This window comes from Molossus molossus, unplaced genomic scaffold, assembly GCF_014108415.1.
Source record: "Molossus molossus isolate mMolMol1 unplaced genomic scaffold, mMolMol1.p scaffold_m16_p_13, whole genome shotgun sequence".
In the NCBI taxonomy this organism is placed as follows: domain Eukaryota; kingdom Metazoa; phylum Chordata; class Mammalia; order Chiroptera; family Molossidae; genus Molossus; species Molossus molossus.
Genome location: NW_023425348.1, coordinates 67616628 through 67688716, shown reverse-complemented (window position 1 = coordinate 67688716; position 72089 = coordinate 67616628). Strand labels below are relative to the sequence as shown.

General features: G+C 41.8%; 1 protein-coding gene across 5 annotated transcripts; it reads left to right on the top strand.

The window, feature by feature from the left end:
- The first annotated feature begins 12466 nt into the window (after nucleotides 1-12466).
- Nucleotides 12467-69519, top strand: BDNF (brain derived neurotrophic factor). 5 transcript variants are annotated; one of them, XM_036258708.1, is made up of 2 exons: nucleotides 12467-12783; nucleotides 65778-69519. In XM_036258708.1, the coding sequence occupies exons 1-2, from the start codon at nucleotides 12781-12783 to the stop codon at nucleotides 66540-66542; spliced, it is 768 nt and encodes a 255-aa protein (XP_036114601.1). In that variant the 5' UTR covers nucleotides 12467-12780; the 3' UTR covers nucleotides 66543-69519. The 5 variants fall into 5 exon arrangements, with proteins under 5 accessions (XP_036114601.1, XP_036114603.1, XP_036114604.1 ...); XM_036258710.1 differs by lacking the exon at nucleotides 12467-12783 and adding an exon at nucleotides 13546-13872; XM_036258711.1 differs by lacking the exon at nucleotides 12467-12783 and adding an exon at nucleotides 32427-32651.
- The last annotated feature ends 2570 nt before the right edge of the window (nucleotides 69520-72089 follow it).

Genomic DNA, 72089 nt, shown 5'->3' with positions numbered 1-72089 from the left:
GGCCCTGAGTTAGGGTTTGATTTGTTGTCACTGTGTTCACAACTTGACTTCTCTAACAGCTACAGATGAAGGAAGGAACTCATTCTAATTCTGAATTTAAGTATTACAATAGATAGCAATTAGCACAGACATCAAAGGAGTGGAGAAAATTTCATCATTAAGAGGATAAGGATGTTATTATCATAACCAAAGAAAGATGATTAGATGTAAACCTATTATAGAAGTTGCTAATAAAATAAAGCTTTATAAAATAAGTTAAATTACCTCCTTAATATTAAACAAATGGTTTTACAGAGGTATCTTGCAAGAACTGAAGCTGAGGACTAGTTATGTCGCATGAGCGCTCCTGTTTCTGCATTCCATGACAAAGACAGAAAATAAACAAATAAATGTAGTCACAGTAATGGTGATATTTATGGAGCCGCTTTACTCAACAATAGCTTTCATACATGCTCTCCCTCTTTGATTAGATTGAAAGGCATATAAGATCAGGTTCTGGGCGTTTAAGATTCAACAGAGAACCCACTGGGATGTAGTTATTTTACTGATGAGGTAAGACATGCAGCCCCTGGCAACCTTTAGGGTTAAGACCTTGCTTCCCCAAGAAGGAGTGTTAAATTCTCATTGCATTTCATTCTCCCATAAAAACATGGATCATTGTGACAGAATCTTTATATCTCAGTATCATTCTTTAGCACTGGAGGGCAAATAATAAGGTCCTAAAATAGTACCCATATAATATGTGGGAACAGCCTTTCATTCATGGGAATTACCTGAAATCATACAATGTCTTAATGGGTCAAAATTATTATTCAACTCAGCAAAAAAGTACATAACCCTTCAAAAAAAAAAAGAAAAAATGGCTTACAAATGAGGTGACATCTCTGTTTAACAGCCAAGGACAGAGGTGCAAAATAATTTGGGATGGGAAGCAAAGCCTACTTTATCCAAATGAAGCATGCAGGGGAACTCAAAGTTGTCAGAATGCAATTATTCCTGCTGGAATGTGGGCAGGCCAGCATCCGACACTTCCAAGCAATGCCATAGGCCCTTCTAATGAACATGAGGCCTCCAGACTGGATTTTATCTCAATTCAAGGTATAAAACCTGCAGTCTGAGAATATACAATGCAGAGATGCTAATTAGTTCACTGCTATCAGATTCAGAATTTTTCTCCTAGAGAGCAGTCGGTCAATGTCTTCACTTCACAGAAGGAAACTGAGGCCAAGAGAATATCACACAAAGAAGAAATGAGTTCGTAACTTTGCTTTCCTGTGCTCCCTTTTGTGTTCCAGAGTCTGAAGTGTCCTCAATGCAACTTTATTCAACAACTGTTCCTTAGCTCCTGCACTGTGCCAGACCCTTTGCTAGGGTCTGGGGAATTTACAGATCTGAAGGAAGCTCAATAAGTGGGAACGGTCCTGAAGACTACTATTTTCCCTAGCCATTGGCTTTTCTTCCTCAGTAATAGAATTCCTAAATTTAGCTGCGAACATGAAAATCCTAAATCAAGTTCACATTTCCCAGCATTTCCCAGCTGTGTTTCAGACAAATTTGGTCATGTGACTAAGTTTTGACCAATGCGTATAAGCAAAAGCAGTATGTTCAACTTCTGGGAAGTGCCCTTAAAGAGATAGGGTATGCTCTCCTCCAACCATTTCTTCTTTCCTGATGGTGAAGAAGGAATATCCATACTGTAGCCTGAGGTGATGCTGAGAATGAGGACAACATATAGCAGAAGATAAAAAGAGCCTGGGTCCATGACACCATGGAATGCCATAGGGCCTAGGACTGTCTACTTGGACTTTTAGATAGAAGTCAAATTTATAACACATTTAATTCACTATTTTTAGGATCTCGAGCCACTTGCAGCCAAAACTAATTCTAGAATACATCAAGTCTTATGCTCTTTACACTTTGCTATGCGGCCTCCAGTTTCTAATGCCCTTGAATGCATTAATTTTGCCAGGTGGCACTGCAATTTTAAAGGGTGTTACATCCTTAAACTGAAATCTTGAGCTCAAAAGCATTTGGCCTTATGGGAGGCTATGAGAGCGACTTGTCTGGATTGCTCATTTCAGCCAACTCCACTGGTCGATATGACCTGGTGCCATCATCATGGTCAGTAGCAGCTATAGCACTACTATTGCAATAATAGTAGTTACCATTTACAGGATGCTCACTGTCTGCCTAGCAATATGATATCTGATTACATCCTCAAAACCACACACAACAGGGGTAATTATTCTTATTTTACAGATGAGGAAACTGAGATCAGAGATGTCAACTGACTTGGAAATAAAACAATGGCAGAGCTCATCAAGATCCAAATTTCAACCCAAAGCCCAACCCCTTAATAATTGTACCTTACTTCTTCCTACCAAGTGAGACCTGGTAAGAATGGGCTTGGATGGAAGTGATACAACTGTCAGCATCCAGTAAATCAGTTCATAAATATTTATCTCATCACTGGAACAAGCTATCCCAAACCTTAGTGGATTATTTGTATCAGCAACCATATTATATCTGGTGATTTTGTGAGATAAGAATTCAAGCAGGCTTAGCTAAGTAGTTCTTTCACTCCACGTGGTAGTGACCAGGGTCACTTGATAACCTTCAGTTGGGGGTAGTCTGTTCTGGAGATTCCAGGACAGCTTCACTCACATGCCCAGCATGTTGGCAGGGCAAACTGGAAGGCTGGGCTTGGCTGGGCCCTTCTCCCTCACCATGTAGTCTCATGCCTTTCAAATGGTCTTTCCAGCTGGGTAGTTGGACTTCTGACATGGTGGCCCAGGGCTCCAAGAGCAAGTGTTCCAAGAAACAGGGAAAGGAAGCTAAAAAAAAAAAAAAGGCCTGGACCCAGAAACTGCCACAATATCTTATTATATTCTGTGGTTCAAAGCAGTCACAGAGCCCACCAGGATCTGGGGAAGGAGCACATAGATCCCACCTCTTGATGAGAAAACTGTCAAAGAATTTGCAGTCAATTTCAATCAACCCCAATACTAAAACTACTGAAGGAAATTTTACAGAAATAGGAAGGCAGATACTTAGGCTGTTTGAAATATATATTTGTGTTCTAGGGCTGCCATAACCAAATACCACTGACTGGATGGTTTTAACAACAGAAATGTATTTTCTCACAGTTCTGGAGGCTGGAAGTCCAAGTTCAAGGTGTCAGCAGGGTTGGTTTTTTGCTCCTAGGCTTACAGGTGGCCACCCTTTTGCTTGCCCTTACATGGTCTTTCCTCTATACTCATGCATCCCTGGTGCCTCTCTCTTCTAACAAGGACACCAGTCATATTGGACTAGAGTCCCAAGGGGGTCCAGAGAGAGAAAATGACTAGCGAAGGTCGGACAGTGCAATCAGTAACAGAGTCAGCACTGGAGTTCTTTCCATTGCAGTTCCGTTCCCAACACATCAGTTGATCCCAAGGTTTACACCCTGACTTACAGGAGGCAGGAAAGAGCAGTAGGGGACAGCGAGAAAGGCCCAGTGTGGGAGCCAGAGATTCCCTCTTTTCTCTTGAAATTTTAGGCTTTTTATAATTATCATCATTCCAAACCACTGGGTTCACCGCCCTCTCAGCAGACCCAGATCTCAGGCCAACTGGCTTCTTTTTGCATTTCTTAGCTGACATTTCTGGCATTCGGGTCACTATTTAGATTCTGAATCACAGTAATATTGGAGAATATGATGTCCTTGTTTCTGCCTCAACATAGATCTGTCAAGACTTTGGGAACATCTCCTCAGTGATTTGTAAACTCAGACCCATTCTGGGACTCTGAGTCATCACATCAGTGCCCCTAATTTGCAGTGTATATCCCATCTTTGATTTGTAACTTGCATCTGATTTCAAGAATAACTTGCATCTTAGAAAGGAGCTGGTCTAGGTTCTGTCTAGGCTTCTTCTAGGTTGCATCTGCGACCTTCTAGGACGGAGATGGGGGAAGGGGAGGCTCTGGGGTGGTGTAACCCTTCCTGGGACAGAGTGCAGTGAGTGTCTCACCTCATATTCTAATCTATGTCCCTATGCTGCACGAGGTTAGAAAACAGGTCTTCCCAGAGATAAAAGAAGTATTTTAATTCTAATGTATGTACCAAAATTATATTAATCTTCAATCCTATACCAGCCACAGCATAGGGGACGGAGGGGGCAATTAGTTAACTGAGATTGGTTTATCACAATATTTTTACACAAGTAGACTTGCGTAAAAACACTAATTAAGTGAGAGAGAAGGCAAGGAGGGGTGAATTTAGTCTAGTGAGTAAAAGCATGAGCTTTGGAATCTGAAAATCCTGAGTTTTAATTCCTATTCTACCACTTACAAGTCCTTTGATTTTGGGAAAGTTAGTTAACCTCTCCACTTGTTTTCTCCAGTAACAGTCACATTATTGAGAGGATGAAACAGAAAAAGGTAGGTGATGTCTTGGAAACAGTACCTGGCATAGAGTTAGTGCCCAATGAATAGCAGCCAACATTTTAATCTGTCTCCCAGGGCAGCTCTAAGAATTAAAAGCCCTAGACTCTTGATCCCTGCCACCCAACACCTACACTGTAAATCTGCTTTTCCTCCCATCTTCTCCATTCAGTCAATGATGCTTCAAACATGCCCCACCTGCTCATGCCAGAATCCTCTCTTCCTTCCCCATGAACCAACCAATCACCAAGTCCTTCGATTTACCTCCAGAATATATCTCACATCCACCCCCTTTTCTAAATCTAAGCCTCTGTTACCTCTCACCAGACCTGAAATAGACTCCTACCTGAACTCCATGCCTAGACGCTTCTAAGCCAGTCTTCAAAGGGCAGCCAGAGGAACCACTTTAAAATGTATAGTTAATCATGTAACTCCTTCAACTTTATGGTTTTCCAAAGCCCAGAGTATAACAATCCAGAATGATCTACAGGCCCTGCGTGATCCAACCCCCTCGCGGATCTCTCCAGCTTCCCTCTTCGATCTCCCCTCCCGCTCTCGCTCTGCCCCAGGTGCATGGTCCTTTTAGGTACTACAGACAAGTCGACGTTATTCCCACCTGCGGTGTTTTTAAAATGTGTTATAAAATTTTTCGACAATCTTCCATGTCATAGTTAAAAGTCTAATTGCCCTCTATTTGCAAGGAGGCCAGACTTAGTGGCTCATAAAATGTGGCAAAGGGGAGTGTATGTGACTTTTAAGACTAGGTAATAAAAAGAATAGGTTCTGTCTGACTCTTTTTCTTAGACCGCTTGCTCTGGGGGGAGCCAGCTGCCATATTGTGAGGACACGCAAGCTCTCTGTAAAGAGGTCCATGTGGGAGGAATTGAAGCCCCTACCAACAAACAGCACCAATGTACTCTCCACATGAATGGCCTGGAAATGGATCCCCCAGTCTCCACCAAGTCTTCTGATGACTGCAGCTCTGACTGAAATCTAGACTGCAGCCTCCTAAGAGACCTGCCCTGCCCTTCCAAGCCAGAACTGCCAACCAAGCTAAGCTGATTAAGAATGCCGGACCCACAGAAAACATGGTGTAATAAATGTTTATTTTAATTTTATGCTACTAAGTTTTGAAGTAATCTGTTATACACAAACTAAAACCCTACCTCGGGAGGTTCAAAGAGGCTTCCTTCTCTTTTTGGAACACTTTCTTCTATTCCTCAGGCTAATCCTTATTCAGGATGCAGAGGCGTAAGTGTAGGGTGGGATGAGGGGAAATGGGCCATCCCATATTCTGCTGGTAGAAGCAGAGACAGAGATAATAGCATGCATATGGGGCCTTATGGATCTCTAAGGAAAAGTTAGTGAGAACTGCCTCCTTCTCCTACTCGCTTTTCTGAACTATTTACCATTTATAACAGCCTGAGACCACTTAAAGCACTGGACCTGGAGCAATTCCTCACCCCAAAGGTTGTCTTACTGAAAAGACACAGAGCTAAAACAGAGTTTTGACAGAAGACAAGAGTGCTCAGTTAACTCATATGACTGATACTTTCCAGATAGTTCATTGGGGGATTTTCAAATTTTCTGGGAAGTGTATATATTCCAACACCGTACAGACAAAACTACATGATTATCAACTCTATGAGCTGTATATTTCCCTACGGAGAAATGATGGTGTTGACCACAGTGACCTGCAAGTCCTTTGATCTCTGAGCTTCGGGGATCAGATAAAGATGTTAGAATCACTTATGCATGGGCAATACTTTTCTATCAATTGAAAAAGAGAATGTTTTCCAGGATTGATGCTGAGGATGAAGTAACTTAGAAAAAGAGCCCTGCAGAGTATAACTGATTATTTACACTTCTTTGCTGAACTGATGGAAAAAGTACCATTTTGGGATAAAGAAGAAGCAGATACGTGATGTGTTACAGAAGCGGAGTTCATGGGCCAGGGGATTGCTGGTAAAGTTCACCATGTGTTCTGAACTCAGGCCTTCTATAGGATTAAATAATACCCACTTGAAATATTCTCAGTGAATAAAGAGATAAGCTCCCCTGGCCTCCTCATGTTCTGTCTCTCACTTTCTTCCTGATCTAAATCCAGTGTTTACCCCTTCTTTGTGACTAGTGAAATTTTGCCAATGGAAACACAGCTAACCGAGGGCCTTTAGAAAAGCTACAGCCATTCTTCTGGCCTTCGTTCCTTGCCAGAATCCTTCTACTCGTGTTTCCATAAGGCACTCTTGTCACATCCTATTACTTCCACCACTTTTAGAATGTTATCACCTCAGTAAGGTACCATCTTTTCTTTCCTTACAAAAGGAAACAGACCTAGTTTCTTTAACCTTTCAGCAGAAGCAAATTCCCCAAATCCCTCTGTCATTCTGGTTGCCTTCTGCTATGCCTTCTCTAGTTCCAAAATAACCTATTTATAGAAAGAAACCCAGAATGAGCTCAGGACTCATAATATGACCTAACCAATCCACTTTGCATGACTAGAATAATTTTCTCTGACTCCTTTGCAGTTTTGCAATGTGCCCAATATATTCCAGGCAGATTCTCTTTTCTTTAATTCCAATACTTATGAAATGACAAACATTCAAACTATGGCAAATCTTATTGATAATAAGAGGTTGACATCCATTGTATTCAGGAACTTTCTAGAATTAATGGATTCAAGAGCGAGTTAGTTTTTGGTTTGTGTAACATTAAGGTTAAAAGAATAGGTCTCTTCCTTGAATTATTTTTTGTGTTATTTGCTATTTGCTTCAGTTAATAAAGAGATTAGCTGGTTTTTAAGGAAGACATAATGCAAATGATACCATAGGCTGCAGCAGCATTCGCAAAGTGTGATCCAGCCCTATCACCTGGGAATTTGGTAAAAATGCCAAATTTTAGTCAGCACCCTAGACTCAGATTTGCTTTTTAACAAAATGCCCAGGAGATTCATGTGCACATTAAATTATCATAAGCATGGTTTAGCACCCTTAAAGTTTCCCTCCAGATGTTCTAGGCAGATTAGATCTCAAACATACCTACTTAGGTGCCACCACGATATAGACTCTTACCACTTTCACTAGTTTTCACTTGTCTTTCCATGATCCTAAGTTACGTAATTTTCTTATTTTATTCAATTTCTAGTATGATCTTGCATTTAGCTAAGTATATTTTCTTGCAAGCTCTGACCTGACATGTTCTTGATCTGTCTTAATCTCCTATCAATTTTTCATATCAGCAACATCATTTCTCCCCTACTTGCTACCCATACTTCCTCTTATTCATCTCTAGTTTGCAAGACAGTTTAGAAAGAGTCATTCAGTTCTTCCTTAACTGAAATGTGGTCTTGCTTCAGTCTCATTATGGGGTTGTCTGGTTTTCCTGAAATTGAGTTAAGTCGTGTCCAGATCTTCTGTCTCATGCTTACTTGTCAGGCTTGGGAATACAGAGGTTACTGCAACTAAATCATTACTTTTCCAAGGCTTTCTTTTGCTTGCTTCCTTTTGATGCTCTGATTGTTTCCTTTCTAACTAAACTAGGTTTGTAGATGGAAGATTCCTTGAGTTCTTTTTAAATATGAGCTCAACACCAGGTTCTTGGCAATCATTGCCTATCCTTGTTTTCAAAAAGCTTTCCAAATTGTGCATCGTGATTCTTTGCCTCTCCTTCTATTGCCTGTGGAGAACCATTAGAGATCAGGAAGTGACTAAGAGAGCCAATCTTTCTTCCTACCTGGTCAGACTCACTTTTTATGTCATAAACAGAACTCTTTTGCTATCTGTTTTTCTTTAAGCCTCTAACACAGTAGTTATGTCACCATCTGAAGCCTCTTCTTCATTCACTATAACAAATGATCTTGAGTTAATGACCAGGAGAAGGCACTGTTGACATCTTGGCAATAATTAACTGAGCACGCTTCAACTGATCGTCTTCACTTGACTTCCCAACTCTTCAGGGATTAGATCTTGGGTCCACTAGACTCTGAGACTCTTCAGGGTAAGGAATTGTTAATATATGGTTCACCAGCCCCTATCAAAGTGCCTAGCATAGAATAAATACTGAGAGGGAGGAGAAGAAGTAGGAGTAAGAGGGAAGGAAGGAAATCATCTATTCAATAACCTATCCAATGCAAGGTGAGATGAAGAGCTTGGCAATTAACTACAATCAAATAGATTGGAAAGAAAAGTTGGGAGAAAAAAAACAGAAGTACTATCTCATCACTGCTGCCTTAGTATGGGGGAGAAAGTGCCCAAACCATTTTTTTTTTATGTGACTTTTTTTTTAATGTGAACATCAATGTCCTTTTAGAAATCAAGAGACTAGACTTTGTCTCAAGAGATATTCCTCAAGAAAAAGAAAAGTTCTATCATTTCTGATTTTTAGATGACTGTTTTGTTACCTCTCTCCCACTAATTCTGACTCTGCACACATCTACCTAATAATATTTTTATGTCTCCGACTCTTCTTTAAATTAAAGTATACAATATTATATTGTTTCAGGTACACAGCATAGTGATTCGACATCTATATACCTTGTGAAGTGATCACCACAACAATTCTAGTAACCTTCTGTCAGCATACAAAGTTATTATATTATTGACTATCTCCCCTCTGCTGTACATGACATTGCCATGACATATTTATTCTATAACTGAATTGTGCCTCCTACTCTTGATAAGCCCCGTATTAATTTTTATGTCATCTTTATAAAGGTACAGGCAGAGGACAAGCTTTATAACTATGACTTTGGTAGAAAACTGCATGTGAACATCAACCAGTTCATCTAAAGGAACACAACACCCATGATTTGAAAGCAAAAACCTCTTCCTTCTTGGTTGTATTAATACACTTTGCTTTGAATTTGGCTACATTGTTAGGTCGTGTTCTTTAAGAAACAAGATTTGTTTACTGTTCAGTTTGAAATGTTCTTCCCATTACTAAAAATGAATGGGGTCAGATGAACCTGGAGAAGTGTGATATTCATATCACAGCTACTAAGGTTGTGTGGAGAAAATGAGATGACCTCAGGAATAAGTGCTCCTGAGATTAAAATTGTGGCAGGTACAGTGCTTGGCATCTATCTTAACAAGTGAAATGACTGCAACCTTTGCTTATATTAGACACTGGATTTCAGCAGATGGAGGAAAAAAAGAAAATATGTGAATGGATGGAGATAAAAAGATGGAGAACTGATAGTGCACCGAGAGGAGAGAATTCTCCCTCAGATCACTGAGAAATCAAGAGAGGAAAAATATGTATGTCAACACCATTTCTTCACTCCTTTCCCCAACTCTCTATGGCAACTCTAGTTATATAGTAACTCTTGCCCCTCGTCTTGCTTCATATATTGTTGGTGTTAGTAATGACTCCAAGAAAGAAGGCTGATGGTCAAGAATATCCCTTAAGAAATATTTTTCGTGTCATCATGTGTTGTCTAAATCATTTCAAACCAATTTGTCATTCCTGTTTTGAATCCCCAAGTACCCAACCCAGCAATTCAGGGCATCCCATTATAAAATATGGCATTAATTTTCAGAATAAAGATCCGTCAGAGAATAATTGGTAGTCCCTAGACCACAAACTGTTGACAAAGAAGTGAGATAAATATATCATATAGACAACAATGGGGAATAATTATGTTCATATAGTGATCATCTCCCCAGGTTATACCAAGATTTTAGATCTATACTAGTGTCACTGAATGGGCAAGGGAACTTAATTATAGTATTATGAATTGCACTCTCAGGAAACCAGTTTTGTCCACAAAATCTATACCCTAAGACCTCTGAGGATGGTATGTGCCAGCTGTCCCAGTCTTAGGGCAGCATCTGCTGGCTAATTCATGGATCAACCAAAAGTGGCAGTTTGTGGGCAATCTGAACAGTCCTTTCCGTGGAAGGGAACTGTTGCATTGGTTACTGAGAGGGTGTCTGGCATCCTTTCATGATGACCTAACTTAGGTCTCCAGGAGCTTGGCAAGTCTAGAACTTTCCCTGATGAGGTTCAGCAAGCATTTGTAAATATGTACCTTGGCCGGAACATAGAATAAGCTAGGTTGGCTCTGGAAACATCTGTAGAGCAATCTGAACCAAACTCTGAACTTTCTTTTAGTAGTAATAACCTGGTACCAATGAGGGCTCCAGTGAACATGGGTCCATATACAGAATTAGGAAGTAAAGCCTGTTTTCCATAAGGAAAGCATTTCTGGGGTGGGAGGGGGAAGGGAGCAGGACCTTGAAGTGGTTATTACATGCTCATGTTCTTTTGCTCGTAATCATTCTGTCGTGTACCTGAGGTTTTTACACATAAGGGAGCATGAATGACATTCAAATGTAGCACTTCTGATTGGCATACAGAAACTGGAAATAGGAAATGGCTTGGTGGTCTGAAACTTAAGAGCTATCCACCATCTTCTGCAGCATCTATCTGCTTCATCCTTGCAGTCAATAGCACGCGACAGCCAGAGCTTGTGACGCGGTTGGTGGGCTCCCCTTCGTGGGAACCCTAGGTGGAGAGTAAAATCGTGCTGATGGTGCCAAAACGACGAAACCTGAAATGCGTCTGGAGACTTCCCAGGGCACTTGCGCTCCTCAGAGCGACCGGCATCTCCATAACAACTGCTTTACAGTCATCCACGGTTCCTCTGCTCCGCTGTGCAAGAGCCGGCTGGAGGTAGGCAGGCAAAGGGCAGCTTCAGTGGAAAGATACCTTGGGTTAGCGCCTCCCTGGGCCGAGGAACGTTGCCAATGATGGACTTATACTTTGTTGCCTGAGATTTCCGGAGTGCTCCCCAGGTCTCCAGCAGAGTGAGACTCCCCTCTCTCGCCTTTACCTTTATTTTACACCCGGAGGGAGAAAGTAGTGATGCAAGGGGGTGGGAAGGTGGTTTGTTTTATAGTTCTTTTTTCTCCTTTAAGTTCATCTTTCCCTTCTAAGTTACTTTCTGCCAACACGTGACCTCTCTACTTCCTAGCCGGCGCAGCCACCGGTGGGGTAGCGCTGGTGCTAACCGCGGGGCTTCCTGGGAGGGCCCCCTCCCGCGGCTCCCAGTCCCAACCCTGGCTCCTCCAGCGCGCGGCTGCAGCTTCCCGCGGCGCTCACCTCGGCACCCTAGCTGACTGGGTGCCCTCGGATGATGCGGCAGCGACTCCAGGGAAGAGGGACCGAGCGGACGCGGAGCGCCGAGCCGCTGCGGTGGCACCCCTCCCTGCCTTTTCCTGCGGCTCCACGCTCCGCGGCGCGCTATGCCGACCAAGCTGCGCGCCGGGGCTGTTAACTCACATTCGAAAAGCCCTAGCCCATTAGAACAAACGCAGTCATAACTTCATTCAATTCAGCCGCTCTACAGCTCGGTTTACACAGGTTCCTGCGGGCAACTAGTGGCTCGCCCTGGTGCCTCTCGCCTAGTCATCAGTCCCTGAGACGGAAAGGGAAAGTCGCCGGGCTGATGCGCGCTTAGACGCACGTAGTTGTTCCCAAGGACAAGTCACTCACCCACACACCCCACCCCCTGCCGCCTAGCCCCCACCCCCACTTGATCATCACTCACGACCTCATCAGCTGGACCCTTAGTCATGATGGGGGAGGGGCAAGAACTTTTCTAAGAAGTTTCCCTTATATCAAGGGAGTCACAGTGAGTGGGTCACGTAAACAGCAGGGATAGTCAGTCGTCTTCCTTGCCGCCCCCTCGCCCCCGCCCCCTCCGTTTTACTGGTATTATTATTAAAGCGGTAGCCGCTGGCGCTCATAAGCAACAAGTTCCCCAGCGGTCTTCCCGCCCTAGCCTGACGAGGCGAAGGTTTTCTTACCTGGCGACAGAGAAATCTCCGGAGCCGAACTTAGCTTTGCCAGAGCCCCAGGTGTGACCTGAGCAGTGGGCAAGGAAGCGGTGTGAAGGCTGGGCTATTTTTATGAGGGCACCCTGAAACTCCTCACTTTCCCCGGGAACTTTCTGTACCAGGACCCAGTGACGGGCGGTTGGGAGGCAGCTCCAGGAACCAACCGCTATATAGCAGGGCAGTTGGGCAGTCATTGGTAACCTCGCTCATTCAATAGAATCACGTAAGAACTCAAAAGGAAACGTGTCTCTCGGAGTGAGGACGTTTGCGTAAATCTATAGGTTTTTCAACATCGATGCCAGTTGCTTTGTCTTCTTTAGTCGCCAAGGTGGTTGAGAGTTTAAGCTTGCGGATATTGCAAAGGGTTATTAGATTCATAAGTCACACCAAGTGGTGGGCGATCCACTGAGCAAAGCCGAACTTCTCACATGATGACTTCAAACAAGACACATTACCTTCCAGCATCTGTTGGGGAGACGGGATTTTAAGACACTTGAGTCTCCAGGACAGCAAAGGCACAATGGTGAGTAGCAATAAACCCTGCATTATAATTGAAATTTTTTTGACATGTTGCTTAACAACGGGGCATATCACAGCTCTTCCTAGCATTTCACATGCCAAAGAACAGCAGCTACTCAGGCCAGGAGAATCGGATTTTTTACACAGTGCAACTTTAATTGGAATCATTTGAGATTTAACACAGCAATGTGGAACTGCGTGGAACAAACTTGGAGCTGGAGAGGGGTGTGTGTGTGTGTGTGTGTGTGTGTGTGTGTTATATTGGCTGTTCAAAGCTGATGCTTCTCTCCCAGCCTTCCTGCATTTCATTCTTTGCCTCTATGTGTGTGGTGTATGAGCATATTCTATAATTTATATATGGGCATGTAATTGACATTCGCAAGGGGATTAATTTCCATCTAAAAACAATAATGCCATTAGAGGTTTGAATTGTGGTGGAGTGGGGGGTAAGGATGGGGTAGAGACTGGGAGTTTAGGTGCAAATGGGGCTGGGAATGGTGGGAGAGAAATGTCAGAAGAGCATATCACTGAAAATGAAACGGGTAATTCTCTCATAGAAGAAAAGGGTCTCATCAACATGTGATCAACTATTAACAGGATGGCTTTGGCAAAGCCGTCCGCACGTGACAAAACGTAAGGAAGTGGAAGAAACCGTCCAGAGCAATATCAAGTATCACTTAATTAGAGATTTTTTAGCCTTTTCCTCCTGCCTTCTCCGGGTGTGTGTAATCCAGGCGATCCGAGTCCATTCAGCACCTTGGACAGAGCCAACGGGTTTGTCCGAGGTGGGGGTACTCCACGAAGCCGTCTTGGCCCCGCAGTAAAGCCAGCCCCGTGTCGTCCTTAAGAAGCGTCTTTCTGAGGTTCAGCTCACACTGAGATTGGGGCTGAAGAGTCGGATTTTGGAGCGGAGCATTTGGAAAGCGAGCCCCAGTTTGGTCCCCTCATTGAGCTCGCTGAAGTTGGCTTCCTAGCGGTGTAGGCTGGAATAGACTCTTGGCAAGCTCCGGGTTGGTATACTGGGTTAACTTTGGGAAATGCAAGTGTTTATCTCCAGGATCTAGCCACCGGGGTGGTGTAAGCCGCAAAGAAGGTAAGCACCGGGGCGGGGACCCCCACAACCCCAATTCTTGAGCTATTTTGATACTCGATCTTCCCGAGAGGACGCCTGGTGGAGGGGAGGAGGTAGAAAGCTTGAGAGGGGGGTTGTTTCTTGGTATTTGCCCAGTTTGAATTGCCCTAGGTGAGAGCCTTGGGGTAAAGAGAGAAGGGGAAAAAAAGAGGTGCAGTCTTCTTGTGAATATGAGTTTAGTTAACTTGAACCTGCAAATGTCTGATTTCAAGTGTAAGATTTCTCTCTCTTTTTCTCCCCCTCATCTCCCTCTTTTCCGTTCTATTTTCCGGTGTGTGTGTGTGTGTGTGTGTGTGTACAGTAGATTCATTACTATTATGAAGCTTTTCCACAACATTCGGTTTTCTAAATTTTGACTTTGTACCATTTAGAATGAGGCGGTGGAGGTGGTGGTGTGCAGTAAGGAAAGAGGAGGTGGAGGTTGGGGAGAGGGTAGGAGGTAACGTTAAATTTCCAACACAAAATGAATCAAGGTAATTTCATCTCTTATAGTGAGAAGGATTCATTCTGTATCCCCCCTCCCTTCCTCCTTCCCTCCCCCCCCTTCTTGCACCCCGCCCCCTCCTCCTGTCTCCATCCCTTCCTCATTCTCTCTCTTCCTCTCCGTCGCCCTCAAGCCTCGCTGGATGTTTCTTTCTGGGTTTCTCCCCGCCCCCCTTCCCTCCCCACGAGTTTCGGGCGCTGCCTTAGAGGGCTCCCGCTTTCTCAAGGGAAAGGGAGCCGCGGAGACCGCGCTCCGCTACCCCGCCGGGCCGGATGCCTCACTGAGCCCAAGTCCGAGTCAGTCGGGGTAACTAAGGAAAGGGGGGAGCTCTGCTTGGGAGGAGAAGGTTCCTTCCCGGCCGAAGAGCCGGGGAGCGGGTCGGGGAGGGGGCCCGGGTGACTGGAGGCGGTGGAGAACACTCCGCTCCGCGGCTGGACAGAGCCACCAATCAGCTGGGCGCACAGACCGCCCAGCCACTGCGAGTTTGCTCCGGGAGGCGCAGGCCGAGGGCGGCCGGCTCGCCGTGGGGCTGCTGCTGCTGCCGCCGCCGCCGCACGGGTGGGCCGGGGGCGGGGGACATTGAAGCTGCTCAGGGCCTCCCAGCCTTCCGTTCCACCTCCCCCGCCTTGTCCCGGAGGGGACCGGAGCGGCTGGAGCGCGCATCGGCGTTGTCCTCCTGCCTCTCCTCTGGGAGCCCTGGGACTTGCGCGCCCCAGCACCGGGGCCACCAACCTCTCCACACCCCAACACTCAACCCACTCCTTTCCTGGGCCCTTTGTTCCGACCGCCAAGCCGAGTCCGGGCAGTTTTCGCCCCAAGGCTAGGGCGTTTTGGACTCCTCCTTCCTGGATCAGTTCTTCTTAATTAAGAGGCTAGAGCTTGGGGTGGGGGTGGGGGGAGCGTAGGGGAAAACCTATTTCCGAAACTCAAGACTTGACTCTTCTAGCGAGCCAAAGAAAGAATCCCCACTCTGCTCAGGTGGAATGGATGGATTCATAGGCAACGCGAGGATATTGTGTGGATTTAGAAGGCGGGGGAAAAACCCAAAAAACAAACAAACAAACAAAAAAAACAGGCACTAGGATCAGATGGCGGTGATAGGCTGCTCAGCACACAAAGAGAGCGTAGGGCAGGGTTTACGGAGCAAGCCTGCAGCGAATGGAGCACAGATTGTTCCGAGATCCAGTCGTTTTCTCAGTCAGATCTACGCGAAAGGAGGGGAGAGGAGGGGCAGGGAGGGGAGCGAGGCGGGAGGGGCTGGGCTTGGGGGCGGGGGGATTTCTGATCAGTCTGATGCAATTCCAAGCGTGCTGCAAAGGAACTCCAAGGAGTCCGCATCACCATCACCACCCACCCTTCCCAGATGGTGCTGTTTTAAATACGGATCTGCAGGGCTGAACGCAGAACTGGGAGATTTATTGCAAAATCCCGAGAAGGGGGGGGCACGGGGAATGGAGGGGCAGAATTTAAAGGTGCAACGCTTGCTTTTCCCCAATCAAGCGGCAACCAGTCGAATCTTTTTTTCTGTCTGCCTGTCTCTGAATTCTAATTCACCAGGGAAGAGGTGTAAATATTGTGACATTTTGAGGCGGCTTGATGGATGAGAAAAAAATCATCTGTCACTCTAAATTGTAGAGTTCCCTCTCCGCGAGATTCCTTACTAGCGAATAGTCGCTGCTGCCTAATACAGTTGCTAGGATTTCGAATGAATGCATCTTTAAGGGAGTATTATCCTTTTAGTTGACTTGCCAATTTATCTGACAGTGGAAGCGAGAAAATTGTAGATTTCACGTCTCTGGGAGACAAGGAGGGAAAATGCTTAACAGTCTAATTCTTTTAACCTCGAGATCTGTAACAACTTAAACAAATCTCAAAAGTGTCACGTCATCCTCTCACTCGCGCGCGCACACACGTCCTCGACTTGTGAGATGAAATGGTTTCACCTAAAGTGTCCTGGAAATGAATGTCACTTTAAGAATGGGCACCTGATAGCCACTGTTTATGTGTATTTACATAGAGCTCCTCAGCATTGGAGGCAAGATATTTCAATTATCCTGGTTGAAATCAGGCAGAAGATTAGAAGGTGATAAGGAGGACAGGGGAAGAAAGGGGGGAGGAGGGAGGGAGAGGAGATATTTTCAACCTATAAAAAATAACAGTAACCTAGCTTAGTTTTGTACCTCCTGGTCTTGCATATTTCTGTGTGTAAGATTTTAGCTTGGTCTAGCTCCCCCAATGGAATATATCAGTATTAATTCAGATGAAAATATATCCATCCTGCTTGTATCTTTTTCAGTGTCATTGATAGTAAGACCTACAACACAGCAATTTTTAGAGGGTTGAAGGGAATGTCTGAAAGGGCTTTGCAAAGTGGGAGGCAGATACTCTGTAAGTGGGAGGTATCACTATGACATTCTCTTTGCATTTTCATTTGATTGAACCAGAGTACTATTTTTAAATATCATCTAATTTGTATGCTCTAGGCAGTAAATGGGGATTTTAAAAACAAGTTGTTGTTTTTTATTGGCTTACAAAATATCATTTGTCAATTGCCTATCAATGTAAATTGAAAAGATGACCTTTAAAAGATCTAAAATCAGCATACATAAGCTTCTTCAGTCATTGGCCAGACTCTTTTCCTATCAAATCTCTAATCTAAATTCTCAATAGGAGAAGCTAGCGAATTTAGCTTCTTTCCTTTTCCTGGCCTGTCCTCTAGGGGAAGCTTTAGTAAGAAACAACATTCCCCAAATCAGGCAATGTGAGAGGCAAGGGCCCCAAGGGCCACAAAAACCAACAAAAAAGAATGAGAAAAAGTCAGCATTGAGGATGAGTTACAAAGGATTTTTATTTTTAATTCTGTTATTTGGGGACCAGGCTCCAACTCGCTCAGATAACATTCATTGGATCAAATTGCTTACAATCTGTCAGTTAAAATGATGTCTAACTGAACACATTTTTTTTTTTATAAAATATACTTCTACCAAATGCCACTGAAGCTAATCTTTGCTTTTAATTAGGACAGACTAATCTAACCATTTAAATGATTCTAACGAATGTGAACTGATATCATCTGATTTTAAAATTTTGCTTGAAACCAAATTTGTTCTAAAAGCACTGACTTGCCAGAAAAATATCTATTTTCGTAGCTTTCTCTTCACTCTTTGGATAATTTAATGAGTTGCCTATTTTAATTTTACAACTGCTACCTCAGAAGTGTCTCAAATTATCTTTCTTTGGCTGGTATCTTTCTCTGCTGATCTGTTACTGGTGTGTGTGTGCGCGCACGTTTGTCTCTGTGTTTTCTAGTGGATTTAACACTAGTTAGTCTCTTAAATGTATATGCCATAATCTATGTAAAGAACAGGGAGTGGTACTTAATATATGCAAATAAACATTAACATTTAGTGAGAGCTTACTATTTATTGAATTTTATGGAAATGAAGGGGGGGCTTTAATGGGACAAAAATTAAATTCTTGAACAATAAAAAAAAAAAACTTTCTTCCCCCCTTTGGCTTAAGAGTAACTATAATTTTTTAAAAATGAAACCTTTCTTTTTTTTTACATTTCTTGAATAAGATACCCATGTTCCATAGAGACTAACAACCCAACACTCCACAGTGCAAAAATCAAAATGTTAATTCTTTCTCTCTGCTTTCCTTCTCATTTGGCAATTTCTGGAGTGTTCATTCTGAATTTCTAAAAGTTCAGATTGACTTTATTTTTCTCTCTCTCTTTTTCTAACATTCTAAAAGAGTCCTGTAAAGAATTCCATTATAATGCGGACTTTATTTGTACTTCCTAGTAATAGTAGTTTATATGCATAAAGTGCTTTGAAAGCTCTTTACAGATTTCCTTATTTGATGCCTTCAGCAATTGTGGGTGGCAGGAATCATCACTCACCTTTTTCACAGATGAGACATTGAGGTTCAGAGTTGCCCAAGAACATATTTGTCAGTAAGAGGTGAAGACTGACTTGGAATCGGTTTCTTCAAATTTTAAGGACTATGCTTGTACCTTTCTAGACCACAATGTCTCAAACCCCATTCAGGCACCTAAGGGGTTGTAGGCATTATTTCTTCCTATTCTGATTTCTTTAAAAAAAGTTTTAAGTGATCTACAAATAGTTTCCAAAACTTTGCAGGACTAAATGAAAAGTTTTTACCAGCCTAGCATCTTCCCTTCCTAAGTGATTCTTTCACTCTCCCACACTTAGAGACTCCAAGAAGGTAGTAATCTTCTTGGAGCTGACACACCATCTAAGGCGCTGTCACTCATTCTCCCCAAAACAACACAGGAAGAGCCAAAGCCAAGAAGCACTTTACTTTTACTTTGAGTCATAGAATTTTGAGGGCTGGGAAGGTTCTCAGAGGTCACTGCCCCACCCATATCTGATGCATGAATTCGTGCTGGCTTGTTTTCTTCCAACCCTCTGGAATTTCCAGTCTTAGATGCCTGGGATCTCGTTTATCTTGGTAGGTAACTCTGATACGTAAGAGGATCATGAGGTTGACTGGCTATTTCCCACTTGGTCCAAGAGTTATACTTTCTTTTCTTTTTTTTTTTCTTTTTTTTTAATCTTCACCCGAGGATGTTTTTCCATTTTTTGTTCAGATAGAGTGGGAGGGGGAGAGAGAGAGAGAGGGGGGGGGGGGAGAGAGAGAGAGAGAAACATCAATGTGAAAGGGACACATTGAGTGGTTGCCACCCACACTACCCAACCAGGGCCAGGGACAAACTGCAACCGAGGTACCTGTCCTTAGCGGGAACCGAACCCGGGTCTCTTTGGACCACAGGCCAACGCTCTAACCACTGAGCAAAACTGGCCAGGGCCAAGAGGTGTACTTTCTATAGACTCTAACATTTATAATTTTATTCCATAAGCATTAATGGACAACCTGTTATGTGCCAGGAGTCTGGAGATTGAGCAAGACTGAATGGTACCTATCTTGGTGAAGTTTATAGCTTAGAGATATGACTGGTCTTTTCATTTGCTCTGTTCCCCAGAAGGGAACAGCCTTCTGAAGTCTTACCTTTTTTCAAGAGAACACAGTGAACCAGATTAAAAGCCTGAGTTCAAGCTTTACTTCCAACTAGGTGTCAGTAGCTGGAAAAATCAATTAGTCCCTCTTGCTCTCTATTTCCCCACACATAAAACAAGGAGGATGTCCTCAGGATACACTGTAAATGCCATTTTAGCTCCAAGGTTAGGTGATATGATAGATAACTATTTCTTGGTGGAAAGTAAGGCCTAAGTCATTCTAACCTTTAATGATTTATAATTTGGATGCCATCAACTGGTGAAGAAATACATTATGAAAACTCAAAGCAGCTTGTTTAAACCCAACATCGAGATTTTGAACCTATCATTATGAGGAATAATGACTTGGAAGTATTAATATGAACAATGAGCTCAAACTTCTGTAGATTATATTTTAAAGGGATAGGATGACGAGAGACCCACTATCACATACCTACTTTCATTGTGCAAGCAGAAGTTCTAAGTTTTCCGGTCATTTCCTTTTAAAATCAAAGGTATTATTTCCTGGCCTGGGCCTCATGAATAATGCATTCTATACACATGATATTAGACAATTAAATGGACCAAGCAGGAGCAACATAAAAGGGAGCTGGTAGCCCAGTGATTTCAGAGGTGTGTGGGCATTTTGACATCCAGGAAATGCTATAGATCTGTCCTTAGCTAACTCAGCCTGGTGGAGATAATTAAGAAAAATGTGGGTGTAGAAAGGCTACAAGTCATTCCCTAGGATTGGCTAGATTACTGCAGTAGTTCAAAAACAATTGGCACAACCACCCACACTGGACATGATTGCCCTTTGATGAGGCAGCTATTGACTTTTATAAAGATGCCATATTTAAAATTACTTCGGAAGCACCGGGGATGACAGACATCAATCCTGTATTCTGTTTTAGACGAATGGCAAAATATATTTCAAAGTATTCATTAAAAAAATGTAAAAAAAACTAGTTTCCATAAAAAAAAAACAAAAACAAAAAAACACACACAACAACACAGCAGTCTAGCAGCTTGTGACCTCTGAATTTAACAGTCTGAAGCTAGGAGAGACAGGTGGCCTAGATGAGCCATTTTGACCAGTTGCGGGCATTTTCTGGACTACCACAAGAGATGGAAAACACTTTGGTAAGTTTTAGCCTCTGAGTGAATGTTCAATGCACTCCAAAATCTTCTCACACTGGAAAAGGCCCTAAAGGGCAGGAGAAAATGCTCCGAGATCTTCGTGCCCAGAGTGTATGTTAGGATGTTATGGAATCAAGGAATTTCTTCAGAATATGCTAAATTCTGTATGCATCAGAACCACAAGGAGTTGGAACTGATTTATCTCATCCCCAGCTTCAAGGAAAATACCAACTACCTACTCTCCACAGGTAATAAGGTGACTGTGGGAAGAAATACCTAAATTGGGAGACTGGAGAGAGGCTCCCTAAACATCTAAAGCCTTTTGAATAGGATATTGCAGGGTAAATGAACAGAAAAGAGAGAGGGACTGTGAAGAAAATTGAGCAGAGAAATAAAAAGGGAAACCAAAATAGGGTTAGTATCTACACAAGGGTTTCTGAATCCAAGAGTCCTTTCTGTGAGTGTTCCTCAAAGGCCATTTGTCCATTGAGACTGATCTCCACTGTCCATGCTCATTATTGTTCTGGTTCCTTGGGTAGAAAACAATGGTTTCTTCTGCTTTTACCTTCCTTCTCCAGTAAGAACTTCTTTCTCCCCAACAGGTTCTATAATCAATGTTTAAGAATGGCTTTGTTATTTTTCCTGCTTGGGGGATGTTAAGTTAACATGGGCTTTGTAACCACCTTTGTGCCATGGACTTCATACTAGCAGTCGGGTCAAGCCTGTGTCAACCTTCCTCAGAATAATGTTTCCAAATGAATAAAATAAAGAATAAGATTATAAAAGAAGCCAGTTACATTGAAATATACTTTAAAATATTTAAAATAGTATATTGTGTGACAGTCTCATGCTTTTTTAATGCAGTAAGGTAAATATAATTTGTTAAGTGATGATAACCATCAGTGTATTTTAATACATCTGTTAACAACTGACATGTGACATGAAGGTGTCTGTGATTTCTATTGGTGACAAAATCTGAAACCACTCTGTAGCATTTTCCAAATATATTTGACAGCAGAACACTTGGGTGGAGGAGCTTACTAACATAGCATAGATTTGGAAATGTTCATTTAGTCTCTTGTTGCCTTTCAGAATTGGCCATTGAGTTTTCCTTCAGGACATAAAGAAACCGGCATTTTAAAAAAAACCTTTAAAAAAACTCACTTTTGCCGTTAAACAAGTTGGTTGCCAAGTGGAGAACCAGCTGAGTGATGAGATGGTTAGGATGTAGTAGACATGTTTGTGTTGATTGAGCTTGCTATTACTCTAAAGTGTGTCCTTCATACCACCAGCACTACCCCACTGCCCTGGAAATCCATCACTCTATTAAAAAATAGAAAAGTTCAAACTCTGCTTATTAACTCAGTGAACCTTACCATAGATACCTGCTGTGACTTCACTAACCTCAACAGACTCTAAAGACTTCAAAGACTTCAGTTTTGTCATCGCTCTACTATGGAAAAGTATATGCAAATTATGATGAAATGGGATAATATTTATTTTGCATTTGTCCAGTACCAAGTTCTTTGCTTTGCATTCCATATGTATTATTTAACCCTTAAAGCAACTCTCTGAGATGGATTATATTCTAATTGTATAAATAAGGAAACTGGAGCTCAGAGAGTTTAAGTAATTTACCCAAAATTATACAGCAAATTTTAATGGGAAAAGTGGAAGTTCAAACTAAAAGTTTTCTGGTTCCAAAGTCCACTATGCAATCATGTTTCCCTATCTGCCTAATAGCTACCACCCAGATTTGATTTGGATTTCCCATTTTTAGGTTTGTACATGCATTTTGTTACAAGATCTTTACCACAACCCTTTGAGGTGGTTGAGAATCTCAAAAGCAGCGGCCACAAATGCTGTTTTAGGATTATATTGAGTCTTTGCTAACTAATGAAAGACTTTCAAACCACCAGTTGTCGCCTATCCTTTCTGCAGCCCTCCTTTCATAATCACAAAACAGAGAGAGTGACAGTACTTAAAATGTCTCGTGAGGATCAAATACATTAATAATAAAGTCTAACTTTATTGAGTTCATTGTGGTGAGCATTCTACATTTTCATAATAAAGTGAACCCTCACAACATTCTTTCTAGGCAGAGATTATTGTTATTCCCATTTTAAAGATAAGGAATAGAGGCATCCGTTAATAAGTTAATTATCCTAAGTTAACAGAGCCAATAAGTAGCAAAGGTTGACTCACACCCAGGTCTGCCGAGTTGCAAAGCCCTTTTTTTAAAATCAGTAAGCTAATCTGTACATCCTGTGCAATCCTGGCCATTGTTGTCATGTTTAATACAGGAAAGAGAATTGTCCAGAAATAAATATATACTCACTGAAGAGAAAGATTAGAATCTGGAACTCTTCACCTGCACATTCTTCCTTCCACTTACTTTATTTTATCAACCCAGTGGATGACGTCTAACTCCTTTCTTAACTTGTTTAGGGTCGTTCCACGTTAATTGACTTCGGAGAATTATTGAGTAAGAAACGTTATAAATTGTTTACATTAGGATTTAGTGTGTTTAGAGACCATTTCATAAATTTGCCTTTTCAAATTGTTAGTGACTAGAGCACTGCAGATGGTAGGAGGAACGCCCTCTCCAAAAACACAGTGGATGACAAATCTCCAAAGCTAACATGTTGTTTACGATATGGAGAAGAAGAGGATGGATAAGCACAATCCTAAACATAATTACAGGGCTTACAGTCCCTGCTGGGGACTAAAATGTTTATTGGATTTCCTTGTGCAATTCAATGTTCTTCCTCTGAAGACTCCACTCCAAACTTGGAACTTCTCTGGAAATAGCATTCCATTTGGGAGAATGCCAAGAAATGGTGTCTGGGTCCTTTGTGTATTTGCATCAACTCAGAACTCAGCACACCAGCTCTAGAAACTAAGCTGGGAGATAGTTTGGGTAAAGGAGTTATATATCTACTTGGGCATCTTCCTGATAAATGTCATCCATCTTCCTCCTGGAAAGCAAATCCTGGAAAGATGTAGTTTTAAATGAGGGATTGGATGCATACTGGTATTCTCAGCACAAGTCAGTGATCTTTGCAGAGCTGCCAAAGTCATGAAAGGAATCAAAGGTGTGAATCTATGGGGAACCTCATCCCGCCTCCACTCTGATTTTTGCAGGAAGGATGGCCTGAACTCATAATGTATTTGTAATGTCCCAGAAACCAGGCCAGCAGAGAAGGATGATCTTAAAGGACATTTTGCTGTATGAAAAAGTCCACTTACAGCCTTGTCAGAGATAACTATCTAATATAAAAGAAAAGTATGGATCCTTATCTTGGATCGAGGCTCTAACTTTAGGGGAAATAATTACATAAGCTCCAAGTTTAGTTTACCAGATGATATGCAGTTTCTGAAAGGAGTCCAGATTTACAAGGCAAAATGTACCTTAGAGATGATCTAGTTCATTGGTTATCCTGGTGCACTGAAATCACCTGGGTCATTTGTTCTTTCTGAGCTAAGGTCTGAATGTACTGCCGACTTGAAAACCACAGTGTATGGCCCACAGCTCTTGTTTTATTGATTGAGCAACTGAGGTGCTCAGCAGTGAAGATCTCTCAACTTATTCAACAAACATTTCTGTGGAACTTATAGTACCCATGTGAACAAGCCTGGGCTAGTGAAGTGACTTGCTCAGGTCAGGTGGCCAGAAAAGGATAGAGTTTAAACTAGGACCCAAATTTTCTTGACCACTATTGACTACTATATGGGCCTTAAAATCGCACTACAATGATATAGCTTCTGTTTTCCAATAAAACATAAGAAAATAATGGACAGGCTGTACAAGATTCTAAGATTTTCAAAATCAAGTGTTTTGTATTTAATTTAGATGAATTACTAAAATATAAGCACAATTAACAAAATGTTAATTGCATGCTAATAAACATTAATTTCAAAATGATAGGACAAAACTAATCATATTTCAAAGTGCCTCAACACTCCATAGTTACCTTATGATTATTGAGACACTAGCTAAGATACATTGAAACCTCAAGTTTTCATTAATTCCTTTATTATTCCCTGTGTTTTGACTTTATTTGGTTCTAGATTCTTACCTGAGATTTAAGGTAATTCTTACCTGACAACAGCTTTATTTGCTTTTTAGTAACAAAATTCTTGCAGCTTCCTCCCTCCTCTCTTTAGAAAAACAAAACGAAAAATGTATTTATTTCCTTCAAATGATCCAGAAATAAGGGGAGCATTCTAAAAGTAATTGTACTTATTAAAATCCCTGGTGTTAAAAATATTAGGAAATGTTTACTAATTTAAACTTTATATTTTTTTAACCCACATCATTTTCCAAAAAATATTCTTCAAGCCTGTTTCTTTGTTCTTCATATAATATCCATACATATAATTCCACTTTTATAATTAATTTCTATTATTAATACTGTTCTAAAGTTGTGCCCTTATAAACAACAACTAATTGGAGGGTAAATTAGATACTTTATAAATTCTTCCTAGGAATGGAGGGCAAAATCATATAAACAAATAACTATGATTTACCAAAATCACAAAAACAAAAAGTAATATTAGAAAAAAATGGTAATTAGTCAAGCAAATAGTCAAGAATATCTCAAACTTCTACATATTTTTTTAGATAAATTAGTATCATATAGGTGAGTTAGCATGATTCTTTTTTATGGAATTCAACTTATTTTACTTTAATTAGTTTTTGTGTGCAGATAAAATGGAAGGCAATGGAAATTTGGCTTGCAAAGTAGTTCTAAGATGATCAACATCCACAATCTGGTTGTAATGCCATAAGAATATGTTTATTATGTGAGAATGATACTTCAATCTAGCATTCAGTATAGACATAAAGCAATGAGCAATGCAACTTAACTTCAGTTATTTATCCTGGGAACATATTTTAAATTCTAAAGGTCAGAAATATATGACTTTTTTTTATTGGAAAACTCAGAATATATGATAATATTGGCTCACCCTCCCCAAGGCTTCCAGGAAAAATATACCTATGATATAAAAGATTCTCAATGCTAAAATGCATTAGGGAGAGGCATGGATTGGTAATAAAGTTTGGGGTCTTCATTTTCTAATTCAACCTGAAGGCTGTATTGAGGAAAGCTGACTATGGTCTGAATTTGTACCCTAGAAATATATTTAATTTGTATGAAGGAATCAACATATGACTTCCAAAATTTGGTATCCAGCCATATACACTCTCACCTCACATACATTGTCCCCTCTTCTAGGTCATGACTTCTGTCCAAACAGAGAAAAATGAGTTTTCCTGAGTACATATATAGCAATGACTAAAAATAAGATATAAATAAATAAATACATACATACATACATAAAAGAAGGGTGAGTAAGGGGCCTTGGAATTTAGATGCATGTGCTCCTCCATTCATTTCCCATTTTACCCCATCTGTCTATCCTCAGCCTTTATGAAGCATTATATTTGTCCCATCCAACTGCACCAACATCACCCATTCTTAGGTTCAGCTACACTCACCACTCTTTGATGCCCTGCACTGGTCGACTAAGGTTTCAGAAGTGCCTACTTATAACAAATATTCTCAGTAGTCTTTTGGTCACAGAGTCCCTTGACGATTTCTCAAAATAATATTATGAAGGGAAAGTAAATGTTCTCCCCTCCTACCCAGTTTCTTTTGGGAGTGCTAATTTTGTTCCATGTCTGGCCTAATTTCTTTGAGACTATCTGATTGATTTTGCAGTTACTATTGAATGCTCTAAACAGATGGCATGAGTAGTGGGAGTGGTATTTCTGCTGATCCCATGCTTTCAGGTGATAGAGAATTAGAAGGCCCGAAATATTTGGCCATGTTGGATTGTGAGGTCATAATGGAGCTCCACCTGACAAGTGAAATAATCAGGTGAACTTAATGCTAGGTATCATGTAGGTTAGGGTACTTCTCTTTTATGGACTTCAACTTAGTCTTACACTATTCTATTAGGTTTTATGTACAAATAAAATGGGACGCAATGGTTGAATTTAGGAAAAAGTTCAAACTTCAAAAGTAGTGTGGTGTATTGGACACCTTACCTTCTGAAATAAATTACATCAAAATAAACACTGTCAAATTATATTAAAATTACATGAAAATAAACACTATCCCAATTTAACAAAGGTCCACAACTTGAGATATTCAGTAGAGTACAGAAAAATCACTTGTTGTTCAGCAATTTCATTGAAAGTAAAAGAAGTAAAATTAAATTTCCTAATCAAGATTTATTTATTTTGAAAAAAAAAAATGCTTTCTCTAAACACTAAGGATAGAAGATGCAACTTTGACATGAAGGTTCATATTTTTATGAAACGATCACTTCTGTCTCCAAGTTGCAAGAAGAGGGCTCTCCATCTGATTGAATCTTCCCTTTAGTTTTTCCCAACAGCTGTGTTCAGATAATTCATAACTCCCATGTTTCCTGAGCCCTGGATAATTTCACACACATGTCTAGTTTGGGGCTCCACATTTTCAGAAGAATATGGAGATCTTGGAGGAGGTCCAGGATAGACCAAGGGAAAGATTAATGCATTGGAAGTTGGAGTTTATGAAGAAAGGCTGTGAGATCCGATTTCTTGCTATGAGAAAAGTCTGAGTGGTGACTTAATAACACAAGGAAGTTAGTAAGCAGCTGTTCTCCATCTTCACTAAGGTTGGATGAAATGAAATAAGATATAAATTACAACAAGAACAAAAATGTGTTACAAGTGGGAACTTTCAAGCATTAGAATTGCTGGATTCTTAGAAAGGGCCTCAGAAACAGAAGGAGTAGTCTACTTCCCTGGTCTGCAATGGTAGGCCTATGAGTAGTGAGGAAGCTGAGATCATCTCTTAAGATCTCTTCTGGATCTACTGTGTTATTTCTACCTCATCATATTCAGAAAAAGTTATTTACCTGAACTGTGTCATTTTGTGCCTACTACTCCCTCTACCCCCAATCCTTAATCCTTTATCTACTTCTGCTAACCAAGGAGAGCTAGAGCACCAATCAATGTGGTAGGCCATCCCCAGTTACTAGGTAGGCACCCATCTGGGTTTGGGAACAAGTTTCTTGTCTCTCACTACTGCCCCCTGGCCACTAGAGAAATGTGGATGCTCATCTTTCTATACACCAAGCCCATGGCAAAATAAAACAAAATCCCTACCTTTAGCTAATTTACGAGTGTCACAAGTGGATTAAAAGACAACTCTTATGCTCTAGAATTAGAGCCCCTAAAGGGCTGAAATGTATTTTATCCTTCTGCCTGTATCACAGTCCATAGAGCAATGTCTGGCAGTAGGTGCTCAGCAAGTTTTCATCTTTTGAATGATTGTAACTCTGAAGGTAATAAACTGAAGGCAAGCTGCCATTGAGAAAGTCAAGTGTTTCAGATGTTTCCAAATGATTCTGTATGCTAGACAAATCTAAAGGCCGATTCTTGCTGTCACACATGTGCTATTGAACATTTTCCACCATGCTTGCATGATCTAGAGCCCTTGGACAAGACAGCCAGTTGTATATCCTGACCACATCCTTCATCAAAAGACCATTAAAGATAGGTACAGTGTCACCCTGGCTGGTATGGCTCAGTTGGTATTGACCTGTGCACTGACAGGTTGCCAGTTGGATTCCTGGTAGGGGCACAAGCCCAAGTTGTGAGCTCCATCCGTGATTGGCAGGGGGAGGGGGGGGGATGTGGGAGGCAGCCCAATCAATGTGTGAGAATAGGTTACATTTATCTTCAGACAGAGCAAGAGGGAGAGAGAGAGGAAGAGAGAGAGAGACAAACATCAATGTAAGAGAGACACATTGATTGGTTGCCACCTGCAGGACCCCAACCGGGGCTGGGGATAAACCACAACCAAAGTACCTGCCCTTGGCCAGAATTGAACCCGGGACTCTTTGGTCTGTGGGCTGACGCTCTGACCGCTGAGCTAAACCGGCCAGGGCCCAATCAATGCTTTGCTCTCACATTGATGTTTCTCTTTCTCTCTCTCTCTAAAAAATCAATGAACATCTTTTTTTTTTTTTTTTTTTTAAAGATAGCACTGTGATTCTGATAGATTCAGAATCACATAACAATAGGATGAATTCTTAGTGTGATTCTTTAATATGACTTTGGAAAGTTCAGTGGTTTTTTTTCTCTAAATCATCTTTTTGTAAACCTTTCTAACGTTCTCCATGAAGAATACAACATTTAATGCTGGAAAAATTTCTCACCCCAATCATCACGCAACCTCAATAGTTGGGTCTCAAAAAAAAGGTAATCTGCTTCTTACAATCTGTTTCAGTATCCTCAAACCCTTTGGTTTAAACTTTCTAATTCATTCCATGGCTTTTTCCCCAGTAAAACCAACAAATACCACAGCCAGCTATCGTTGTCAGCTCTTAACTTTTGTCCTAAGTCCACAATCACATCCCTTTTGACCATGCTTATAGAAACACCACAATGAGTAAAGCAATGTATTCTTCACTATTAATTTTTAAACATTTTCGGGGAAAGTCTGGTAACATGGAGGGTTACAAGTTGATGAGTCTGATGTGTTTGAGGGTTAGTCTCAGTTGTTTTGTACTGGGTTTTGTGCTATTTTTCTTCATCCAACTAAATATTACTCCCAGATGGGATCAGTTTTTGACCTTCTTGTTCTAATCTCCTAGTCTTGGCCCTTCTAACATTGTCTTGCTGTGGTTCCTTTCTTTTGTTTGCCACTAATGGCCATGCCTGGTTACATCATTCCTGTAACAGGTGTTGACCAATTTGGACATGTTTGAGGATGGCATGGAGCTATCCTTATGGTTTATTAAAAGCTTGTGGAGGAGTACACCTCACATTATGATGCCATCTAATGAATAGGGATATTATGTCTCCCTTGAGATTTTTCTCAGGACAGGTCTTACTCAATGATTTGGAGGATTGTGAATGACATAGTTCAAACGCTGGATTGAGCCTTTGACATCATCCAGCATAAATTTGAAAATACTTTTGCCACTCTGCTCAGCAGAAGAGTTTTCTGTTTACTTATTATTTTCCTTATGCTAATTACTTCAATTTTCAGCAGTTTTTGAGGTCAATTTATTTTATTCTAAACAACTTTTTTTTTGCAAGGAGAATGAAGGCAGGAGTAATTTGGAAGCCTAAATAAACATAATTAAACATAGATGCTTATAGTGATACTAGAATTGACCTCAGCCAATTAAAATTATTAATAGAAAAAAAATATGTCAATGTCCAATCTGAGCCTACTGTCCCTGTTCCCACTTGGTAATGAAGATAAGTATATATTTCCTGACAAGAATAGATGGGAATTCACATTTCTTCTTGAACTGTCTTTCTAGAACACTGGGTTAGCCTAGTATTGGGCCATAATAAAAAATAAAAAAGGTCAAAATTCAAAACTAATTTTTTAAGCCCCACAAAAGTGAAATAGGTAGTATTTTCTTTCTAAGCAGTGAATCTTTTCCTCAGTGTTGCTCTTGATCACAACAGGAAAAACACTATATGTGTTACCTGAATTAAACAAATAAAAATATCACTTAGAATTCCATGCAAGGCACTGGTACAACTTTAGTTCATCTTAGTGTCATTGCGTTTGAATTTAAGACGTACTTTTAAGGCAAGAAGGCAAGTGTTTTAAGTCTGGTAAAACACTATCATTACAACTCAGAAAATTTGGAAGGTGCTCAGAAGTGTAAAGGGGTCTGATTCATGAGATGATTTCTCTAAATTGGCATTGATCCTTTTTTATTTCTAAATATTTCTGCTACTTCGGACTCCTCTGTCTTTTCCTCAGTAAAACTGCACTACACACTGGAAAGTAAAGATACAAACATGTATTTGTATAATGTCAAGGGAGAGTAGAAATAAGATTGGCCACAGACACAATCGGAATCTCGGAAATGAGAACACTTTTTTTTTTTTTTCCTTCAGCAGAAATGCTGATGTGGCAAAGTGAAAACAGGTAGATTTGCCATCATTTCTAACTGAGCAACATTGAGAGATTGCTAAGATAGTTTCACTTGCCAGATATTTTTCAGGAAGAAAGTAAATTACAACTGAGCCTAAAATCCTGGGGAAATAACTCATTTTCAAGCAAAGTTACAAGTTAGAAAGTAAGCATCGGTTTAAAGTTAGGAAAAAACAAAGTTTAGGATAGAACTCTTCTTGTACTTTATAAAGTAGTACAAGTATTTTTTATGCATTTATAAAACTAGACTCTTAAATTGTTTTGCAATACTACAAGAAATTGTGTCTGCATTCAGCCCAAACCCCTGGGAATCAATATTGAGGTTCTTTGAGGTGGCCACGCCCAAATTCATGCCCCATGTCCTTTATTGCTTCTGGCTAGCCCACATATTTCACATGCATTAAATATTCCACAATAGACGTCACCATCTGTGCAGTAGGGTAGTTTGTATTGGTCATGTGTTCCGTCAAATTGACAGAGGTGCAAAGCTAAATGTGTGACGCTCTAAGAATATGCATATATTTGAATAATTTGACTATTCTGTCCAACAATTTGCAAAGATGCTCTGAATGATCACACATCCTGATAACACTTCCAAGGAACAGATAGCTTCGCTCATTTTGGAGTGAGGGAGGCAGGGATGTTTCTAGCTGGAGTTCCTGAGTTCATTGGCATTTAGTTGTGTGAACTTGGGCACATTATTTCCTGGCACTGAGCCTCTGGTTCTTCGTTTATAAAATGAGAATAATATTTTCTGTCACTAGTCTTTAGAAGCTCTAAAACAGCTAATAAAAGTGAACTCATTTTGTTAACTGTAAACCCTTAGGTAAACTGAACTGAGTATATATTAACATTATATATTCTGTTCAACAGCACATTCCAGATAACCGCAAGAGGGTCTAGGAAAGGCAACTGTTTATAAATCTTTCCCTTTCCCCAAATTAATGTTGGAGTGTTTAGGGAAATTCTTACAGCAATTATTAGGTCAAACCTCTGAGAGTACAGAAAAATGCACATACACACAAAACTGCCTATCCAAATTTGGGGGGAATGGGAGATTCCTCTGACTCCAATTTATGCCTCCTTAAGAAAGAGATTTTCTGCATCTGAATTGTTTGAGGTTCTTGTTAAATGGTAATCCCCTGGAGCCCGCCCCACCCCTACTAAATCACCTTGTCTGGAAAATAAATCTGCATTTTAACCCAGGTGATCTTTATGCTTAGAGCAGGTCCAAGGATTCCAAGTACCGCTGTATTGTTCCTTGTTCTGAAATTTAAGGTCTGTCCTAGTGCGTACGAATTGGTCAACTAATAGGAAGAAAATTTAGCTTTAACGCAGGAACCTGGGTAGATGGTTGACAGCGTTCGTCCAACAGCAAATTGAAAATGGTCCACTTTAGGTCTCTGCAAGGGTCTCTGCTACTGGCAAATATGAACCGGAAAGGCTCTTTGCTCTTCTGCTGGGGGGAGGGGGTGGGCGAGGGGAGGATCAACTGAGCTAACTGCTTCCCCCTACCCCTTGAAACAGAAGGTTTTTTATTTATCTTTGCTACCCAGGTTCATTATTAAAAGGGTTGGTTTATATGTGTAAGTTTGCTAGGGAGGGAAGTGAAAACATCTGCAAAACCATGCAATGCCTGGAACGGAACTCTTCTAATAAAAGATGTATCATTTTAAATGCGCTGAATTTTGATTCTGGTAATTCGTGCACTAGAGTGTCTATTTCGAGGCAGCGGAGGTATCATATGACAGCGCACGTCAAGGCACCGTGGAGCCCTCTCGTGGACTCCCACCCACTTTCCCATTCACCGCGGAGAGGGCTGCTGGCGCTACCGCTCCCCCCGGCGAGCTAGCATGAAATCTCCCTGCCTCTGCCGAGATCAAATGGAGCTCCTCGCTCAGGGGGTGCGAGTATTACCTCCGCCATGCAATTTCCACTATCAATAATTTAACTTCTTTGCAGCAGAACAGAAGGAGTACAGACCGGGCGCCAAAGACTCGCCCCCCACCCCCCTCTTTTTAACTAAAGGGAACGTGGGGGAAAAAAAAAAAAAAAAGTCTGGGAGTTTTGGAACTGAAGTCTTCCCCCGAGCAGCTGCCTTGATGTTTACTTTGACAAGTAGTGACTGAAAAGGTGGGTTTCTTTTCTTTCTCGCTCTCCGTTTTTCTCTGTGGTCGGCTAGAAAACGTGTGGCTTCAGAGAGATCTGTCATTGCTTCGGCTTCCTGGCTGGAGCAAGTAACTTGGTGTAACGTTATCTGGGGGCGTTCATTAATAAAGAATGCCGTTATTATCTTGATTGAATTCCTATTAGGCAAACTCCGGAGAGGTCAGTGCGGGAACTCTTGTTAAGCCGGCGTGTTTAAGGCAGCGGAGTAAATTAATAGCCCCCTGCTCTGTGCAATTTCATTGTGTGCTCGCGTTTGCAAGCTCCGTGGTGCGGGAAGGTGTGTCTATGGCCGGGGATACGCACGCCCTTTCCCACAGAACTTAGGTGCTGGGATGGGGCGGAGGGAGTTTCAAACGAGGGGACCAAGACCCTCGGGGCGCCGAATTTGCACCCGCTCCCTCCAGCCCCGTCGCGCACTGCCGCGGTTTCCCCCGAGAGCGCGGGACGCGGGGTTCCCCCGGGCGGGGGTTAGGGCTCCCCTAGGAGCGACGGGCGCAGTGCGTGAGTCCTGCCAAGGTGTCCTAGGCAGGCGCGGGGATCGCGGGATTACGTCTTGGGGCCCCCGGGAAAGGCGCGCGGGGCGCGCGGTCCCGGGACGCCCCGGGAGTCCCAAGGGTTGAGCCCGGAGGAGGAAAAGGCGCGGCGTTCCCTTTAAGCGGCCGCCCCGCACTGGTATCGATGGCGCGGGGGAGAAGGGGGCGGGGGGAGGGGGGCGGCGCCGTTTGACCAATCGAAGCGCAACCGAAGGGCTAAATAATGTCTGACCCGAGCTCCAAGCGCAGGCTGGAGCTTCCAGTCGCCGCCGCCGCCGCGCCCGGGCGCACCCGCCCGCTCGCTGTCCCGCGCACCCCGTCGCGCAGCGGGCTCCCGGGCGGGGCCGAGGAGCCGGCTCGGCGCGCCCCTCACATCCTCCTCGTGAAGCTTTGATGAGACACTCGAACTGCAGTTGCCACCCCTGCTTTGGGGCGGGCGGCGAGCGGCTCCGCAACGGGGACCGGGTCTGGGCGCAGGGGCCAGGAGCGGGACAACGATGTGACTCCGCCGCCGGGGACCCGTGAGCTTTGTGTGGACCCCGAGGTAGGCGAGCACCCGGCGTGGGGCTTGGCGTGGGAGCCGCCCGTCTGCGGGGGAAAGTTGGCTGGGGGGCCCCCCGAAGTTGTGGGAAGAGGCCAGAACTACTTTCGTCCCCACCAGGAGAAGGGGGGATATGGGGTTGTTCCTGCGCAGCTTTCTCCTCCTATCACAGGACCCAGAGGCACAGCCCGGACCCCCGAGGGAGAGGGGACCCCGGGGAGTCCCGAAGTGGGGGAGAGAAAGCCTAGAGGAGACACGGAGCTGCGCGGTGGGAGTGAAGACGGCGCCCTGGGGATCCCCCGAAACCCTTCCCAAGCATAGGATGGGACAGGAGAAAGATTTAGGGCGCCAGCTGTCGGGGGTTCTCACTGAGGTGAGGATGTCGAGGCTGGCATAAAAATCTTTCCCATGAGCTGAGCGGTCCGCGCGCACATTTTAGGAGGACCCCTTGCTCCGTCGGCCCACATCCCCGTCCCCGGCGCTCCATCCTGGCGGCACAGTGTCACCTGCTCCCCAGGAGTTGAGACCAAAGAGGACCCATGCAGGTCCAATGCCTATGTATTTAGAAAACTTGAGGCACCCCCGCAGCTCGGACCTTAAGGGACTGCGGAACTCGGGGCTGGCTGTGCCCACACCTCTTTCCACCCGGACCCCTCCCTTGGGGCACCTTCCAGGGAAGTAAAAGTTTTGACTTTGGAAGGCTGTGTGGGATGTGTGTGGGGGGGATGCCCTGACTCGGGTGGGTCTCTGGGGATTCAGAGCCGGGAAGAAAGAGTGAGTGAGTGAGCTGTGCCTGGAAAGAAATAGCCGATGGTTAGGGGTTTTATGCCCGACGGGCAGAGCGGGAGAACTGCAGTCTTGGGGCATCTCCCGGGGAGAAACGCCTCGCGGTCGCTGGGATGAACTCAAGTCGCAGGCGGAGGATGCTGTGTTTGTGTGTTGGGGTGGAGCGGATGGAGGGACGCGGGTGGAGGAGCGAAGAGGAAGAGGGGGCAGGGATCGCGGTGCTAGGGAAGGTAGAGGGTGCCCTCTGCCGGCCAAGCTGACCTGAGCAGCGGCTGGGGGTGGGAGCCTGGGGGTGGGTAAGTGATGGCTTTGCCAGATCCCTTGGGAGCTGGTAGGTAGGAGGGACTTGTTGAATGATGCTTTCTGACTCCCGATGAATTTTGACTGGTCGCACCTCTTTGGCTCCATTGCAAGAAGTTTTTCCTCACTGGTGGAGCTTTGGTGGTGTATTAGGGCTTCCTGGATCTTATTTTAGGGTTATCCAGGTGTTACACTTACTCCTCAGTGTCAGCAGTACCCAGTGAACATTTTCCAACAAGAGTGCAGGAATGTTCTTGGCCAGAAGCAAAGAAAAACATATTTCTGAGTGTTTATTAATTCTCCTGGTACAGTTATCTTTTCAAGCAAAGCAATATATAATAGGGAACGTTGGTTTCTAACTGCATATAAAACGTGCTATGCTATTAAATGAAACATTCAGACTGGCCCTATTTTATGGAAAATAATTCCTCTCTATTTTTATGAAATCTATTTCTGTATGAATTTGATGTAAGGTCAAAAGTCATTTTGTTTATAAAATTATATTTACATATACATACTTTTTTTACATTTGTATTTATTGAGGTGTAATTGCATGTTTAATTTGTCTAAACATGGGAGTCCTCAATGTTTACCTCATGCAACATTATCATTTTTAGATTGGAGGTTTCTGAAATCATGGCGCAAAGGGCTTCGAATTATTAAACATAATAGATCGCATTGTAAAAATGACACTACAAAGTTTTGGCCCTGGGAACAGCACCTCTTTAAAGTAATCACTAGTTCCCTTTCCCTGATTTTCCAAATACTTTGCATAAGATTTTTCTCTGGACTATCAATAGAGGTAAGAGAAAGGAAAGAGACACTTGTTGAAATGTAACCATAACCTTTACTGGAATTTAAAACATGTTGGTCACCATTACTGGAATTCCAGAGTCATAAAGTCGTTGTGTTTTTTTCTTCTACTTTATTTTGCAAAATGTGATAAATGTTGATAAATATAGACCGATAATAAGTATTATGACAGGAAAAGTGTTATGTATGTAGAGCTATTTTAAGTTATTACAAAACATTTCCTATTTATAAATGATATAAGCAGAAAGAAATGGTTTCAGATAAACAAGACTTACGTACATGTTTTGAAACATTAGAACATTGCAGACACACTTAGACATCACATTTTTTTTAAAGCAAAATAACAGTGATTTTTCACATACCTTTGGAGCTTTTCATAGCCCATTCAGAGCTGAATTAGTGCCTGGAAATCTTGTTTATTTTAAAGTGATATTTAAGGTCAAATATACTATAGGTTGACCTGAAAATATGGAGAAAATGAAACATTTAGGAAATCTGTTTTAGGATGTCCTTTCAATAAATGTAACTTTTACTTGCAAACAAAAGGAACCAAGAAAGTGATTATTTACCTGAAGTGCAATGATCACTTTAAATGATTCATTTATACTATGTGAGTTTATTGCCTAAATCTCATAATGGCCAAAGAGCGTTGAGGAGGTGCTGGAATATTGCTGGTTCATTTTCATTCACTAGGAGGGGTGGAATCCTGTAAATAACACAATTTTCTAAAATCCTGGCTCAAAGCCCCTGGGTTTTCTGTTTAATAGGGCACTATTAGAATGTAAGTTATTCCCTTCTTCCTGGAAACTTTGAGTCCCAGCTCTTCAATAGTGGAAATGCAGATGATTGATAATCTCGTTTCTTTCCAACATAAATAGCTCTGGTTTGTAGCTCAGCTCACACAGCAAGCTGAGCACGCCCACCTGATAGTAAAGAGCTTGTTCACATTTTTTTTTTTTTACATTTGTCTTTAAAACCTTCTGTAAAACACACACACACACACACAGCTATTTCTAGGTAGAAAACTTGTGGAATGTAACAGCCAGCAGCCTTGGGTCTCAGTCATAGACTTAATCTACTAAAAGCTTTAAAAATATTAGTATGTACACAATGCAAAGGTCACATACAAGTAGTTCATTAACATTTTAAGATTTAGGAAGTTTGACCCAGAGTAGAGACAAGAACAATTTTAGACTTCCTGAATAAAAACAGCGTATAGAGTGTATGATAATTAAACTCTGGATATCTTTTAAAATGAGATATTTCAGATGTCCATAATGCTGAATATTGTGATGATTAAAACCTCATTTCAGCTTGCATCTCCCCATGCGACAGATTTCAGTCTGAGTGAGGGGGCTAGCCAAGCCCAATGCAAGTGAATATATCACTTTAATAGGGTAATTGCTGACTTGTCTCAACTTGTTTTCAAACGATTGTTACAGAGCACTCAGTTTCCACTAATTGCAAAATTGCTGCTTAATTGAAGGACTCTCAGCCATCTAGTACAGTCATTCACCCACTGGCAGGCTCTGTAATCTCAAGCTGCGAGTTGCATTTTAAATAGGGATAGAAGAGAGAATTCCGGGGAATTCTAGTTTTCAGTGCTGGCTATTGTTCAGTGGAGGAAGATATCATTTGAACTAGAATCACATTAAGTTGCGTTGTTATCAATTCTCTTTATTAGAATGAATAATGTGCCCAGATGGGCTTCAGAAGTGAATGAGCAAACTTACCGGTTATACTCTGCATCCATTTACTGTGTTTGGTGTGGAGTAATGTTAAGCAGTAAACGATGTTGGCAAATGAAGTCCGTGTGCCATTTGTATGTGGGGTTTAACCCTGGAAACAGAGGAAGGCTTTATAGTATTTTTAAACTTAGGCATATGTATCCTTAAAGTTCCCTTAAAATTCCACTTAAGGCATAGAATTATTTAATCCTAAATAATTTTATACTTAAATGCATCTCTGACTTTCCTGAATGCTGATACTAAAGCCTTAGGCAAGTCACAGACCCACTTATTAAATATGTGGACTCATTGCTGATGACAGACGTGAACCAGTGGAGCTCACTAATATATTGACTTGAAAAAACTTTTTAGTGTGAGGAAGTGGTTAATGGGTGTGTTCTCTAAGTGGAACAGGAAGGTGTTCTCATTTCTGTAGAAAAACATGAGTGGTCAGATAAGAAGTATGGAAGCTTTCATTTAAATGCAAGTGGATGAAAAAGTTGAAGGGATTAAGCAGCACAGATTGGTAGTTACAAAATAATCATGGGAATGTCAAGTTCAGCCTAGGAAATATAGGCAATAATCTTGCAACAACTATGTATGGTGCCAGGTAGGCACTGGAAATATCAGGAGGAACACTTTGTAAAGTATATAATTTTCTAACTGCTAAGCCATACTCCTGAAACTAATACAAAATAATATTGAGTGTCAACTGTAATAAAAAAAAAAATCAAAAAGTAAATGCAAGTACTCAAGTTCAAGTACAAACTCTGGGGCACTTATGCTCTTGGTGAAACAAATATGAACAGATATCCTGGATGCTAAGAAGTGACTCATTGCCCTGATGTCTCATTTATGTTGCCTAAAAATTGAGGATGGGTTCCAGGAGAGGAATTGGGGGCTGGGTGTGGGATAGGAGAGTGATGGGGGGTGGGGGGTGGGGAGTAAAGTTTAAGCTTCAGTGACAGCCATAGTAAAGTAAAAGTTTATTTTTAAAGAGCCCAGAGTAATAAATGTTAGACAGATTTCCCCAAAGGTTCACTTGAAAGAACTTTCGTTGGTTGTCACGGTAGTAATGTCCTGATTTTGAAAGCTCGCAGAACCTAGTAGCTCTTAAATGTGCTTTCATCTTGTTCCCTTTGGTCTGACTGCAGCTTTATGATGACCTTCTGTGTTTCTGACATGCCTCTTCATTTTTGGAGAGAGGAGGGCAGGCAAAGGAAGATTCCTGAATTCTGAGGCAACAGAACTAAAAAATATAAAATTGTATTTTAAAAAAATCACTTAACTGCAAATCAGCTTTCTAAAATAAAACTAGAAGGCAGCCTGTCATTAAATTACAACGGTTGTGTATAAAATTAAGATATTTATAAAGGAGATGTGGAGAAAATAAACAGGCATTTTCAAGGAATTGAAGCAACATCAAAAGTTGAAGTCATAGTGCCACCTAGAGAACAAACTCACCGGCTTTACCAGCCGAATGGCTTATTTGCCATGTGAGCCATTTTCGTTTTCCCAAGGCTACAGTTTCTAGATCCTATTCAGATTTGTTGAGAAAGAGAGAGTTGGGGGGTTAATTCACATTTGGGATTGTAGATGAGATTTAAAAATAGGCAGATCCACAAGTTAATACATACACTAAGGCCTTTCAGCATTTTAACGTAGTAGCCAAATGCAGACTAGCCTAACGGGAACAAGGGCCGGTCCCCTCCTTAACTTACTATTTTCACCAGTACGTACTCTGCATCGAAAGCTTCTGATTTCACTCTCTTCCTACAGGCAATTCATGGCACTTTTCCAGATGCGGTAACACCAAATAAACTGAGCAGAGATCGACCTTAAGAATTTTTTTGATCTATGATCTAATTTTAACTTTAATAATTTGAGAAGATTTAAGAATAAAATAAAGGGTCCTACATGTAGCAAGACTTTAAACACTAAAAAAAAAGTAAGGAAATAAAAGTACAAGGAGAAGGAAATGATAAGAATCACTTCAACCTTAGTATACCTAATGGTATACATCTGGGCCAGCACCAAAAATAATAGTGATGGTCCAGGAACCAATAATTACAAATTAGCTTAAAATGCTTTGATGACAAAATCTGTATTTAATTCATTTTTGCGTGATCTCATAGTAGCATCTAAGACAGTGCTGGTATGCCCTGGCTGGTTTGGCTCAGAGGTTAGAGCGTTGGCCCTCAGACCAAAGGGTCTCAGGTTCAGTTCTGGTCAAAGGCACGAATCTGGGTTGCAGGTTCAATCCCCGGCCCTGGTTGGGTCGTGTGGGAGGCTACCAGTTGATGTGGGAGGCTACCAGTTGATGATGTGTCTCTCTCACATCGATATTTCTTTCTTTCTCTCTATCCTCCTCCCTCCTTTCCACTCTGTCTAAAAATCAATGGAAAAATATCCTCGGTGAGGATTAACAAAAAATTTTTAAAATTAAAAATAGTGCTGGTGGCAGAGGCACTTAGACAAATATCATTGAATAAACAAATAAATTCATTAACGGTTGCTTCAGATCCTGACTAGCAACATTGACAATAAAGAAACTTCATAATTGTAGGAAAATGTGTATTTGTTTTGCTGGCGCAAAGGCAGGAATTGGAGAAAATATACGTAATAATACTTTCTTTTTCCTAGTACCGATGATAAATGTCCCTTAGTTGGCTTAGTTCTCAAATTTCTTATGCACAATTTGGTTCACTCATAAAATTATTTGGAACCTATGAAATGTTAAAGTTGGTTTAGACAGTAGTAAGTATAAACTTACTGGTGGATTTTCGTTTAAATGGTTTCAAATTTTTGGAGGTCGCTGGTGATGTCAGTTACCATGCTTTAGGAAATGGAAAACAGTATATGTTAAGCGTGCGCCAGTTTTTGCTAAGCACAGAATCAAAGAAAGTCATCACATTGTCTGCACTTTATATCATCATAGAAGTGATCAGGTGCAGAAAACTGTATTGCTCTGGGGAAAAATTATAAAAATGAGAGGGAGGGAAGGGAGGAGGACTTGGGGAAAGAGAGCAAAAGAAGGAAACTCATTGAATAAAATTTTTGCCACGTGCGATTTAGTCTAAATCCGTCTTGGTTTGGGAGCTGCTACCACCAGCATTTGCTACATTTCTTGACGCTTTCTTTCTGCCTTTATGTGCTTTTGAAAACTGAAACCGTGCCCAAACTAAAACAAGTTTCTCTCTTTTCACACGCTCATTTATTTCTTGAATTATGGGGAGTGTTTTTACACACAGATAACTTTCTTTCACATCATGCAAAATCTGAAGGTTGAAAAGTTTGCTTCATGCTGCTGGAAGAGATGCTTGGCGGAGGCCCAGGCCACATTCCTAGACCGAATTGTCGAAGGTGTTCCCTCTTACGCAACATTTGGGAAAGGACATCCAGCAGGAACACGTTGGCTGATGATGTATCTGAAGGAACAGACGATATGCTTATCGTATTGAAACGTAAAGCCAGAGTCATTCTGTTAAATGATAGAATTGGACATAAACTGCTGTGATTAGGTGAAAAATCCATTATGTAAGTAGGCTAGAATAGGGAGTGGGACACAATTTGGGGGGGTGACTTAACAGACTGCGGAAAGGAGACGGAGAAGTCTTAAATAACTGCAAGCTCAGTGTGAACCAGTGGTGTGACTAGGGCCAGTGAGCACAGCCACTGGGCTGTACTGGTAGAAGCGGAACACTAAAACGGGGATGCTACTAATTCCCCTTCACTTTTTAAGGAGACTATTAAAGACTATTATCTGCAGGTCGATGATCTGAAATAGTTGGCTTTGGGTACGTCACTGACAGATTGGTCTGTATTGAGCTCACTGTGACCTAGATCCAGGAGTTTGAAACCACTGCCCGGGAGGAATGGGTGAGGGAACTGGGAGTGTGCAGTGGGTGGATCGGGACAGAAAGACAGCTGGAGTGGCCAATGGTTTCATCCCCCTTAGAAACTCTAATCATATGATGGTAGCTACCTGGAATGCTGGGCTAAGAATTCTGGAGCTCTCTAGGCTCCATGAGATAGAATGTTCTGATTGTCAATGCCCGTCATGGCTGGGGGTGAGAGGGGCAGCATGTGTGATGTGTTTTTGACGTCCTTGTTTATACGACAGCCTTCATAAATGTGCAGAGCTGGCGGATGGAGGAGGGAGTAGGCTTGTTTTATGTTGCCCCTGAACGCAGATCTAGGACCACTGGTACCAATTTAGGTACTGTGTGTAGTACCTAGAAGAACTTTAGTTCCATTTAATTACGCAAATATTTAATGCGTACTGCATGCAAAGTATTTTATTAAAGGCATTTATAATCTAACAAAGAAAAAAAAAGAGGCTTCTTTGGTGTATGCTCAGTTTCCTATTATAGATGTTTAAACAGACTGCAACCCTTGTAGAAAGGATTATATACTAACATGGGAGGTTGGAGCAAGGTATACTCTGCAGTAGCTTTCCACTCCTTAGTTTTTCAAATATATTGATATCATAAGTATTCTCTTTATTTTTAACTCACATGTAATCGTAATGGTGACAATAATATATTATGTCTTTGAATCCTCTACCTGAAATATGTGTAGCATCATGAATTAAGTCTCAAAAATCTTTCCCATTCCTTGCAAACTTTTACTTTTTCTGTACTTACATATGGATTCCCAAAGTGGTTATTTTTCTTTTGGATCAGATATAAGGGAATGTTTTAAAAAAGAATCCTGATCAGATTCAGATGCCCAAATTGCTTAAGAAATTAACTTTTGACATTAGACTTTTTAGAGTTCAACAGCTTAACTTAAAAAAACAACAACAAAACAAAACAACAAAACACACTTTCCAAAATTCACCTTCCCGCTGAGAACCATAAAATCTTCAGATACTAGTTTTCTAAAGAGTTTCTCTGTTTTAAATGTAAACTGTGAAAGAAATTGACCCTTCCCCCAGTCCTATCAAGCCTCAACGTGGGTAGAGCTACTTTTTTATACTTATAACTTACTTTGCCCCTCTGTAAGAACAGTTGGAGATTAGCCAACGTGGAGATGTCCTTAAAATGCAAGTTTAGACTGTAAGATGCACAGCCCACTCCAGTACTCACGGATATTTATTCTTGATGCCCTCTCATACTGCTTTCAAGTGTTCGTATTGTCAGTCAGCAAAGCAAGCAACTTCCTACTTACATCCCCTTTAGGATATGATAGATATCTTATAGTTTATATGCTGGATGTATATTTCCCCGTTTCAAAGCTTTTCTTTAAAAGAAGTATAGATGTTATACACAGGAATGGCTCTTTTATTCGTTAATTCACCAAGCATTCATTGAGCGCCCAGTGGGTACCAGGCACTGGGCTAGCTGGTTTGTCCATAGGGAGCCATCTGTCTTCAGCTGCTACTTGATAAGGAACTCCACTGATTCTCCCACATAAAGCTTCCATGACCTCTTTATAGACTTGCTTCAAAAGAGGCCTGGTCTAGAAAAAAATCTGTTGAACAAATTTTCGGAGTTATTTCTCAATTTCCAGCCCATACTATGGACTGTAACATTTGGGTAGAACTTATTGATTTTTTTTTTATCCCCCTAATTTTCAGATGTCATTTTGTGTTCAAATTAAGACAATGAAAATGCTTGTTAGACATTGTCTTAAACATCTTGGTTTGGGGCTATTTCACAAGGAACTCTTGTAATAAGGCTGAGCGAAGCCACAATAGAAGGAGACCTCTGGACCACTGATTTTTATGATGTTTTTTTTTCCCTTAAATACAAGGATGTGTTTGGGCCTCTTAGTATTCAGGAATCTGTCTTTCATTTGACAGTGTTTATAAATCCTGTGTGTTTTCCCCCTAAAGAAACTTAAATTATGAGACTGCTTTCATTTACTTTACTAGAAGCTGGTTTCGTGATTATGCTAAGGAAAAGAAGACAAAAATCAGTTCAGTGAATACTATCTTGCCTTTAAACGTTAGTCAAAACATGTTTAAATTTTGAAATAGTATTTCTTTAGAGTTTACTAAACACCACTTCTCAATCCATTGGGTCTCCTTTCTCTGTGAACTCAGGAGGTGCTTTTGCTCAATTATGTGGTATAAATAAGAATTCGTATGTGGTGTTCAACTCAGAAATGTTTAGCCTCTTGATATACAACAAGGAAGCAAATTTTCACATAGTTCTTTGTGAATCTCAAAAAAACCCCGAAAAACCAATCCACAGGATTCAGGAAGTTGTAATAGGTCCCATTTTCTTTCAAATACCAAACATATAGCCACGTACCTCACTTTCTCTTTCACTTCTGTGCAGACCAGTAAGAATAAGTGGTAAATAGATAGTGCCAGAGACCATTCCCTTCTTTGTTCTTTAAGACAAAATCTAAGCAATAGATGCAACCTTCAATTTAGTGATGTAAATATAAATAAATTGTGGGACTGTTTTCACCTCCTAACAAAATCTTATATGGAACTGCAATCATTAAAACAAGCAGGTCTGGTTTTGTTTTTTTTTTGTTTTTTTTTTTATCCTCACCCGAGGATATTTTTCCATTTTTTGTACAGATACAGCGGGAGGGAGAGAGAGGAAGAGAGAGAGAGAGAGAAACATCGATGTGAAGGGACACATCGAGTGGCTGCCACCCGCACGACCCAACCAAGGCCGGGGACAAACTGCAACCGAATTACGTGCCCTTAGCGGGAACCGAACCCGGGTCTCTCCGGACCGCAGGCCGACACTCTAACCGCTGAGCCAAACTGGCCAGGGCTTGTTTTGTTTTTTTTTTAAATAATTTTTCTTTATTGATTTTAGAGAGAGGAAGGGAGAGGGAGAGAGAGATAGAAACATTGATGAAAGAGAACATCAACCAGCGACCTCTTGGCGCATGGGTTGATGCTCAACCACTGAACCACACCAGCTGGGCAACAAACAGGTCTGTTTTCATTGAACTACAGGTGGAAGCATTGGTCCTGCCCCCTTGACCCAATTTTGACCCTTGCAAGAGGCTCCTTGACATTCTGTAAAACCCAGTTGGAAATCAATTAAATGTTCTAAACCAAAAGTCAACTAGTAGAAATCCCAAAGTCCTAAATCTTCCTTCCTTTCCCATGAAAATAACTATCGTTGTACCCATTCCTGTGGCCATTTTCTGGCTTTGAGAGCTGCGTTCGTCTGCTTGGTCAGAGTATTCACAGATGGTAACCTGACAAAGTAGATACTTCTTTGTGAAGTGTTTCTCCTTGCATAATTTCTGGAAATAATTATAGATGTATAACACTTGAGAAGCAATGCAAGATGACCTTATCTTAAAGATTTTATTAATCATTAAAATGTATCATCACTAGCAAAATTTATTTTCGAATGCTTTTTCTAAAATACCACTATATATTTTTTTGGTTTTCACATCCTTGACAAAGACTTTTTTAAAACTAGGAAGTGCCTATTATTGCAGAGCCTGTGATTATTCTTCAGAGTCAGCCTCCTGTAAAAATTGAGAGGAACCCTGACCGTTGCTGCCCTGCACAGTATCAGAGGTGATGAAGTTCTGCTGTGAAGTACCTCGGGGACATTGGTACTCAAACCAGAATTCCGTTGCTTTGTCATCACTAACGTTCTGCATGATTTTATGGGTCAAAGTCATATCTAAACAAGATTTCACGTTTTAATAATAATCTTGTCCAAAAGTGTCGCGTTCCATACGTTAAAATTGCATCCACATGTCTCATTCCATTTGATGCTTCAAATAACCTTTGAAAAAGGATTGGATAGACATTCTTCCCAAATAGTAGATGAGGAAACTGAAGCTCAGAGTAGCTAAATAACTTGACCCAAGATGCATAGCTTGTGGAACCAGAGTGAGGGTTACAGCCCAGTGACTTCTAACCCAGTCTGCTTACCATTACTCTGGCTGTCTGCAACCGTGCCCTGCAGTGTTCAAGAAGGAAACCACATTCCACCCTGAGGCGTTAATGTGAGTGCCTGGCACAGGTGTAGGCCAATATTGTCACCTTGGTCTACTATCCACTCTCTCCCTAGAGCTGAGACTGGCAAACTTTTGTGTGCCAAAAAAGTAAATGATGATAGGAAGGTTAAAAAAAAAAAAGTTTATTCTAAGGATTTTTTAAATTCAGTGTCCTCTTTTTTTGGGAAAAAATAAAACTCTTGTAAAGAGGGGAAAAGAATATATAAATTTTTATGTCTTATTCCTTGAGCTTCTAAGTTGTAATTTTGCTTAAAGCTGAGGGTCCTAGTAAGTGAACAATTGGAGAACATAACATAGGACTGATTTTTTCTTTTAAATACAGATATCAGATCCTTGTTTCTGACATTCATGGTTTTAGGACAGGGCCTAAGTATATCACGTTTAGAAACTTCTACAAGTGGTTCAGATGTACAAGGAAGTTTGAATTGCTACACTAGATGCCAAATAAATGGAATATCCTGTGGTTTAGACAGACTGATCATTTACATTATTGTCTCCATACTTGGATTAGAGCATGGTTAGAAGGGATTTGCAGCCTTGTCAATAATCAGAAATTCAGAGGCTTGGAGAGCATGGACTGCTAAAGAAATTATTTTCCCCTGGCCAGTGTGGCTCAGTGTTTGGAGCATCATTCTAAGCACTGAAGGGTTGTGGGTTCAATCCCTGGTTGGGGCACAGGTTGCGGATTCGATCCTCCTTCAGGGTGCATGTGTGAGGCAACCAATCATTGTTTCTCTCTCACATTAATGTCTCTCTCTCTCTCTTCCCCTTCCTCTCTCTTTAAAAAATCAATAAAAAAAAACATATCCTTGGGTGACGATTTAAAAAGAAAGAAATTCTTCTGATTTGAAATATATTTCCTAATCAGAAATATCCACCTGAGAACAAAAGGCCTGGACAACATTCCTGGGCCCAAGGATTGGGTTGGATTCCAGGTCCAGCACTTACCAGGTCTGTCCCCTCGTGCAGATTATTTCAAATCCCCGTGCCACACCTCCTAACAGGGCCATGGTAGGGATGAGTGTGTTAATACATGTAAAGAAGTGCTTAGGCCAGTGCTTGGCGTAGTAAATGCTTAAAGGATTTCAGCCACTGTTATTATCGGCACCTTCCAGCCCTAAAAGAGCACCTTTTATGACATTATCAAGACAATTAAAAACTTGATCGGGGGGATGGGTGAAAAAGGTGAAGGGATTAAGAAGTACAAATCGGTTGTTAGACTGACAAACCTCAAAGGGAAGGGGGGTGGGAGGTGGGAAGAAATAAACTGAAGAACTTAGATGCATATATGCATAACCAATGGACACAGACAACAGTGCGGGGAAAGGCAGGAGGGGGGCGGGAGCGGGAAGGAGGGTGTCAATAGGGGGAAAAGGAGGAACATCTGTAACACATTCAACAGTAAAGATAAGTTTTAGCCCTGGCTGGTTTGGCTCAGCGGTTAGAGAGTTGGCCTGCGGTCCAGAGAGACCCGGGTTCGGTTCCTGCTAAGGGCGTGTATCTTGGTTGCAGTTTGTCCCTGGCCCAGGTTGGTCGAGCGGGTGGCAACCACTCGATGTGTCCCTTTCACATCGATGTTTCTCTCTCTCTCTCTTCCTCTCTCTCCCTCCCACTCTATCTGAACAAAAAATGGAAAAATGTCCTCAAGTGAGGATAAATAAATGAATAAATAAATAAAAAGATAAGTTTAAAAAAAAAACTGATCAGCATGCTTTATGCTTAAATTTGCTTCACTTTATGCGAAAGTTGACGAGACTAAGACTGTTTTGTTGTAGTCCTTGGAATCTAATTTGTTTATTCTGACTTTCTCCTCCTTCTCTTCATCTGAATCCCACTAATTTAGCAAGAACCAGCTCCACTTCTACTTCCTCTAGAAAGACTCCTGCCCTATCTGAATTCCTCTGTCATCTCGGATCCCTGTCTCGCAACTTTATCCGTTCATTATATAAGTAGTTGTATGACCACTTAATCATCATTGAGTGTCTTCTCTGTGACTGCAGATATGCTGTTCTAAACTAGAAAAATATTCTGGAATATCTTACTCGGGATAGTCTTTGACTTTAAAGAAACATTTCCTAAATAGAAAGTTCATGAGGCGGCTCAAGCCTGACACCTGTATTCCTGGACCTGATGGTTAGGTTTAATTCCAGGCCCACCACTTACTAGACCTGTGATTTGGGGGAAGTTACTTAAATTCTCTATGCCTAGAATACTGTTCAGGGGAATCCTTCCCCCAGTGCCGTGTTCCCACGAGGGGACCTGTCCCGTTACTTGCTCCTTTCCCTGAGAAGAGGAGCAAGTAATCTGACTTGCTGAGCAAGTAATCCCGCGACACCCACGGGACCTGTCATCTGCTGGAGGCTGTGTGTGAACCAAACCTGCACTCAAGTTCAGTCTGCTTCTCTTGCTCCGTGGGACCGCAGCGTCCACATTTGTGGCTTCTTGGCATTCTAGCCATTATGCAGAAAGCAGTAAGCCTAGGGATAGTCTCTTGCAGGCCCTGCCAAAACCTCTGCTCTCAGTTCCCATTTTTCTGCCTCTAATTGTGTGGGCTCCAGGGCCTTGGTTCACGATAGTAGGAAATAGGCCCCGCTGTGTTTTTCTAACATGAGGCTGACCCTGTGTTATGATTCCCATTTGGAAACTTGTTTCTCTTCTGATATCAGTTCAGAACCCCAAGGGGGAGGAGGCATGGTTACTCCAGATATGAATTAGTAGGTAGCTGAATAAGTGGTAATTTTTTTCAAAGTTGTATGAGATAACAGCCTTTGTCTCAAAGAAGCTGTCTTTTTAAGTTAGCTTTTTCTCTCCCATATATTTTAGTTTTAACTCTGTGATTAAAACAGTAAACCCCTTGAAAGCAAAAACGGTGTCTCCTGCATTATCTTAGTCCCCATAGCACATAGACAGCTGATGGACACTTACATAGTAGGTGGGGCCTTAGGTACTTGCTAAATAGCTCAGCGAGTCCTCCCTTCATGAAAAGATGCAGGTTTCAGCATTGTCGTATTCCGCTAGGAGAAATCGGAATGGGAAATCAGTTCTAGGGAAGTATCCGTAAATGAGACTTTTGGTTTCCAGCTTACATGTCCCAAAAGCTCACCAACATTGAGCTCTTTGTAGGTATTCTGTCCTGCTTTGTGGGTTGTAGGTGCTAAGAGGTTAGCAGATCAAGTAATAAAATCTTTTAATCTACAAAACGGGATCTCTAATGAGCAAAAACCCGGGCCAACGGACTCCTCTCCTTTATCCCCTTCTCCCTGCCCCCCACCCCTTTCATTTCCTCTTTTAGGAATGCCCTTGTGCATTTTTGTCAATTATAGCATGAATTACCTTGAATAATAACCGTCAGTTTATGTGTCCCCCCTCTTAGCAGTGAGATCCCCAAAGGCAGGGATTCTGTCTCACTCATTTTAGTGTCCCTGGTATCTGTGCTCGGAGAGTGTCTGTTAGACGAACAAAAAGTTGAAAGGTAAATTTTAGGAGAAAGCTGTGTTGCAGTCCTCCTAAGCTGTAAGTTTGACAAGTTGACATCCAAAGGAAAGGCTTTCACAGATCACCCAGCCACAGGAGAATGGGCAACTTTTCTAGCCCTGAAGGAGGCAGAGGCCGGAATGGAGCTGTGAAAAACATTTGTGGGGATTTTTTTTCCTCGCGGAATAAACATGGGCTACACCTGAGTTTCCTTCCCACAAGGAAATGACAGAAACATAGCTGGTTGTGACTTCCACTGACCGTCCAGAGCTCGGCTGATGAAAACCTGAGCTGGTGTCCGTGACCCTGGCCTACACCTTGGAAGTGTCAGCTTATTGTGCCTGTGTTCCTGTGAACATTTTTCTTTAAAGAATTGCTTTTGATCTTGTGCAACTTTAACTAAATGGTTAAAGCTACTGACAGCTGGGAGCACCCACCTCCGTGAGTCTCTGAGACTCTTGTTATAACCACTTGAAAATCAGTGATGATTTCAACTCAGGATTCAGTCACTTGAAGAATCCATTAAGAATTACCAAGTTAGTTTATTCCCGCTTTACATGAAACAGCCTTGAAAATAATTTTTCTAAAGCAAAGTACATCTAAACCTGGTTCTTAATAACTTTTGCTGAATGAGGAATGAATTATTAACGAAAACATAATGTGTTATTTTTAATTAGAGGTCATTTTAAAAGCCATTTGTACTAGAGGCAGTTGCCTTGAAATAAGACAGGGTAGTAAGCCTCCTGCAGAAATGTTTGTAAGGAAAGACAGTCTGCTGTGAAACGTGAAGCTGGAGGTGAGAGGATGTATTTGACCTCAAAGGCCTTCGGAGGTGGCATCTCAGCATGGACTAAGGTCAAGGTCCATCATTTTATTTGCAGGTGGTCCCAGAATGCATTGCACCATTTGGACTAGTTAGACCCAGCTGGAACCAGACACCTTGCACAAGGACCTTCCGTCATCACAATAGAAACAGGTTGTTTGCTTTCTTTTTCTGGGTTTCACATATAGCCTTCTGGTTTCCTTACGAGGCGGCTAGATAGCAGTACCAAGTTAGGGCACCTCCGGTGAACTCCCGCCTGTGGTTATCACTCGCCTCTTGGAACGCTGCACTTCAGGAAGGTGAGGAAAACCACCTTTGGATTTTCATGATGGGTTTAACATCACAGTGCAGCTTGGGCCATCCATTTAATGGGAGATCTGCTTTCCAGATGACTGTACATATGGAGACGAGAAGTTGAGTTGGTTTTTTTTTTTTTTTTCCGCATTTCCAAAGAGTGGTTTTTCATTCAGTTTCTAAATTTGCAGTCAAACGTCCTCCAGGGAGCATTTTCCAAGTGTTTGAAGTTTGCATCTGATTTTGGAGGAAAGTGGGAGGCTCACCTGTGTGAACAGGCACAGGTGTCCAACAACTACACTGATCACAAGGAGGAAGGGCCGCTCTTTTAGATCGTTTATCTGACATCGATCTTGCATTTGTAGTCAAGTCTGTAGTCTTAAACTTGGCTCCTATGTATGCTTCCTCAATCTCCCCAGCAAGTTTATAGAATTTGCAGTATGTTCCATCGCAGATGACCACAGCGGGAGTCATTTAACTGAATGTCTTCCTCTTCAAGTCTTTCTTTGTCAGCCTGCCCTTGTTTTCTGCTTATGTTCAGATTCCACCTTTTGGAAGTTTTCTTTCCTTCCCACCATCTCAGTGTTTCAGACCCTTTTGGGAATGAGTCCCACTCCCTCCCTGTGTTTGGCCAGGTCACTCCTCAGACTGGTGGTGTGTTCCACAGCGGTTGTTGGTAGAGTTGCCCTGACAATTACAGAGCCTGGTTCTCGGTGTCGATGACCCTCGGCAAGATGCTGTGAGCTGGGCAGGGCAAGGACTCTGATCCTCCTCACAGAGCTGAGGCGGCTGTCCTTGGATTATTTCACCCATGAAGGGGCACCCATGACTTGGCCCCGTTAGTTAAAAATGGCCAATTATCAGCCATTTCAGAGGGTCAACTTGATAGCAAGTGTGAAAGGCTGGACCAGAACTTGTGTCTTCAGCCCCCAATCCCAGGGACTGTCCTCTATACCCAGCTGTCCTATCTTGTACCGGTTTCTCCAGAAAAATGTCCCAGAAATTAAAATGGCACCCACCATGCCCTGGCCCATTTGGTTCAGCGGTTAGAGCATCGGCCTGTGGTCCAGAGAAACCCGGGTTCGGTTCCCGCTAAGGGCACGTACCTTGTTACACTTTGTCCCCGGCCCTGGTTGGGTCGTGCGGGTGGCAGCCACTCAATGTGTCCCTGTCACGTCGATGTTTCTCTCTCTCTCTCTTCCTCTTTCTCCTTCCCACTCTATCTGAACAAAAAATGAAAAAATGTCCTCGGGTGAGGCTTAAAAAGTAAATAAATAAATAAATAAAATAAAATGGAGCCACCAGACTTCTTGCCTGTAGCCACCAACCAGACACACAGCAAAGGAACTGGTGTAAATCTCTCGAGTATTTGTTGCATCAGAACAGTGTGGGACTGTCTCTGGGGCCAAAAGTACATTTTAAAAAAAATTTGGTTATTTTTTAATTTAATTTTTAATAGTCAATTTATTGACATGATTCAAAAATCAAACAAGTAGTGAAAGAAGTCTTGCCCCACCTTCATCTTGCCCAGCCATTTCCCACCCAACGCACACCATCTGTGTGTGATCATTCACCTGTATCAGTGTTGTGTGAGTCCTTGAGTGTGTTTTATGGAAATACAAGTCAATATGGATGCATATTATAATCCCCCCCCCCATTTTTAAACAAAAGGTAATGTATCATGCATGCATCGTTCTGCACCTTACTTTTATCGCTTACCAATGTGCTTAGCAGTTTTTTATTTCAGTACATGGGGAGCTAACTTGCTCTTTATAGTTATATGTATTCTATTGTAAGTGTGTACTATAGTGTATCCACTTTTCCTGTAGCTGGAAATTGGGCTATTTGTAACCTTTTTTGCTATTATATGTCTTGTTGCAGTTCATTAACACACACACACACACACACACACACACAATTTTGTACATGTGCACCTACCTATGTCTGCACATTTATTTATCTCAGAAGTGGAATTACTGAGTCAGCAGGAACATTTGTTTATAACTTTGATAGATGTTGTCTAATTATCCTGCAGAGGCCTTGAACGGTTTGTGCTCCCACCACCCGTGTATGAGAATGCCCGCTTCTCCACAGCCTTACCAACACAGTGCATGTCTGTTCGAACGGGCAGAAATGGGAGGCGAGCTCCTAAGTGATGTGTTAGTGTCTGACCTTGCTCCTGGGTTGCAGGGGGCATACTGCACAGTTCCAGGAGCTGGTACAGGTACCAGTTCCAATGGAAATCAGCCTCACTGTGGCCAGGGGCTAATGCCAGCTCTGGTGACACACGTGGAACAGACCCACGTTGCCACTTGCAGAATTTCCTGCGGTGGAAAGTTGAGCGTGCATTCATTATTCACCTAACTAGTAATGCTAGCTCTGAAGAGCACCACAGTGTTTACTGGAACGGAAAACGGAATCGTGCCACCACAGTGCACGGTGTACGAGACTTTTAGTGCGTGTTTCCCAGCTGTTCACAGTCATTCTAGGGACTGAGGTCAAGAGATATATCCCAAATCACAGAGGAGGTCCTGTTAAGCTTGGAACTTTCATACCCAAGGGGATGTTCTTTTAAAGAACGATTTTGCACTTTCCCCAAGATTTGTAATGAAGCAATTAGTACTTTATAAGGTAAATGAAAACTACCAGGGTACAATGTCAACATTGAACTATGATGCATTGTTGCTAGACTCGTACCTTAACGTCACCGGCAGTTTCCTACATTGTACGAATAAGGCATCCTTTGGAAATGTGATTCATAGGCTCAAGAACATCTCCACCTTTGGAAAAGCATATATTCCCGATCATCCTCACATGCTCTTTACTATTCTCATTGAAACGATTGATTCTCTCCCGGCCGGTGTGGCTCAGTGGTTGAGGCTTGACCCATGCACCAAGAGGTCACCAGTTCGATTCCCAGTCAGGGCACATGCCCAGGTTGTGGGCCAAAGCCCTGGGGGGGGGGGGCATGCAGGAGGCACCCAATCAGTGTTCTCTTTCATTGATGTTTCTGTCTCTCTCCCCCCTTCTTCTCCCTCTAATATCAATAAAGAAAACAAATAAATATTGATTGATTTTCGACCACCTTTTCCTCTGAGGACATGGCACTCTGTTTAGAAAACTTCCTTTAGTTTCACTGCACAGAACAGTGCTACATGGCAGAACGGTTCCATGATCCAAATACACATTCTCTTTCATAGAACCTTTGCCGGGCCACTTTGAAGAGGAAAACCGCTCCTCTCCCGCGGTAGGGCCTGGTGGCACGTGGGGAGCGGCGCTGATGGCTGGCCTACACCAGAAATAATTCCCAGGCACCAGGGTGCACCGCCAGGAGCTGACACCCCACTGACGCACAGACCTTTCCCTTTTCTGCTGTGAACACCTCTGAAGGCTGTCACAACAGGCATTTCCAGTTTTGTTCTCAGGCTCCTGGCAGTTGCTTTTCTCGAAGTCTGCTCTCTTCCAGGGGCAGACCCTGAGCAGAAGCAAGCTGTTCAGTCCTCTGTGCCACCATCATCTGACCCGTCGCAAATACTCAGGATGTCAGCCCAGGTGTGTGTGTTGCATCAGCTCAGTCTGGTGGTGGGGTCCCAGCGGGGTGGCAGAGAACCCGCGTGAGGCCTCCACTCCATGACCCGGCTCCTTTGGCTGTTTTGACGCAGTTGGTCTTGTTGGCACAGTCCGTGAGGATCTGCTCTCTGTCCACACTGGCACACCTATTCTCTTACTGGTCCGGACTAGTCTGAACTTCTTCCGAACAAAGTTGAGAGTATCTTGCGTACCTTTCTTGAACTCACATCTCAGACCTTCAGTTCTGTTCTTGAATAATAACTACAGGGCAAATGGGAGGGGTCACAAGTGGGGTGGCCTAGGGGTGCAGGCCTCCAGACTTTGAGGGGATTAGGTCCGGGTACAAAAGGAAGATTTTATGTCATCTGAGTCTTGATGGAAACCATTCTCAGTCATGTGTAGCTGACACGGGAGTGTTTTGGGGTTACTGGTCTGGACAGCACGAGGTTTGTCTCAGCACCTGGGGAGATCTTCTCAGGGGGAAATGTTCTGACATTTCAAACATACTACCTTCACACGGTAGTGTGACACTATACCTTATTGAGTATATGTGTATGGTCGGCACCATGAGGGAGTAATTGAATACTGGGAAGAGGGTAGTAAAGAAGAAACATTAGGGTTATATCCAACCTCTGTGGAAATAGTGTGTAAGCAAACTGCTTATCAGGAGTGACCTGATGGGGTTTGCTTAAATAAATAATCCATGCAGAAGGTCTGCAGGAGATCTCTGCCAAGTAGACCTCCCTTAAAATAGAAGCCACCACATCCACATCTGAGCCAGTGTGGAAGGAGGCATGGAAGCCAGCCCTGACTCAAATCCCATTTCCACCACGTGCTGGGTGTGTGGGCTGAGGCAGTCGACTGAGCCTCTCTGAGCCTCAGTCATCCCCATAAACTGTGGATAATTAGGTTATTTACCTCATAGCTAATACACGTTAGCTATTATTTTTAATCATTTTTAACACATCCAGCTTCCCACAGCATCTCCTGAAATCCCCTCCATACACCCCTCCCACTACCACCACCACCACCAATCCTGTACTTATTTGCAAGTACCGTGTAGAAACACAGCCCTTGCCCCATTGCTTAGACGAAATGTCTTGCTGGTTTGCGTTTGCATATCTTCTGTACGAATCAATGTTTAGTGAGATGGGATGGAGACAAACAGATGTTCTCATGGCCTCGATACTCCTGGAACCACAGAATGGAATGTTTCCATATAGGTGCATGCTATTGGCTCAAGTGATGTGGATATTTTCTGACCAGCCATATGGATCTTTTGTCATCTGAGATGTTAATATTTTCCTTGTATTTTATAGTAGCTCTGGAGCACGGCCAGTTTCTTGAATAGGGTCCACATGGCTCATTATGCACAGGGCCTGGAAGCTGGCTTACTTGTGCTATTCAAATGAACAAGGACACTTAGGAGAGCTGGGGGCGGGGTAGGGCAGTGAGCAGGGAATGCATTCAATTATGTTTGCTCCTGCATTAAGCTACAAACCACGAGCACTTCCCCGTGCTTTACAGTAAGTAATTAAAAGAAATTATAGAGTTGGACGCAAAAATAACCCGAAAGGCAACTGCATGTGTGGAACCACCAGTTTTCTCTATGCGTGTAGGCTAATCCTCGTTAACGCTCAGAACATTGAGTTTCTACAGAAAGAGTTGCATGTCCACACATGTTTTTGCCTCTGCCCACACGCTTCTGTGTGCTATGACTGTGCATCCCAGAAGAAGGGCTGTGGTGTGTGCATTTGCACTTCAGTGGAATTTAACAAACCGATTCCTGAAAATGGTCTCATCAAGGTGAGCAACAGAGAGCTAATAGCCTGCTCTCGCTAATTTTATCTTTCCCCTAAGGCTTCTTGATAGTAGTTTTAAAAGGAATGCTATTCTTTTGTCTCTAGAAGCAACTTATTTTTCCAGTTTCTTCCCCCACCTGTTGTTACCTGCCTTTCGCTTTTTTACGTCGAATGTTGTGTGTCCATCAGAGGATGGGGTCAGATCTAGAGAGGTCTCTTCATCAGGTGAGAGTTATCCATCCCGTTCTCATTTCAGCCCTGCTGAATTAATGATGGTGAAGCCTTCCAGTTCGGACCTTCCAGTTTGAACCTACCTCTAATTATGTACAGATATTCTTTCTGTAATGGAAATTGCTCAGGTAACTAATTAACCACAGGACTACCTTGGCTATGGAAAATTTCAGGAGCACCATCTCTGGAAAAACTGAGAAGGGCATGCCTTTCCCACAGCGCTGGGGTCCATTAAAAGTGTACGTGTGTGATGACGGCGTCTAGTGGGTGTTGGCTCCCGGCTGTCAGAGTTCCCCTAGCATCTCACGGCAGGGACTCAGAATGTCCAGCAACACCCTAAAAGCAACCTGTGGATTTTAAAGTTGCCAGTTCAGAAAAAGAGGTTGAAACGGGACAGACCAATCTTAACTTTCTTTCTTGGTTTTGTTTTATTTCTTTAATTGTAATTGTTCTGGCATGGTCCCAATCTCCACATTATGACACACTGCTTTTCTTAAAGGGAATTCCTTTTATCCTCTGGCCTCAGAGAGTTATTCTGTGTTCTCCTCTTAGGGACAAAGAACGTGGTTTCATCACCCTTGCATTTATTTTTTTAGGTACAGAGCATGCTTATTCCTGGATCCAGGAACTTTGAAGACAGCGCTCTGCTATGCTTTCACAACATCCCCCGTCAGTATAGGTGCGCCTTGTTTGTCATGGGGACGGGACAGCCCCTTAGCTGTGTTGATGTGGAACCCAGTAATACTTGGGATACTGCCCGGGAAAACAGTGTTCTGGGTCATCTCAGCCCTACCCACTTGCAAATGATTTAACAGTGACACTGAGAGGGTTCCCAGTAGAAGTCATTTGCGTGAGTACTGGTGAGCTTGGTGACTTCTTGGTGTTTGGAAACTAGTTTGTCTTTGCAGTCCTTTGTGAACAGCTTACTGAACCAGTTTCGAGTTCTGTTTAGGGAACTACTCCATCAACTCCCTCACACTGTTGTTCAACTCAAAGATGTTTATATTTTAATTGGGAAATTTAGCTTTATTTTTTTCTCTTACCATTTTGGGTATTTAAGTTCTTGATCCCAAATGAGAAATTGGGTTGCTTGTAGAGACCATGTAGGGTTGGAGAAGGGATTTTGATGCTTATACTATTATTTTTTTGGGTTTTATTGCTGTTGTTGCTGCTGTTTTGTTTTGTAAATTTTCTTATTTCTGTCTTAAAGAAAATGTTTTTATTGATTTTTAGAGAGAGGGGAAGAGTGAGAGAGAGAGAAACATCGATGTGAGAGAAAAACATCAAGCGGCTGCCACCTGCACGCCCCCCACTGGGGATGGAGCCTGCCAATCAGGCTTGTGCCCTGATCAGGAATCAAATTGAGGCCTCCCAATCCATGGGATGATGCTCAATCCACTGAGCCACACCAGCCAGGCTCTTTTTTTTTTTTTTTTAATTTTATAGTACTTGGTAGGAGATAAGTTCATCTGTTTAGGACAAGTCTAGAAATAAAAGACTCTTCATTGTTTGGATGAGTCACTTCTCCCTGCCTCTGTCTCACCATTTCAGGACCGAGAGAACGCATGAGGTTCAGAGACATCTGGCTGCATGTGATATTTATGTGCCTGGAAATCTACCACCTGCTGTAGCTGGTCGTGTCATTTCCAGTGTGATTCTGGTTGAGTGAGTGGTGTTAGGCTGTGTAACTGATCAGGTTATGCTTGCTAACCCTAACCCTAACCTTAACCCTAACCCTAACCCCAACCCTAACCTTGTGGCATTGAGATAAAGTTAGCAATCGAGTGGAAGTCCTGATTTAGATGAGCAGTATTCTATACATTCTCATTCAGCCAATCATGTTTACAGGTACACTGCACTTCATGTATAAACACCATGGTGTAAAAGCCAGTTGACATAAAGGGAACCCAGATTTTACTTAATACAGTTACAAAAGCAAAAATATTTTTTTCTGCATAGTAAATGTCCCAATAAAACAAGTTGAACCGAGGAAGAAAGGTGACAGGTAAGCCTATTGTATACTCAGAATGTACAACAGTACTTAAGGTTGACTTTAACCCTTTCATTTCTTTTCTCTTCGTCATTTAGCCCAGTGCTTTTTGACTTTAGTAAGTATATGAATCACCTTGAAGTATATGAATCTTGTCGAAATGCAGATTCTGATTTAGTGGATGGGGATGGGTGGGGTGCGGGCAGGGAAGCTGAGATTCCGTGTTTCCCTAAGCTCCAGGCGAAGCTGCTGGCCATGGAGCACAGCTAGAGAAGCAGGCTTTATTCAACCTTCATACGTGGAAGTCAATCCAAATGCACATGTCCTAAAACTTATTTCAGGCTCCATAAATCTCTCTTTTTGTTGTAGTATTTTTAGTAACAAATTCAAATTGCATTAATGCACTTAATTTATAAGTGTAACACTTGAAAAATTACCTGAAGTTTGATGTTTAGGATACATAAAATGAATTTCTTACTTGGAATTTTTCTGTAAATTGAGAGTCCGTGTGTTTAAACGCAATTAAAATGCCTATGCTACAGTGATGTTTGTATCTCCCGACTTGGCACTTCAGAGTCATTGTTCTTTTATAGGACATCTTCCCACATGATTTCACAGTAGCTGTAGATATCAGCCCCTATCACTAAATGTGATATATGCTTACAATGTTTCTAAGTCTCACTGAAACTTTATGGAACCAGATAGATAGTATCTTCTAAATTAAAATTACAGTCTACCATGTATGGGACTTTGATAAATAACCCAATGATTTTGGCAATTTAATAGTTAGAACATTGTTTAATCTGAACTTTACTTTAGTTCATTATAACAAATCCCACCTGAAATTCTAAAGAAAACAGAATCCTAATTAAAGAGGTTAGGCTTTTTAATTGAATGCGAACTGCCATTTGGTTCTTGCAATCTGCAAAATAGTAATTCTAAAATATATTTTAAAAAACATTTTTAGACAACCTACTCATTTTGATGTGCAAGTGACTTGTACATGTGCTCAGTACTAAGACTTCCTTACTAAAAACTGGAGAGGTGTTCTATTTGGGCAGTGTACCCTGAGGAAAAGGAGGAGGAGGCCAGGACATGGGTAGGACTGCCAGCTCTGGGTGCTCTATCTTTTAGGGACTATTCTTTAGTTACAGTAGGACATTAGGTTTCCTAGGGAAGTAGTGATGGAGGATCATTTAGGGACCTTTGGGTGGTGGCAGCTGTGCCCGGGTTTGGAAGGCCAGGTGTGGTGTTCTCTGCCCAAACCTGGTCCTTGTGCCAGGCATTTTCTGTCCCTTATTCCAAAATTCACTGCAGCTCACTTTACCTAATTCCAATTCTAATAGAGAATACGTTCTAGTTTTACTATTGGGTAAGGTAGGTCTCTAACCAATAGCAAAATCCTTACTCTTTCAGGTATGGGGTGGGGAATACAGGGGCTTAATAGAGGACTAGAGCTAACGTGCTTTCTATTGATGATGTACGTATCAAATTAATTCAGGGAAATATACTTTTTTTTTATGGTAGTTACATGTATGTATCACTCTGGGTCTGAACTCAGAACCAGCAATTTCTCTGGCACTCTTAGTGAGGCCGAGTAACGTCTGCCAGCGTCCACGCTATGAGCAGACCGGGGCATCAGAGAGGATGCTGGGTACAAAGGACTGTTATAGGAAATGTAATGGGATACCCTGGACATAAACTACATTATGGTTAAAAACGACATTTTAAAAGGCAACTTCCTTCGAAGCTTTGGAACGGCTGCATCATCAGACATCGTTCACTAACATATTTATTGGTTTCAATTGGCTGGTCATTCAGGTAAGTAGGTGAGCATCTGTAATGATCATTAGCTTCCCCTCTCCCCACCCCCATTTTGTTTAGGGATTCCAACTACCAATTATTTTCTTTGAGGAACGTGAAGTGTTTTTTTGTTTTTGTTTTGTTTTTAGTCTTCTTAGGGAAGCCATACATACCTAATGGGAAAATACTACAGAAATAATGCAGAGGAGTGGAAGAAACCAGTGCCTGTAGTTGAAGGCCTACTTTTCCTTTGGAGTCTGAGATTCTGACCTTGTTCTATCAGGGGAACCACAGCGAGTAGATGAGTTGATTAAAAACTCTGGTCCTTTTTTCCTCCTGTACAAAATGGGGATAATTATAGTTACCTATACCTCCAGGGTCCTATGAGTCTTAATTACTTAATATTTGCAAAGTGTTTGGAGATCTTTGAATTAAAAGTGCTGAGCAGTGGAATCCAAGTTCAGTGTAATTACAATTGGAAAGAGAGTTTACATTCCCACCTTCCCCTCACCTTCCTCCATGCGATCTCTTCCACCAACCCAGACATTATTCTTGGTTTTACCACTCAGCCCACTCTCTCTCTACCCTGTTTCTCTCTGTAACTCACTTCAGCCAAAAAATGCATGAATGCCCTGATTAAGTTTAAAGATATATCCAGGCCCTTAACCCCAAGCCCGTACTTAAGTAACTACTTAATATTTATTTTTAAAGTGTAGTAGCCACTAGGGATAACATCTATGAATTAGTTGATCTCTTCCAGTCTATCATCCTCCTACACCTGGTGATGAACTGGGCTTCTTGAGGCATTCTTAGAAACTCTCATCGGCTCTTTAGTGCCTGCAAGGCAGGGTCCAAACTCTTTAGCATCATTCTCAGAGCCTTTGAAATCTGACAGTCATTCACTCTTATCTCTCACTATTTCATGCCCGAAATCTTATCTCCAAAAATGTACTCCATGCTTATAACTGAGTTACAGTCCATCCACCGGTGTATCTTCTGGATACATTTAAATCCTTTTATTCCTTGCAGTCTTCTTCACAAACATTCTTCATGTTCTAACAGGAAGTAACCTTTCTCTTTATAGAATTTTATCTATATCTTTCCTGGGTTGCTTCTACCTTTATATTTTAGTTACTTACATATATGTCCTAACTACCCCCCTAGACTATAAGACTTGAAAAGGAGATTTCATGTCTGATGAATGACCAAACAAAAGTAAGGTGAATATATGCACATAGTTAAACTGGACACAGATTCAAGATTATAGTGATCTGCAAGATTTCATGAAGGTGGTCTTTTGATAGGTTTGCATCATGTACGTTAGAAATTAAATATTAATAATTTCTTCAGCATTACCATTATCCTTGTTGCTTATAGGACTAAGATGAACATCCATATCTTTAAAAGGTGTTTGATTGCATGCTCATTGACAAAACCCAAAGGGACTGGAATAAAGCTTTGCATTCCCCCCATACCCACAGATACCTGAATTTTCTGTATTGTTATATGGTTCCCTTCTTAGCTTTTGCCATGGAAACTTGGTTCTAGTATGTCTGAATGTTTTGCCAAGCTTTCTTTTAGAGGAAGATGGTGTTGTCTAGCATCCCATTCACTGAAGCAATCAAGCCTTAAAATTGAAAGGTCTTAGAGGTCATGATTAATCCAGCACTACAAAGTAGTATCTAAATGGTGCTATCTTTAGAAAGGTGGGCCCCAGGTTACACACAACTGCAGAAAACTGTGTCCATATTGTATATACTCCTTCTTTGACCACTCTTTATAGCGTAGTCTCTCTCTATTCCCTGAAGTTGAATATTCCCAAACTACCACCATGTCTTGATGGTAAAAGCTTAGACAAGAAGACATGATCTATTAGCTTTGTGATATCTGACAGGTTACTTAACCTCACTGAACCATAATTGCCTCATCGGTTTCATAGGGATAACAATGCCTGTCCTGTTTCCTTGTAAGAACCAAATTAGATGATACTTGGTGAATGTTCTATCGCCATTTAGACAAATGCAAGTTATTACTACAGCAGAAGTCCATAGTCATCCAGTTGAATGTTTAAGACTTGTGAGTCATATTGAAAACTAATTTGTATTTGTTCTTTATTGATTTCCTTTTTAGCCCTATATACCATATTTAATTTTAGAGATGGGGTTGACTTGATTGTAATTGCACACTGGTGTAAGCATTGGAGCAGAATTACACAGCACCAATGAATTTATTATGTATAAATAATATAAACTAGCAATCTCCTTAGCAATATTGAGTGGCCTCTTTATCTTTTGTGTAATACAGATTCATTTGAATGGCTAAAACATAAGAATTGTCTTGGAAGTGCTTAAACATTTATCATTTCCTAATACAGTATATAAAATTAGTGAAGAGGTCAATTTAAAAAAAAAGGAAGTTAAAAGACTGAAAATTCCACATTTTACTATTATGATTAGTCCTGAGTACTCTCCAGGTCTTCTAGTGATGTTAGAAACACAGCTGCACAGGAAGTAATCGGGGCCGTTAGTGTGCTGTAATGTTACTTGCTTAATTATTCAAGTAAAGTTTTACCCTATTAGAGAGAAACTCCAGAGATTGCTCATGGCTGATGATTGCCATCCATCAAACTTCGCAGAGCTTATGATTTAGGTTTAGCAGAGCCTATATTTAATCTAATCATTTCAGTAAGTTCACTGATGCTTTCCAAATGACATCATAAATGAGGTCAAGACTGTCTTTTCTCACCAGTTTAATAAACTCACCAGTAAGTTTTTACTGAGTGCTATTACATTGTTCTGTTTTAAGCATCATGGGAGATCAGACACGATCCAGTCCTTCAGAGAGCTTATCCTTCAACTGAGGACGGACTATCATTGGCAAATACAGTTAACAATTAACAAGTGAGTAGGGAATGAAGTGCTTATTGATATGTAATGTGGAATTTCAGAGGAGCAAGAGGAGAACGTGTGTTGGAGTAATTAGAGAAGGTAGACCTATATGATTTGCTACTTGAACTGGGTCATGAAGGATAAGCATGATTTTATCAGACAGAGAGAAAAGAGTTTGCCAAGAAAATAGAACAAGTCACTTATAGGCAGTAGTGTATATGGGGATCCAAGGACTTAGCCCTGATCAGAGCAGAGGAGATGAAACAATGAGTAATACACAGAGTTAGCCAAGTAGGGTGAGGCCAAATTTTGAGTACCAGATGAAAGAGGTTAAATTTGATCGGGTAGAAGGAAAAAAACAACAAACAACTCTTGTAAGTTTTTGGGTAAGAATGATGAGAGTGGTTAGTCAGGCAGTGATTATTAGGGTTGACTGGAACAGAGAGGACGTCAGGTACATCAGAAGGACATTGCAGTCACCCAGTGACCTGGCGAGGGCTGAGCCAAGCAAATGGCAGGGGGATGGAGAGAGAGGAGTGGACGGGAGAACTGCTTCGAAGGGAAGATGAGCAGGACCTCTCCACTGACTGGATTTGAAGGCTGTACAAGAAATGTTTTGTCAAACATGATTTCAAGATTTCTAGCCTGTGGCCTGGGTGGTCCAAAGTATCCAGAAAGCACCGTCAGAAACAGAATTAGGAAGTAATATCGTTCTGACAAAAAGGGTGGGTTTGATGTCAGATGCACTTGACTTCAAGGCCTTGTGAGTAGGCGTTAGCATTGAACAAGTGTCACTCAGGGGCTGGGGATTTTTCACCAGGTGGTTAATCACAAAATCTGTGCAGATGTGCTGCATTGAGGGATGCCTGTGTTTGGCTTCAGGATGAAAGCCAAGTACCATTTACTCAGATACTATTTGTCCCTCTGAAATATTTGCTTGTGCAGTGGATGAGAAAATGATATATAAAGTACTATTTTTTTCAACGAAAAAGTTATTCATACAAAAATAAATGAGATCAGTGAAAGGCCAGATAAACTTCTTTAAGTCTAGCATTTAAAATGGTATCATTAAAAGACTCATTACTGTGGTAGTGATAATAAAACAATTTTTTAACTCTAGTTTAAGATGCCTGCGTACTGTGGGCCATTTTAAGCAATTAGTGTGGGCACTTAGTAAATACTTACTGAATCTACTCTGCTTGGTTCATTCTAAGGTAGACTTTTCCTTTTCTTTTTCTTTAGCATCTCTGAATTTGGGTTGTGTTTTACAGCTGATGTCATTTCATTGTACTTGTTGGCTATGCAGCAGTCATAGTATAGTTGTCATTGCCTTAACCAATTTATTTTACTTAATTTTATTATATATGCACAGAAGTTACATATGATAAATGTATCCAAATAAGTGTAAAAGAGCTCTTTTCAGTAAGTATGCAGTAACAGTTCTAAGTGATAAAGTAAACAGCAGTTTAATTGGCTGCATTTCTTATTTCTTAGTGGTACATGAAATGGTATGTTTCATAATGATGTTATCTGTGAACTACCATATTAAAAGATAGCCGATCACAGCAAATCTCTACCAGTGTCCTAGCGATGGCCAGAGTAAAATATTCTAAATTTGCATTCTTTCATCGACCTACATTAGAGGTGTCCCTGGAGTTATTTTAATGTGGACTGGGAACATTAGGAGAAAGGATTTTCATTCAATGGTGTAAGGACCGCCTGCCAGGAATAGAAACCTCCTTGGAGGATCCATTTCTTTGATGGTGCAGAATCCAGAACATTCACAAGAGTCCAGGTATTCACAGAATGGATATCTGTGTTTTATTCCAACCAGCGCGCCTTCCTGACCTCAGACCACTGTGCACTCCACGCAGTTCTGAGCACGCTTGCTCTTGGTGCAGAGAGAGAGTGAATCAACAGGGAAATTTGTTGGGGTTTGGGGGTGGTAATAAAGCCTGCTAGTGGTAGAAAATGTGATCTCTTGTAAAAGTGGAGAACGGAAACGTGGTTTTCGAGGCCCGAGTTTTCAGCCATGTCACAGTATGACGTGTTGACCAGAGGGTTGCCTTCCTGTTCAGTAACACTTCATGGACAGAAAAACAGCCCCTTTTCCTACTGATTGGCACACTGTGTGTGTCTTCGTGTAAGTCCACACTCCCGAGCTGAGAGTAGGCACGCAGTTAGAGCATCTGGGCTTCTCTTACTGCTGAGGGACGTGATGCTCAGGTAAGTGGTTCTGGAGTCCTTCACCATCTGACGGTAACCTTGGGTTGGTCTATAGGTATGTTTCCTTTTGCTTGTTCATCCATTCTAATTGGCTTCCCAGAGCATGCTTGTAGATGCAGAGCCAAATTTAGAGTATAGCAACCCTCTGGCAAACAGGAAGAGATTAATTTTGTGGTGTGCTGTTAAGGGACTTCCCAGGAAACTTCAAAAGCACAGAAAGAAGCCCTGGCTGCCTATTCCAAAACGTGCAAAATGCCATTCAGCTTTTTAAAGGTATGCCAACTCAGGGTACACACACACGCACACACATGTGCACACACGATCCCATTTCAATAAAAAGAGAAGCTGAGCTTTCTTAGATGGGTCCTGTCTATGAGCCAGAAAAGGCCAAGGGGTGAAGGGCTCCAAGCCATTACGGAGATAAATGTAGGTCCACATATGGGAGGCATTTGAATGGACTGCAGTGCCTTTGTAATGCTGACTTTTCCAGTTTTCTCTTAAGCAGACACATTGTTTTTATGATATCGGCTCCAGGCATAGACACTTCATTAAAATCAATGTGTAGAAAATGATTTCTGTTTGGAAATAAGCAAAACATTTCCAGTTATGACCACCCAGGTGTAGTAGGAAAACACTGGAGCTGGGGGTGGCAGCCTGAATCCTAATGTAATCTTTCTTCATGACACAAGGCAAGTAAGTCCTCTGTGGTCTTTGATTTCCTTATCTGTAAAACAGGACAGTTGGATCTTTGCTGTAATAGATTATCTCTATGGGAGGAAAAAGTCAATGAAAAGGCTCCTTATAGCTCCCTGACTTCTGTTTTATCGTGCAATTCCTGCCTAGTTATCCCACAGCTAGAAAGTCCTACTCAGATTCCCCGGGTCACACACTCCTGCAAGAGGACCATGTTGCTAACTTGAAAAAAATAAATTACTATTACACTTACAGCTGTTGCTTAGTAACATCTCTGATTTTGTGTTTCTGGTGACAGCCTGAGCAGAGATCATTAAAAATTTAACTTACAAAGCTTCTAAAGTGAGAGAAGGAGGAAAACCTAAAGCCACAATTTTTTCACTGCCTTAGACCCCGTGCAATCTCAGGTTTATATGCTAAATCTCGGAGAAAACCCTGCACGCCTCTGGTTTATATTAAAGCACGTAGGGCACCCTACTGACGTTAACTTGGGTCTGGTGCAGCTGGAGTTTATCACCGATACATAAAAAACCTTGACCCTGCAGAATGGCCTGGAATTACAATCAGCTGGGCTGCACTGTATCCCTGCAGAAGAAAGCTCTAACCAGTTTTATGTCCTGTTTCTGCTTTCTCCCCACAGTTCCACCAGGTGAGAAGAGTGATGACCATCCTTTTCCTTACTATGGTTATTTCATACTTCGGTTGCATGAAGGCTGCCCCCATGAAAGAAGCAAACGTCCGAGGACAAGGCAGCTTGGCCTACCCAGGTGTTCGGACCCATGGGACTCTGGAGAGTGTGAATGGGCCCAAGGCAGGTTCACGAGGCCTGACGTCATTGGCTGACACTTTTGAACACGTGATCGAAGAGCTGTTGGATGAGGACCCGAAAGTACGGCCCCACGAAGAAAACAATAAGGACGCGGACTTGTACACTTCCAGGGTGATGCTCAGTAGTCAAGTGCCTTTGGAGCCGCCTCTTCTCTTTCTGCTGGAGGAATACAAAAATTACCTGGATGCTGCAAACATGTCCATGCGGGTCCGGCGCCACTCCGACCCGGCCCGCCGCGGGGAGCTGAGCGTGTGCGACAGCATCAGCGAGTGGGTGACAGCGGCGGATAAAAAGACTGCAGTGGACATGTCGGGCGGGACGGTCACGGTCCTTGAAAAGGTCCCTGTATCAAAAGGCCAACTGAAGCAGTACTTCTACGAGACCAAGTGCAATCCCATGGGCTACACAAAGGAGGGCTGCAGGGGCATAGACAAGAGGCACTGGAACTCCCAGTGCCGAACTACCCAGTCGTACGTGCGGGCCCTCACCATGGATAGCAAAAAGCGAATTGGCTGGCGATTCATAAGGATAGACACTTCCTGTGTATGTACATTGACCATTAAAAGGGGAAGATAGTGGATTTATGTTGTATAGATTATATTGAGACAAAAATTATCTATTTGTATATATACATAACAGGGTAAATTATTCAGTTAAGAAAAAAAAATAATTTTATGAACTGCATGTATAAATGAAGTTTATACAGTACAGTGGTTCTACAATCTATTTATTGGACATATCCATGACCAGAAGGGAAACAGTCATTTTGCGCACAACTTTTAAAAGTCTGCATTACATTCCTCGATAATGTTGTGGTTTGTTGCCGTTGCCAAGAATTGAAAACGTAAAAAGTTTAAAAAAAAAATAATAATAAATTGCATGCTGCTTTAATTGTGAATTGATAATAAACTGTCCTCTTTCAGAAAACAGACAAAAACAAAAAAACAACACAAAAAAAAAACCAACAACAAAAATTTGAACCAAAACATTCCGTTTACATTTTAGACAGTAAGTATCTTCGTTCTTGTTAGTACTATCTCTGTTTTACTGCTTTTAAACTTCTGATAGCATTGGAATTAAAACAATGTCAAGGTGCTGTTGTCATCGCTTTACTGGCTTAGGGGATGGGGGATGGGAGGGTATACTTTTGTTTGTTTTGTGTTTCTTTTTTGTTTGTTTGTTTTTGTTTTTGTTTTTTTTAGTTCCCACAGGGAGTAGGGATGGGGAAAGAATCCCTTCAATCTATATTCTGGTTGATAAAAGATTCATTTGTATGTTGTAAAGATGTTTGCAGTATCAATCAGACAACTAGGAAAATGAATAAAAATTAAGGCAACTGAACGTGCTCCCTCCAGTTCCCATGATGCACCTCCTAGGCTCTCACTCACCATTTGGGCCTTGGCCAGAGAAAGCGTCTTTTGTTGCAAAGACCTACATTTACTTAGAGCACCTTCTTTCCCCCCCTCCCCCTTTGGTCCCCTCTTTGTTTTGTTTTCTCTTAAGGAAGAAAAGTCCATTCCATGCTCTGAAATGTTTTACCACTGCGGTGAATGAGTGAACACATTTTGTCACATCGTGACACTCATAAGCATGGAGGACAGTGATTTCTTCTTTTTTTTTTTAGATGAGAAAAAGAACAACCAAAAATTAAAAATAAAGATTTAAAAAAAAATAATAATAAGAGGTAAACAGTTTGGGTAACTTATTGTAAGGCTTGAAAGAAAAATCATGGTAAGGCTTAAAAATGTCTTGCAACCAAAAGGTGGAGTTCTCTATGGACCCAGAAACGCCTAGATCAGATCAGGAGCCCACACTGCCAGTGAAATGAGACTGAACAGCCATGTGGAGGCTGTGTGGAGCTGATCTATCATTTTTGGGAGGTGCAGGAAGAATTCTGAGTGGCCATCCTGAGGTCTAGGTGGGGGTGGGGAATGGTACTTGAGACATTCCAAAAGGGAGGCCTCAGAAGGACCCTTCAGAGGTGGCTGTGGAATGACATGTGTCAAGTTGCTTTGGACCTCACGCTTTAAGTGCCTACATTATCTAACTGTGCTAAGAGGTTCTCGCTGGAGGACCATGCTCAAGCCGACTTAACGCCCTCTACCCCTGGATAATTGCATAAAGCTGGATTAGCCTGGAGCAGGTTCAGAATGAAAGGTGGCATTGTGATGATGAGACTGTACAGAGATACGAGATGTTTGCTACCTGAACACTTACTGCTTTGAAATTAGACTTGAGGAAACCAGGGTTTTGTCTTTTGAGAACTTTTGGTAAGGGGGAAGGGAACAGGAAAAGACCCCAAAACTCAGGTTGAATGATCAAGGCTACCAATAGAAAATCTTGTCCGGAGACAAGACTTTGGGAAGGTGTCTGCACACTAGGACACCAAAGACTGGAAGGTGCCTTGCTCTATGGAAGAGGCCAGGACAGAGCTGGCAAAGTTTTGCTCCCCAGTGAAGGCCACAGCAACTTCCTGCCCATCCTGTCTGTTCATGGAGAGAGTCCCGCCTCACCTCTGCCATCTTGGGTTAGGAGAAGTCAAGTTGGGAGCCTGAAATATAGTGGTCCTGGGAAAAAATGGACCCCCGTGAAAGTTAGAGCTAAGCCTATTCACCCATTCATCCTACTGTCCAAATCTGAAAGTGTCCTGGAGCAGTGTCCTTGAGTATCGGGAAGCCTCAAGAAATTGCTGTATCTTGGTAGGGCGAGGGATAAGCAAAAGAGGACGTCCACCACCACCCAGGGAATGAAGATATCATCGGCAAATGATTTCTCTTTATTCAGTCTTTCATTTAGAATGAGCCCATCTTTTACAGTATCATCTGAATACCTGTCATTAAAAGAAGGAAGAATTTGTGTAGCATAGGTTTGTTTTGTACTGTTTGAAAATATTGTCCTTGTAATTATTTTGAACATGTAATTGAACACTTGGAATATCCGCTGTATGATAACTTTTTGCAGCTCTGTTTTGAGGGACAAAAATTACTTTAAAAAAAAGAAGAAGAAGAAGAGTCCCCACTGCAGTGTTCAGAGCTGCAGAGGACAGGTCTGCTAAGTGACATTTCGGCAATCGTGTGGTCAGTGGCTCTCTCTTACCCAATAGGATACATCAAAGTCACACTCTTGGTGGTTTACGTTGACCTAAGTTTTATTTTGAGATCTTTCTCTGTTGCTGTTCATTTTTGTTCTGTTCCGTTTTGTTTTGTTTTAAAGTCTTGCTGTGGTCTCTTTGTGACAGAAGTGTTTCATGCATGGCAGCGGGCCTGTTGCTTTTTTACGGTGATTCCCATTGAAAATGTAAGTAAATGTCTGTGGCCTTGTTCTCTCTATGGTAAAGATATTATTCACCATGTAAAACAAAACAAAAAATATTTATTGTATTTTAGTATATTTATATAATTATGTTATTGAAAAAAAATTGGCATTAAAACTTAACTGCATCAGAAGCCTATTGTAAATACAAGTTCTATTTAAGTGTACTAATTAACATATAATATATGTTTTAAATATAGAATTTTTAATGTTTTTAAATATATTTTCAAAGTACATAAAATCTGGGGGTTCTGGGTTTTTTCTCTTCACGGTAAAACAAACATGAAAACGTGTTTTATTATAAATACGTGTGTTCCTTGCTTTAAGACCAACCTGATTAGTTTTAGCAATTGCATGACCCTCCAGAGAGGATGCTTATTTCAAAGCACGAGAGGCCAATCCTGTGGTGTGAGCTTCCAAGAAGCTCAAGGATTGGGCGTGTCTTCCACAGTGGAAGACGGGAGTGTCATTTTCTAGGACACTTGAAAATTTTCCCTTTGAAGTGATATACTTTCATCAAGTACCAAACTACGTATCCTAGCAACATCAGGATCCAGGGCTGGCTGGCTCTATTTGATTATAAAATAACTGTTAAAAAATCAAAGTAGGTTTACTTAGGGATAATGAGAATAAATTGGCCCAAATTTAGAAAGTCAATGACTGAAGAAAAAAAAAAGAGAGAAATTCAATATTTACAGGCAGGTCATGTACCCTTGGTGTGGAGACGATGCTTTTTGCATTATGTATTTGTATCCATTGCACTGATTTAATTTTTATACGTGGAGCCACACAGATTTTATATCACAGTACCCATGATCTAACAGATTGCTAGGATTTCTAAAAAGATTTGCCTCTGTGACGGCTGCCAAGCCGCTGGGTAATTTAGTTAAAGTGTTTAAAGTTATCACTAAATCTTAGGGAAATAAATGGAAGGATTTTAAATTAGAGAAAGAGCCATTAAGGAAAAGAAGCATCTGTTCCTACTCTTCTGACTCCCCATTTGAACAGTCAACCCATCCCAGAACGTGGTGAACTATATCTGTGCAATGTATCATTTCTATTTCAAACACATACACATGGTTTCCTCTTGTATTGTCTTATAAATAAGGATCAAGAAAGTCATAACAAACAGTGACTTGTGTTGTGTATATGGAAGAGCAGATCAAATGAGATGAATTACTCAATCCTAATCTGTCCGGTGAGTTTGCAAAGGACCCTAAACTCTAAGCGCGATCCTTGACTACCAGCGAACGCATAAGCCCAGCCATGGAATTAGAACTGTGGTAAACTTCGGGCTCAAACAATTTTCTTTGTCAATGAAGACTAACACATTGCTGAAGGGGTGAAAAGAAATGAGAATAAAACGTGACATTTGAATGACTTGAAGTTAAAGGAATTTGGTAAACACAACAAAGTTTTCATCAGAAGATGAGGTCAAAGTAACAAACAAAAAACGGAGGCATCTGCTAATTTAACCAGCATAAAGTTAATGAAAGTAGCCAACTTGTACTCTATTCACTGGTACAAGCAGTTAAACCTGTTTAATCATGAAGATGCCCGGAAATAACCCATTGCTGTGACCTAGTGTTTTTTACCATATTGATAAACCTCTGTGGTCATCAACAGCATCTGTCAAGTTTTCTTGGCTGTACTAATTCTATGAACACTATCACAGTTCTGAGTGAGAATGTGATCTAAATTTTGGAATAGATCAGTGTGAAATTATCCCTTATTCATTTAGGTGGTTACTAGACCCTGGATAAAATGTCAAACATCTTAGGAACTGCAACAAAAGGGTTCCGACCCGGCCTCAGGCCCGCCAGCGTGCTGATGGCAGTGCTAGGGCTTATGCCTTATGTAAAACATATATGTCTTCACATTCTCACATCAAGCCTGTTCTGTAAGTCAGTTAAAGTGGAAATGGCTGCATTTTGGCAAGCCATTGTTAAGTAAAAAATGTAGGTAAAGTATTTAGCCTAGAAAGAGTCATCAGTGGATTGGATCCAACCTCAAAATGTTGAACAGCAAAATCAGTGATGGACTCTGGGCCTTTTTTTTTTTCAAGCTGTGGGTTGCTTGAACTTGTTTTCAAGGCTGGTTGGTTGGTTAGTTTGGGGAGAGGGAGAGCTGGGAATCGGATTGTTTACATTAAGCTCGGTGGTGGTTGGTTCTGTGAATCCCCACTGAAGAGCCAAATTCAGTGACTAGAGTAGGGGCAGCCACTCCACACCAGCCAGTGTGTATGTCCATCCACCTAGTGCATGCGCCACCTGCACATCTATCCCAAGTCTTTGCGGATCTCCATCCACTTCGTCAGCTCTAGCCACCATTTTCATTTGTAGGAGGGGAAAAAAGGCAACCTCCTTGCTTTTTGATATGTGAATAGATGCAGTAAATTGCCTGGGGAATATTTTAAAATAGTAACAGAAAAATATTGTGATGTTACACATAATATTCCTCATTAAAAAAAAAAAAAAAACACCATGCCCTGGCCAGTTTGGCTCAGCAGTTGGAGTGTCGGCCTGCGGACCAGAGAGTCCCGGGTTCGGTTCCCGCTAAGGACATGTACCTCGGTTGCAGTTTGTCCCTGGCCCGGTTGGGGTCGTGTGGGTGGCAACCACTCGATGTGTCTCTCTCACATCAATGTTTCTCTCTCTCTCTCCCCATCCCTCTCTCCCTCCTGTTCTATCTGACGATAAATGCAAATAAAATAAAATAAAATAAAACCCAACCATTTATATGACACTATAAAATTTCCATAGGCTGTACCTCAATCCCTCTAATGACTTACTAGGCACAAAACTAACTGAA

Bases quoted from the DNA above. Each gene is read 5' to 3' on its own strand.
- BDNF (XM_036258707.1), top strand. From the start codon at position 55,089: ATGTGTGGAACCACCAGTTTTCTCTATGCGTGTAGGCTAATCCTCGTT. The intron at 55,311-65,777 runs GTGAGCAACAGA...TTCTCCCCACAG, and splicing joins CTGAAAATGGTCTCATCAAG to TTCCACCAGGTGAGAAGAGT.